Raw genomic sequence first — 72,089 nt, 5'->3', positions numbered from 1 at the left:
GGGTTAGGACTTGGACATATCTTTTGTGGGGGACACAATGCAACCCACTACTGAAGATATGGTGGTTTTAAAACATGGCCCCAGGGCTTCCCTGGTGGTGCAGTGGTTAAGAATCTGCCTGCCAATGCAGGAGACACAGCCAAGGAGGAAGACAACTCTATGAATTTGTCTGTTCTTGAGATTTCATATAAGTACAGTCATACAATACATTTTTGTGTGTGTCTGACTAATTTTATTTAGCATAATGTTTTCAAGGTTCATCCACATTTTAGCATGTATCAGAACTTCATTTTTCATGGCTGAACAATATTCTTTTGTATATATATCACATTTTGTTTATCCATTCATTTGTTGATGAACATGGGTTATTTCCACATTTTGGCTATTGTAAATAATGATGAACATTGGCGTACAAGTATCTGTTTGGGTCACTGTTTTCAATTATTTTAGGTATATACGTATGAGTGGAATTGTTAGATCAATATGGTAATTCTATGTTTAGTTTTTTGAGGAAGCACCAAGCTGTTTTACAGAGTGGCTGTACTATTTTACATTCCCACCAGCAATGTACAAGTGTTCCAGTTTCTCCACACCCTCACCAACATGTTTTTGTTTGTTTGGTTTTTTGTTTTAATTATAGCAATCCTAGTAGGTATGAGGTGGTGTCTCTTTGTGATTTTGATTTTCATTTCCTTAATGACTAGTGATGTTAAAGATCTTTTCATGTGCTCGTTGGCCATTCGTATATCTTCTTTGGAGAAATATCTAAGTCCTATGCCCATTTTAAATTGGGTTGTTTGTCTTTTTGTTATTGAGTTATAGGAGTTATTTACATATTCTGGATATTAAACCCTTATCAGATATATGATTTGCAAACATTTTCTCCCCTTCTGTGGGTTGCCTTTTCATTCTGTTGATTGTATCCTTTGATGCACAAAAGTTCTTAATTTTAATGAAGTTCAGTTTACTTTTTTTCTTTTGTTGCCTTTGTGAATGTTGGTTTTACAATGACTATTTGTTGACGTTAGGTAAGCAGAGTGGGTTTTGGTGAACACTTAGATCTTTGATCATGACTAGACTGGAGGAGAAAAACTCGTTTATGGAGCTATTTATGGACCCACAGCACATTCACTCTGGATGGCTGAGGAGTCTGGAACAGAGCAGATGTCACCTTTGTCTCATCAAGGAATGCTCTTTGGGACCAGCATTCTTTCAATGAGTCCCAACTGGCCTTCATTTATCTAATGCTGACCCGATTATGGGGGAAAATTATCTCCAGTCTGTTTTAAGTCCTCTTTGAGATTCCCTCTTATCCTGAACTTCTTACCTTCTCAGAGATACCTAAGCACATAGAGAATGAACAACGGCTAGTTTCTATTTTACTCTTCACCAGTTAAATAAATCTTCTAAGTACCTTATCAGTTTAAATTAAAACTACTGTTTTCTTGTATCATCAAGAGGACATCATCTGCATTGTATAACCAGTGAAGTCTTTTCTTTTTTTTTTTTGTTTTTCAGTGATGAATTGGCCTCATTATTCTAATGCCTATAAGATACATAATATCATTAGTTTTATGGTTGCTTTTTCTTCTCAAAGATAACCTTTGTGTTTCTTTTATTTTTCAATTTCTGAAGTGTACAAAAAGTATGGGCAATAACGGATGGCAGTTGTGTGCATCTGTGTGCATTCAGATAAAAGCATTTTGACTCTATGGATGCAGGTGGATTCTCCAAGTACACCAGAAATATAGAAAGTCATCTTTGCCCTTTCTGAACTTCAAATATAATTTCTTGCCACATCTAGGAAGCAAAAACACACTTGCAAAGTACATCCGAGAACCTATGGAAATATTTTGGGGGCCAATTCCAGATATGCTTTCTTTCAGAGTAGATTTAATTTGTGGAAACTGATGGTACAATGCAACTGGTATAAAAGTTTGAAGACAAATTTGACATGAGTCTCATGATTTCACTACACTCACATTCTCATACAAGTGATATCCACGTGGAAGAAGTGGTCTGAAAGAGCAGACTTGGAAAATATTTAAATAAGCCATGAGTCCTGCCAACTCAACACTAGGGCATCTTGACCGCACATTTGGAAGTACAAGAAACAAGTCATAAACCTCTGAACTCTGGGAATGATTACATCTGGCATGAGAAGATGCAAGGCGGGGCCCTTCAAGCCAGCCACAGCTGATCTTCAGGGTGTGTTTCCAGACTCTCTGGGAGGGTAAATGGAGCCAAGGAGTCTGCCCAGCCATTTATCAACAGGAAGGGAAGGTCAAGGTGACAAGAAAGGGTAACAGATAATGGGACAGAGTGGGCACAGGAGTAAAACACTGCCAAGGACGGCTTTGTGCAAGGTGGAGTGTGACGAAGCAGAAGGAAGGAGGAGTAATAGAGCTTTTCTTCCTAGAGCCACGCAGCTAAGAATGAATGCGGGTGTGAAAAACTGGAGCTGGGGTTCCAGAAATTCTCTTCTATAATTCTGTAATTCTCCATCTTTACTGTGTTTCAGAACAACCTGCAGATCTTGTTAAAATACAGATTCTGGTAAAGCTGGTCTGAGGTGGGACCGAGGTTCTCCATTTCTAACAAACTTCCGGGTGATGTGACCCTGCTGGATCCCCTTTGAGCAGCAAGGCTGTAAATTGAAGACAAGGTAGGAAAAGAATTAAGAAGGAAATGAGGGAGGGCTGGAGGGTCATAAACCCCCATACTTTCCGCAGGTCATGCCATGGGACCACTTCCAGAGGAGGTCCTTTGGATTCTTGGGCAACTGAATTTCCTCAATAGGGTCCATGACAGAGTTCCCTCTTGTAAGAATTGTAGCCTTTTATTGTTCTTTAATCTGTGTGACAAGGGTAACAGAATGTTGGAGTAGTGAAATCCTTGAAGCAGAGACATTGGCATTCCAAGGAAAGGCTGGAACAGAAGAAGCCACATGAAATCTAAGTGTATAAGTGAGCATACGTAAGACATCCCAGGGAATGCCTAGAAGCATATTTTTGGGGTGAACCTGATAAGAGAGAAATATGTGACCCTCTGAGGAACCGCGTGTTTGCGGCTCAGAAGAGTCAGCATTGGGTTGCCTGCCTCAACAACTCACAGAGAAGAGAGTGTAGCATCCATCTGCCTTTTTCCCCCTCTCCCTCCTCCCACTCTGATGCTGGAGGAACTAGAAGAAGGTGGCTGCAAGAGTATTTGAAAGCCAGACTTTCTATTTTTCCTTCTAAAACGTGTATATATATATATATATATATATTTTTTTTTTTTTACTGTGAATTTGTACATTTGTACCTTTTACCATTTTTTCAATTGTGTTTATTTTTTTTATTGATTTGTAAGAGGTCTTTATATATGTTAATACAATTACGCCTTTCTTGTACATATGTGTTTAAACTTTTAGAGACCTATGGCCTTCAAAGGTGCAGATACTCCTACTCTTTGGCTCTTTGGGCATCAGTTCTGTGGGGCATTAATGTCTTGTTTGGGGTCACCAGTGTCCCATGAATACTACTGCTGCATAATAAGCACCCCAGACTGAGTGGTGGTTGAGAACAAGTGGAGATTAAATGGGTACCACCAGCAAGTGGCGAATTAAAGATCTCATGAATATTTAGTGTCTCATGAAACTCTGATATATCATATGCCACATGAATATTTAGTGTCTACTTGGTCCTTCCATCCATTCCAGTCTATGTTTAGCACACGAATGCTTTACTTCTTTTTTGCCTAGTGCTTCTCACATGATACCTATTTCTATACCTAATGTCATCTATCTTCCTTATTTATTTGTTTCTCTAATTTTTTATTATAACATTGAATAGTCTTTTTAAAAAATAACAAACATTTATTACTTTCCCCAAGGCAGTTTGCAAAACATTTGGGAGTCAATGTAGGAGGCCCACTAGGTAGAATTAAAAGGCTTCTTTCTTTCCTTTTTTTTTTTTTTTTTGAAGTATAGTTGATTTACAATGTTGTGTTAGTTTCTGGTGTACAGCAAAGTGATTCAGATATATATATTCTTTTTCAGATTCTTTTCCATTATACATTATTACATGTATTGAATATAATTCCCTAATTCTCTGTGCTATACAGTAGGATCTTGGTGTTTATTTTATATACAGTAATGTGTATCTGTTAATCTCAAGCTCCTAATTTATCTCTTTTCCCCCCTTTCCCCTTTGGTAACCATAAGTTTGTTTTCTATGTCTGTGGGTCTATTTCTGTTTTGTAAATAAGTTCATTTGTATCATTTTTCTAGATTCCACATATAAGTGATATCATATGATATTTATCTTTCTCTGTCTGACTTGCGTCACTTAGTATGGTAATCTGTAGGTCCATCCATGTTGCTGCAAATGGCATTATTTCATTCTTTCTCATGGCTAATATTCCATTATATATATTATATTATATATGATATTATATATATTTTTTATATATAAAATTTTAGACATATATGTATACCACATATTCTTTGTCCATTCATCTGTTTTTGGACACTTAGGTTGCTTCCATGTCTTGGCTATTGTAAATAGTGCTGCTATGAACATTGGAGTTCATGTATCTTTTCAAATTAGAGTTTTAGTCTTTTCCAGATATATGCCCAGGAGTGGGATTGCTGGATCATACGGTAGCTCTATTTTTAGTTTTCTGAGGAACCTCCATACTGTTCTCCCTAGTGGCTATATCAATTTACATTCCCACCAACAGTGCAAGAGGGTTCCCTTTTCTCCACACCCTCTCCAGCATTCATTATTTGTAGACTTTTTGATGATGGTCATTCTGACTGGTGTGAGGTGGTACCTCATTGTAGTTTTCATTTGCATTTATCTAATAATTAGCGATGTTGTGCATCTGTTCATGTGCCTTTTGGACATTTGTATGTCTTCTTTGGAGAAGTATCTAGTTAGGTGTTCTGCCCATTTTTTGATTGGCTTTTTTTGTTTTTTTAATATTTAGCTGTATGAGCTGTTTGTATATTTTGGAAATTAAGCCCTTGTCTGTCGCATCATTTGCAAATATTTTCTCCCATTCCGTAGGTTGTCTTTTCGTTTTGTTTATGGTTTCCTTTGCTGTGCAAAGGCTTATATGTTTGATTAGGTCAAAAGTCTTCTTTCTTGAACTAAAGTTTCTCTCCTATTCTTGACCAGGTCTCTTGTTTTGAGCCCCAGAGAATATGGCAGGGGAAAACAGCAGCATTCTTTCCCAACAAGGCCCAGTAAAGCCCACATGTTGAGCTGCCTGGAGAGTTTGCATTTTCTGACGGCAAGATGGAAGCTCTTTGGAGTCCATTTTGAGGCCATTCTGGCCCAAACCTCACTGAAAAGCATGATTGTTCAGAAACTGCAGCACAGTTGTGAATGGCGCCAGATTCTTATTGTACACACCTGCACTCTTAAGGTGGTGGAGAGGTGGGTGGTGGTAGCCCTACTCAGTTATGTGTTAATTCTGTACAAAGCAAAAACTGTAATTGAGATAAAAATCAGAAACATAAATCCCATCTTACAACATTTGTGACATCCCATATAATTAATGGACAAAAGTGAAAACTTAAATTGCACTCGTAAAATGAAAATAGTTATTGAAATAAACTTTACTCCCCCCATTTAATAGGAATCATTAGGCTTTTATTTTACATGGAAAAGGGGGATCAAAGGCATTAAAGACCCATTATTTAAAGTCAAAACAATGTTTTATTGGGTTTTCATGAATTAAAATAGATCAAGGTCCTTTCAAAGTTCAGAAACAAAAGTGAATAAATTTAGGAAGAGGATGTAGCACAGAAGAGAAGAAAGTTAGTATCTTAGAAGTTCTATACTTAAAATAATAGTTCTTTGCCCCTCCTCCAACTCTTGTATTTGATAGAAAAACAGAGATGAATCGTTTTCATTAGCTAAGTATATTCTAATGTTCTATTAACTAAATGGAAATCTTATTTTAGTCCCTGGTGGAATAATTTAAGCTAGTATTCTTTATGTGGCTTTGCATATAAATATCTAACTTCAGAATTTTAACCAAGATCCAAATCAAACAAAATTAGTTAATTTCATCTTTCAGTAAGACATTGTTCAACTAACACACAGGTGTACTCTTTGGAAAGAAACCAGCTAGAAAATACTTGAAACTGACTGCAGAGAAATTCCCAGAATTTACTGAAGACCATAGGTCACAGTTTTAATTACTTAAAGAGCAATTTATTCAAATAGCCGGGAGGGGTTTAATCTCAGCTGAAAATATTTGGGTTGGTTCCATTTTAGTTTCACTTTATTCTAGAATCTAAATCTTGTGTTTTTTTTTCCTTCCCAAAGTACCATATTGCTTTTTGCGTCATGCCAATAAATACAAAGCTCTTATTAGTTGAAAGAGGGGCAAACAAGAAATACTCACTCACTGTCTAGATACTCTTGATCCACATGTCTAAAGTACTTAGGACGAATGATACCCATGCCTCTTTGTTCTGCAAATAGAGCTGAAAATCTCCAAAGATTAGATTTTCTTGCAGAGCTTCCAATAATAATACTTGATTACACAAGGAATTGATGTAATAATAGTTTCAGATAATAATAATGCTTAGCACTGAAGCATTTGTCATCTTCAAAGTGTTTTAACTGTTTAATCCTCATAAAACCCCTGTGAAGTGAAGTCAGCTAGCAGTATATTATTCTCACTTCATAGTCTTGAACTCAAACCACTGAAGCGTGTTTGCTTCCTCCTGTATCACTTGGCTCTAGCTGAGTTGGATGAACTGTGAAAAATGTTTCCTTCATCATTTCCTTTTGTCTCACATAAACTGTGAAGCTGGCAGAGAGCTGCTCTGTTTTTATTTCTATTTCTTTTTTCTTTTTAACATTATAAACATTAGCTCAGTTATCTTAATGTCACAAAAATATCTGGTGAGTACCTTCTATAATACAAGTGAAACAACTCCAGGACCTCTGCCTTCTAATTCAAGAACACTAGATTTGGGAATGTTCTTATAAGTTATTATGGAAAGTCCCTTTGCTTGGAAGTTAGTCTAGATAGAAGAGGAACCTTGAGGATTTAAATGCATTTAAACCTCATCCAGATTAAAATGTTTTGTATTTTAAACAAAATAGTCCAGATTTAAGAGGATAATATGTAAATACTTTTAATAAAACTGAGTTATAACCTGGTTTTTACCATCAATTTGGGAAAAGGATAATAGAATGCAATCATTGCATAAAGCCTGCTACTCTTGACTGTGAGTTTAAAGCTCTAGTTGAGGTTTGGTTTAGAGAATTCCGAGGAATAGTTCCTCTATCAGCCAGGATGCAATAGTTTTTAATGTGATAACAAATTAATTGCAGCATCCCAGTGGCTGAACATAGCAAATAGTTACCCCTCGTGTTACCTGTCCATTGTGAGTCAGCAAAAGGAAGGGTGCGAGAGGGGGCTCTGCTCCTGGGATCCAGCTGATGCTCCACCATCTTGTAGCTACATCGTTTGGAACATTCCTCATTCAGCAATGCAAAAGAAGAGAGAAGCACAGAGAAATCATATCTGCTCTTCTATGATTGGGTCTGAAGTGACAAGTATCATTTTTGACCAGAGTCCATTGGCCAGAAGTACTAGGCTAGAAGGAAAGAAAATGGACCACGTGGTGAGCATTATTGCCCCTGCCATAGTTACTACATGATTTTGTAATATTTTATACACACATGATATTTTATATAGAAATGTAATATATCATAATTTATATACATAAAGCATACTATGTATATAATATAGTATTTTATATATATGTAGTGCATGCACATTGCATGTATATTGACCCTATTTTACTTAGATTTGTTACGGAAAGTTGAAGTGCAAAGTAAATATGTGTCTTTCCCATCTAATTTCCGTGACCATTTCAGAGGGGTAATCCATTGGGAAAACCATTTGCCCCAGTAGAAAATACAAAGAATAGTAAAGAACTCATTCTAATGTCTGCATTGTGGAACGCTTTGCCTCCATCACTGTGAGCCTATTGAAGAGAGATGCTTACCTCATGTTGTTTCCATATTCAACCAAAACCCACATTGTAACACTATGCCACACAGCTAGTTCTGACTATGGAGTTTAAATGGAAGTGATGGTGGTGAAGAAGGGTAATATGCTGTGCCTCAATCATTCATCACGTTCAATTCAATTGAGAGACAACCCAGGATTCATTAATACTCCGATGAGGCATATCTTTCACAAGCTCTGAGTCCCACATCGAGGGATAGTGTGTTAAAATAATAACCTAAACATTATTTAAAGGTGGTGAGGAAAAGTGGGGCAGTGAGATCTATTTTCGAGTTATTTTAAGGTTGGTAAACCACTGTAAGGAAGCATGACTGAACACCTATAGATGTTAACTGGTCTTTGCCTGTTTTTTGAGTTCACTCTAATTTTTAAGGTGTGTCTGACATTTTGCTCCAGAAAAAATAATTAAATGCAAGAAATCCAGATGGGTAAGTAGAATGACCACATTATTAAGGGTTTACTATATGCCAGATATATTATTACATGTTTATAACATTATCTTATTTAATATAGATCCCACAATGATTATATGAAGTATTAGATCCATTTTATTGATGAAGAAATTAAGATCCAAACACTTTAAATTAAACTTGCCCAAAGTCCAAAGGCTGTAAAGTGCAGAAATATATGTATTTATTAACCAAATGGGTGAAAGGGTCTGGTCTGATATGATGGAGTCCAATTAGACTTGACCCCTTCCTTACCACTTCTCAGTGTCACGAGGCTCCTTCAAGTGCATATGCTTAAGGAGTCTGGATGACTCTCCTAAGTCAGCCTAACAGGCTCAGATCTCACAGAAGCTGGAGAAAATCCGAATTAGAGGCTAGATATTTTCCGAAGACGTAGCTCTTAGTCTTTTCTTCATTCTCAGCATCTTCATATAATTTCTCTTCATTTTTAATGTATAGCTTGTATTTTTTTCTGTTTGCCACTTCTTCCTTCTGATCTTACACTTCTACACCTTCCATATAAGAGCCCTCCGTCTCATTCCTGAATCTGTTTTTCTTGTAAGAGATCAATTTCTATTCCTTATTAAGATGTCACGACGACATCCAACTACTCCCAGATGGGGCTAGTCTTTTTTTCAGTCCCCCCAAAGCATGTCTCATTCCCACAGCAGCAGCAAGTGCACCCACGAGGCCAACAGCTTCTTTGAAAATAATGTTCTCTGGCCTCTGGGTTCTGCCTGGATCCTAACCTTAGGAAACTGAGCCTGGAGGGCAAGCCTCTATCTGTATACCAAAGGAGCTTGACTTCCACCCTGTTCATTTCTGCAGACTTCCTTATTCCAGCTCACCTCCTAAGCACATCCAGTAGGAACACACATCTCCTAAGATAACCAGGGAATGCTGACTATCCCAGGAGCCATCCTGTAGGAGCATGTAAGAGAGGACTGCAGAGTGAAATAAAGCTGGAAGAGCGTATGCTTTGGAACCAGGGCATCCTGGATTAGAAGCCCAGCTCCAGGGCCAATCATCATAGCTTCTGAAAAGCTGAAGTTGAAAGCAGTCTCAAACTGTCCTCTGAAGTCTGCTATAAGCTCAAAGGAATTTGCCCATGAGAAGTCTGGCACGTCTTTGAACTCTGTAGGCAAGGCTGTATCCTGTTCCGAGCTCCCAGCTCACTGCCCACCACCACACCCCTAGCTCTCGCTGTCAGAGACGATCTCATTCCCAGTGTGAAAACCATCTCTGAGGGGCACTCAAAGATAAATTCTTTCAGGGTCTTATGCTTTACGTCGGTGCGTGTGTGGATTCAATAAATATGTTTCACTGAATGAATGACTGTTTCTCACAGGGAATTGTTCCATGAAGAGGGACCTGCAGTGTAGGAGGCCTTGCGGGGCCTCTGAGAGCCAGGGGAGAATAGGGGATTGGGCAGGAGTGTCCAGACCGTTTACTCAACCCCAGGGCTCCAGCCACAAGGCACATTGGATCTACCAGGGAGCCCCAGAAATGCTGCCCTAATTCCCCAAGGAGAAACCCTGGAATGGGACATTTATGTTCCTTTTCCCAAGGGCTTATTCCTGCAGGTAAAACCCAGACCACGATGATGGCTCTTGCTCCCTTGGGTTTCCTCCCCCTTTGCTCCTATCTTGGGCTAGCACAGATGTCTGCAGGCTGAGGAACAGAGGCGACCTTGCGCCAGGCCGGCCTCCTCCCCAACGCTAGACCCTACGCCCTCCCTCACTGCAGCCCCTGAGCTTCTTGCTCTTTCTTCTTGGGTTTTCTGTCCCTCAGAGTCCTGCTGGGGGTCTGGGGTTTGAGCCACATTCACACGCTGGAAGCAGAGGTTAGGATCCCACGGTTGCAGGTCTGAAGAGCTTTAATTAGAGGCTCTTCCGGACCACCCCCCTGCCAGTCTCTCCAAGCCCCTGCCGTCTGTATCCCAGAAGAGTCCTCGTCGCTGTGGGTGGCAGACCACAGCAGGACGCCTGAAGGTAGTCAAGTGGGCCTGAGACGGCCCTCAGACCTCAGCTGGTTTTAATCCTATAAAACTGAAACTTAATACACGAGGCAGGCAAGATAAAAAATGCTTTTGTGCTGCATCAGTGTTCTATGTTGGACTCCAAATCCCATTGGGTTGAATTCAACTACAATAATGATAATTGTAACAGTAATAATAGGCATCACGACAACCACATGATGATAAAAGCAGGAACCAAAGGGAGAATCCTGACGCTTGTCTGACACCGCCTGCTGTGTGTTCATTGTCCTGGTTTGATTAAACATGTGGCCCAAGTAATGGGGCTCAGTGGCTATGGGTCCTCCTGGTCCCAGTGGCTCTGCTGGAGGCGTGGCCAACCTGGCATCGTCCTCAGGCCTGCGTCTGGTTGCCCAAAGCCTAGCCTGGGAGTCCAGTCGTAATTCTGTCACCTTCTCCCCTGCTAGGTTGGCCTGGAGGTTCTTGGAGGCCCCGGCCTAAAGGGCTGAGGGGCATTTGTTAACGTTTCTTCCTGAGGAGACCCTGGCAGTTGGGGTCAGGACAACCAATTCACAACCGAGAGCAAGCGACCAAGAGTGAACAGAAGACTCACCAGAAAGAACGCTTCCTTGTTACCTTTTGTTACGTGATAAACTCACGTATCTCTAGGGAGCACCTTCCCCAGCCCCACAGCGGCAGCCCTGAGCTCGTCCGCCTCACAGCGGCCTCCTCAGGAGCCCAGACGACCTCCCCTCCTCTCCTCAGAGCCGGCGTCTCCCCTCCACACCCTCCCCTCCTCCTCTCTGGTTTCACAGAACGAGGCGAGTCCTCTTCTTTCCAAGGCCAGTCACTCTAATTTGCCCTTGACTTTGTTTTCCCCACTTGTCCATCTTTTGGGCTGTCAAGTCTCCTGTCATGTATTTTTAGCAGCTCCTTTCACTTGGCCTATGAACATGCTTATCACTCCCGTGTTAAAACAAAACAGAAATTCAGGACCTCATATCTCTTCCATCTCCATCTTTTCTCCTTTCCTTATCGTCCATTTATACCCCCTCTTTTTTGCCGTTTTTTTTTTGAGGTAAAATATGCATAACATAAAATTTACCATTTTAAGCTTTTTGAATATATAAATCAGGAGCACTAAGTAAATTCCCATTGTTGTGCAACCATCACCACCATCATTCTCTCTCTGAGTCGCTGTAATCCGGCTGCCGCCTACACCACTGCGTGAAAACTGCACTTGCTGAGCTCATGAACAGCCTCCTAACTGCTGAATCCAGGGGATACACATGCAGGGTTGTCTAACTGACCTCTTGCAGGTGTGTGACGGTGGTACCATCGCTTCCTTTGGAACGGCTGCTGCCTTTCACGCCTCTCATTCCCTCCAGCTGTCTGGCCACACCCACTCTCCATCATGCCATCTTCTTCCTCTGCTTCAGATATTGGTTTCCTGGGAATCCATCTGCAGCCCTCTGTGCTTCACCCCACATGTCAGTTATCTTTCATGCTTTGGCCAGACACTGGACACTCCTGTATGGAGTGAAGGGCACAACTGGACACTCCTGTATGGAGGCGGAATGTCCTAAGCCCAAGGCCTATTGCAGCTGAGAGAGGACCCAGAGAATAGTATGCATCCAACACGCCCGATCTCCTAAAGAAGCTTCTCCAGTATCCATAACCTAAAAGCTGCAGGTAACTGAAGTGTGTCTGGTTGGTAGAGGAACGGGGCAAGTTGGGAGATTTGCTCACTGACAGCACAGACCAGAGATAAGTTGATTTTGAAGTTCTTATGAAGCCAAGAAGAAATTCCCCAACCAACTACAGGCAAAACAGATGGCCCACACATGTGGGAAAATATACTGTCCTCGCATCTTTGTACCGTCCTCAAAACTCTTCCTGATTCCTATAAGTAGAGCCTCGGTTCCCCAGCTGCCAGCCTTATAATCCACTGTTTAAGAAACAGCAGGTAGGAATCACTGTGTTCAGGGAAGCGCAGTGTGAAAGTGAGGGCTTTCAACACCCCAGAGGGAAGAGAAAAGAGGTCTAAGGACAGGCATGGGCAGGAGGGGGTGGTGGAAGGTCCATAGGGACCCATATCCTTCTTTTCTAAATTGAACATTGACATTAACACAGCCATACAATGACCAGAAATACACGGGCCCAGTCACACAATGGGTGCTTGGAGCTCTTTATAGAATACGATGGGCCCGGAAGAGCCCGTCTCTGAGACTAGCTGACTCAGGGCTTGGTGATTGCAGACCAGCAAAACCCACCCACCCAATGCCAGAACACCGTGGCTACAATCAGCCCTAGCAGTAACTGTTGGCATCTTAGGAAAGGATTTTTGAAAGTTTAGTATGGGTATAATTATAAACTGTTGTATGACCTGGTCCTTTGGGGAATAGGAAAATCAAAACCCCCGGAAATGATTGATGATTCTCTGGACAATTTCTGCTCATCTTTCAAGACTCAACTTATGTGTACCCCTCTTTATGAGGTCTTCCAATCCCACGCAGAATGAATTTTACAGTCCTTCCTCCGTGCTCCTTTTGTATGCCTTTCTGCCATATAATTTCTTTCCATGTGTCATAATCACCTATTAACCTCTGCCTCATCCATTGGACTACATGGTCCCTGAGGGCAGTCCATCTATTTCTGATGCCTACCATTGTTCCTGGCATATAGAAAGTCCTCAGGAAAATTTGGAGAAATGAATGAATAAAGATTTGAAGTGACTGGTTCTCAGGGCCAGATGGGAAATCATTCCTTAATGATGGACACACATCGCTGGGTGTGTGTGAAGCCTAAGATGGTTAGGGAACATCAGGATCATGCCAACCAAGAGGACATGGGGATGTGTAACCAGGAACTCAGAGAAGGAGCACACATTATCAGGATGACATGAAATACTGGGTACTCCCTGGATGACAACCTCTTTCCAGTGTACGGCCCCCATACACTGGAGCATTGAGCTGGTCAGGCCAACTTGTGCTTGTTTTGTTCTGTGGAGTTCTGAATAATTTTACTACTTCCCCCCTACCCCAAAAGACTGATTGACTTAAGGAGAGTGTCTCTGATAAAAGCATCCTTATAACCTAACAAATTCAATACAAAACATTTAGAAAATGATTGCAGATCTTGTCAATGACTATGGCAGGTGTTGTTTCACTTATCCTGGGTCAGCTCCTTACCTGGTCTGAGCTAGAGCCCAGGATTGCCAATGTAACATCCTCTTCACCGTACCAAAGGGTCAGAGTGTTGGCCCATGGATGGAACAAACATTAGTCCTTTCAATTTTTATCAAGCTGTTTTTTTGTTTTTGTTTTTGTTTTTTTTTAAAGAAGGCTCCAGCAAAAGGGAGAAGGCATTCAAGTTGTGTGAGTGTTGGGGCAGAATGAGAAAAATGCAGTCTCTACTGAAGTGAAACCCTATCATCCTGGCTCTGAGAATTGAAGGTTTGTCCTGGAGCAGGGGAGGAAATAGAGCCCAGCTCCCTCAAGCCTGGTGGGCTGCTTAGCACCCCAGGTTGGAAGATCTAGGGCTGGGATATCCTCCCTCTTTTGCATTATTTCATTAGGCTGTTGACAAATAAACACATGGAAACAATCCATAGCCGGGAACTGATTACATTTTCTTTCAAAGGCATGGCAGGCCCTGTGTCTTCTGTGAAAAATTATCTTAATCACTGATCGACATCTAACCCACCTTCACATTTTCCGAAATGTCTTAGTCATGCTTTTCAGAGGGCTTGATTGTTGTTCCGTTCCTTCTACAGGACTTTGCACAGTGTTCACCTTGCTCTTCTCTCCATCCTGGAGTCACTCAAGGCAGGGTAACAGCAGAGCTGACCTCCAGAATCATCATCCTTACGATGGAAGCTGCCCGCCCCACTGCGGTGGCCCATTGAGTAACGCCACAAGCCAGGCGCCATTTCTGCGGAGGCAGAGTTGGTTCTCTTTGCTCAGTTATGTGTGCAAAACCAGAACCTTCTCAATCAGACTTTAAACACTTAGGGTATCAGTACTTCTGTATCATCCATCCTCCCTAACACTCTGCAGGCTATACAATGGGTCCCAGTCTATGCCTTTTCATTCATTGATTGTGGGTCTAGCAGCCTCAGTGGGGTATAATGAACTAATTTCTCTCGTGTGCATCTAGAATGGTACTGGTTATGTACCATCCTTGGAAGAAAGGCAGAATGGTCACTATGATGATATTTTGTGTTCTCTGGTTCAGGTGATTTCAGAACACTTCTGAGGTTGAACAGTTCGTTCTCATAGTGCCAACAGCAACCTAGAATCAGGTTAACTTGGCAGTTTGCACAGCAATTTTCAGGTGGGTCATCGTGAGCGGGGGCAGGAGGTGTTTCTTGGAGGTGTGTCATTCCATGTGTGTTTATGCAGGCTTTTCTTCGAGAGAGCATACCGCCTCAGCCTGACAGTCTGTTTATGCACAGGCCTCCTGATGCACTGTGCACAAGTTAAAATGTCCAATGTGGAAAGTATTATAACAGCTATGCAACCACCTTTGATTAGAAGCAGCTTTTGCTTCAGATATGATCGGGGTTACCAGAAAATTGGGCATGTGCAGGGGCTGGCTTAACAACTTTATTTTTTCTCTGCTCTTGTTTATCATTTTTTTAACCTTGGGAGGTGAATTCTAAGGTTCTGTGTTCCCTATAGAGTGTCCCATGGCATTTACATGGAGGAGCACAGATATACAGACACATGAAAACCATTTAGAGTAGCAAGTAAGCTTTGGAGCATGGAACTGTTTGAATGTTTCATTCTCAAGCTTTGGCTCATTACCTGAGAGGTGGGGATCTCTTCAACAAAAACAACAAACCAAAGCTAACCAAGTACTCAGGTAGCCAGTGTCTGATGGCCTTGGCATTCTGTGTTTGCAGTTCCTTAACTACCCAGGATCGCTGAGTGTGGAGCCATGCCTTCCTGCAGGTTCCCTTGTAGTCTTATCTGAAGTACGACGTGGTTTTGCAATGAAAAGTAGCCAGGATACCACTCCCTGTCATGCAGTTTGTGTGAGGCGTAACACCGCTTGGCCCAGGGGCTTGTTGGGCTGCAGTGCAGCCCTCCTTCTGTTTGCCAAGGCCCTGCTCTCTGTGTCAGCCCAGAGGACAGGACATCTTTTTTGGAATTTGTTACCTCTGGGCTTCTTTTGCCCAGAAGCACTGCACAGTGTGTCTGCCATGCCCCTCGCTGTACCTGGTGTTCCCAGCGCCCTCGGCCTCCTGAAGTCTCTCAAGTTCTCTACTCCCACCCAAGTAGAGAAGACCAGGGTGGAGGAATTTCTCCCCTAATGCCATTCTCCACAAGCCCCTCATCTCCCTTAGTCATTTTCAGCTTCTTGAGTGATATTCCCGCCCACAGATATGCACACAGCCAGGATTGTCTTGCACATCCACACCCTATAGGAATGTGATATATAGTATGACAACATTGTGCGACATTCACTTATGTGGGTTTTTTTCTCCCCATAGTTACATATTTTGGCCTTCCCTCTCCACTCAGCCAATTTAAACATCAGGCTGTTCTATGCTCAGTCCCTCAGGAGAGGGATGGGAAAAGTAGGAAGCAGAGAAAATGAAGAGTTATCTTGACATATGTTTCTAGAAGCTGATACTCTTAGGGGAGTAGTGAGGATTCTGTGTGCAGACAAGTTGGGACAGACATCCCAAATGAGTGCTGAGATCCCCACTCCTGCTTTCTTTAGAAAGGGTTCCCCGGGGTGAAGGGTAGATACTCTGTGGCCTAAGATTCTCCTGCCCCAACATGGCATAAAATGAGTCCTGTGCCCTCAAAGGTGGCACAGGAAAGCTAAGGGAATAGTCAGATCTAAAGCACCTTATGCCTGGAATGAGGGATGTTCTGCTGGAGATTCGTGTGGGCTGGAAACTGACAACCAGATGGGTGATGGGCACCTCAGCAATGCCTGCATGGCATGTGACCTCCCACCCGGCCCCTTAGCACTGTGGAAGCTTCCCAGGATATACACACAGTCCTGAGAAAACAGAGGTATTTGAGTTTACACTTCTGCCACCCCAGCGCAGTGGGACTCAAACATGAAGTTATAGAAAAGCAGGTGAATTGCACACCTCAACAGTGAGCAGGGATCCAAACCTGCTGTAGCATCTGTATAAATAAGGTCCTCTCCCCACCCTTTCTTCCTGCCTCACAGTACCCCATCTCTCTGTCCTCCTTACAGTGGTTCTGTCCTGTACCCACATTCTGTCAAGGAAACCAATGAATGCCATGGGGCTGCTGCAGTGGGGTGTCGGTTGAGGGGCTGCAAGGCTGAGCCCAGATGTTACTGGATGGAAAATGAGCTTGAGGAAACATCTGTGTGTGTCAGCTGAGCTTAGGTCTTCTCCCACACCCTCACCATGTGGCCAGAGTGAGATGCGGGCTCGTGTTTGAACGTTGAGAGGGAGTTCTGGGCCCCTGCTATCTCAGGCAGCTCTCCATGGAGATTCCAGCCCTGTCTCTGCAGTCTGGACAAGAAGGCTTCTTTGCTGCCTGGAATGCAGGTCCGGCTCCCCGACTTCTGAGTGAGGTCCTCGCAGCACAGCAGGCTTCTTGGCCAGCAGGGCTGGTACATCCAAGGTGTGACAGGATGTGCAGGAGTGAGCTCTGGGCTGGAGGCAGGCCACCATCAGCGACATCCGGGTCCTGCTCTGGCAGTGGCTTGAAGAGTGACCAGAGCACTTTCCCAGACTTCTCTGAGTCCCTGCTTCCTCCTTGGGAAATGAGGAGATTGGTCTAAAATAATCTGTAAGGTGCTTCCAGCTCTTCAATGTCTGTAGCTGACAATCCGATATTCCCCCTTTCCCTGATTTGGGGCAGCAGTTTAGCTCTTTTAAAAACCTAGTGGAGATCCTGTCCCTTTGTATGCCTGGCCTTTTAGGGTTCCCTTGTGGGAACCCTATTTTAGATATTTCATATAAGTGGAATCATATACTATTTGTCCTTTAGTGTCTGGCTAGTTTAACTTAGTGTAATGTTTGCAGGGTCCACCCACATCGTAGCATGTATCAGGACCTCTTTCCTTTGTATGGCTGAATAATATTTCAATGTACCACATTTTGTTTATCTATTCGTCTGTTTATGGATAATTGAGTTGTTTCCACCTTTTTGGCTATTGTGAAAATGCTGCAATGAACACTAGTGTACAAGTATCTTTGGTCAAGTTCCTTAAACTCTCTGTCTCTGTTTCATCATCTATAAAATGGGCATCAGGGGGTAGCTTCCTGATAGGCTTATGATGAGGATTAAAGGAGGTGACGCATGTTTGGCATTGAGTATGGTGACTAGCACAGGCTGGGCTCAACAAATGGACATGTAAGTCTGTGAGGAAATTGGATTTGTTTTGCAATAATTCTAGTTTTTCAGGAGCTTACCTGCTATGTAAGTGAGAAAAAAACTCTATTTCTGCCTTCCCATCTAATTATTATTATTGATAATACAAATTAATATTCACAATTTTCCCTCCTTTACTTCTTTCTTTCTTCACTTCTCTCTTTCCCTGCTTCTTCTGTGAAATGAAGCAGTGCATCTAATTATTGGATTCCCTTCTCATATGATTAGCCTTCTAGGGAAGCATAGGAGGGAGGAACATCAGGAGGAAGGGAGCAGCCCAATGTACATGGGATTGTGAGATGCAGTTCGTTGTGGGCACGTTCTATGAATGGGTCTGTGCCTGGGCGTGGAACCCAGTTGGCCATAGTTACTTGCTGTGATGATCATCATCATATACCTGCCATTTATCTAATACTTATTAGCTGCCAGATGCCTTAGAAATATTTTCTCACTCACACAGCAAACAAATGAGATAGGATTTATTATCAACATTTATCAGATAAGGGAAGTGAGACTCAGCAAGGCTAAGTTAATCAACTCTGCATTGACTTAATAGTAAAGACAACTAGCAAGATGTGCCAACGCTTCTACAATCAGTACTGCCGTCTGCCCGCACCCCTCCCTGCCTGCGGGCCTGTGTTGATGATAGGTGAGCATTTCAGCAGATGCACTAGCACTGGCTGTGCTGTCCTAGTGACACCTGGCTTGCCAAAGCAAGAGCATTTTCCTGTCCCTTCAGATGCAGACAGGTGTGCTTTCTATGGTTGTAGTGAAAGGATTCCATGTTTTCCTCTCGGATTTACCTCAGAGCCTCTGATTCTAATGGGGCTTTGACACTTTGGTGCTGATTCTTATTACCCAAGGTAACTATTCCAAACACTTATTGTTTTCATGACACCCTTAACAACTCCTTCCTTTGTTACTTTAGGTATATGACCTCCTTTTTTTAGGGAAATGAGGCTGTGAGTCATGATCTGTTCCATCTCCCTGCGCTTGACTCTTACAAAACCTCTGTGCCCACCCCCACTGGCTGCACGGGTTGAAGCCATCACCTCTACCTGCCTTCTGTATCGCATCCTTTCCCTGAGCACAATTGTGATTCTTCTTTCTTTCCCTCTCTGTTGGTTCTTTTTTCTCAGTCTATACACATGCCCATTTCTCCTATTTTAAACAAACAAAACTCCACAAAAATAAACAACAACCTTAAAGCCCTCTTTTTACCTTCTGACTGCTTTAATTAGCATCTCCTTTCTGGCTTCTCATTCGAATGTTTCCAAGGATTACTAATTCCCTCCATTTCTTCACTTCACTAAAGAATTTCTTCGCTAAAGAATTTCTTTATCTACAGCAGTCTGACTTCTACCCATAAGGTCACAATTAACATTCTAATTTCCAAAACCAACCAACAACCTTTAGTCCTTATCTTACTGGACTTTTTTGCTGCATTTGACACCGTTCCTCACGCCTTCATTCTTTTTTTTTTTTTTTTTGCATGATAAAGTTATATTTTTATTGTTCCTAAGAAGCAATGATGCAAGGAAATCCTTTTCCTAATATAATATACTTCATTCTTGAGGCTCTGTTTCATTCATGACACCTCATTCCCTTGGTTGTCCTGGGACCTCTTTGCTTTTCCCTTCTTAAATCTCCCTCATGAGCCCAGCTTCCTCAGTTCTTTTGTTTCCTAGAGTTTTGTCTCAGGCTGCCTTCTCTTCTGACAATAAATACACATTCTGGACAACCTCATCCACTCCCATAGTTTTGGCTACCACCTACACTGATGGGTTTTTGGTCTCCTGTCCATACTTCTCTGAGCTTTAGACTTCAATTGCCTACTGGACATATCTACTTAGATGGGCATCTTGGTATCAACATAAGTAAACCTTCATTATCTTACCCCCGAAATCACTTTCTTTTATCAGTTGATGGAGATCCTACTCCTTTCTCGCTGGAAATAGTAACCAGCAAGTCATCTTCAATTCCTCCTAAAATGGTTCTGAGGCTCAGTTTCTCTGTGCATGTGCGTGTGTGAGGGAGTTTCCCACAGAGCATCAAGTCATTCTCCAGACACCAGCTGGGTGTCCTATAATTCAACTCTGTTCTGACTCTATCTACCCAGAGATAGCATCAGATTCCACAGGTTGATGGCTCAGTCCTACAAGACTGCTTCCCGACCCCTTCCCCCTCTCATTTCAGATGCCAGTGGCAAACCCAGTTTATCACCTGTGCTTCTGACCTACTGGCTATAAATCAGAGGTTCCCATGACCCCCTCCCCCAGTTCGATTAATTTGCTAGAGTGGCTCATGGAATGCAGAGCAACATTTTCCTTACTAGATTACTGATTTATTATAAAAGGATATAATTCAGGAACAACCAGATGGTGTACAGTTCAGGGGAATTAATTACATTTGCACTGTTGTGCAACTATCACAACTGTCCATCTCCAGAAATCTTTACATATTGCAAAACTAGAGCTTTGTACCCATTGATAAATCAATTAAATAAGGAGGTCATTAGCCTGAGGCGGCTTTAATGCCTTAAGTAGCCTATGTCTGCAAATCCAAACCTAAGCCTATATTGCCTCAAGGTTAGGAAATCAAAACCTAAGGACAACCAATCCAAACAGCCAACTAGACTTTCTCAAATAAAGCAGCCGCTTCAGCTATAGCCAATCAAATAATTTCCTTGCCTTCCATCTCTTCTCCTTACACATCTTTCCCTTAGCTCTTAACCAGTGTTTTGGTACTGCCTAATTTGTATTGTTTTTTGCTCAAATAAACTCTTAAACTTTTTAATATGCCTCAGTTTATCTTTTAACACTATTAAGCAGTAATGCCCCACTCCTCCCTCCTCCCAGCCCTGGCAACCACCAATTCTACTTTCTGTCTCTGTGCATTTATCTACTGTAGGTATGTCACATAAATGAAATCATACAGCAGTTGACCTTGGGTTCCAATATCTCCACGTCCTCACCAGCACTTGTTATTTTGTTTTTATTTTGTTTTGGGTTTTTAAAATATAGTAATGGGTGTGAGGTGGTATCTCATTGTGGTTTTTGATCAGCATATCCCTAATGATTAGTGAGCATTTTTCCATGTATTTATTGGCCACTTATATGTCTTCTTTGGAGAAATGTCTACTCAAGTCCTTTGCCCTTTTAAAAATTGGGTTGTTTGAAAACAATTTATTTTTAAAAATGCAAATCTGACCATATCTTTTCTGCTTGAACTTTTCTTTGTTTCCCACTGTCTAACAGAAACCTAGCTGAAATCACCTCTTTCCTTGCCCTCCGTTGGCTCGTTGGAGCCTGTATTTTCTGTCTGCATAATCTCATCCTTTATGACCCAGGCCCACCTCACTCATCACTTCCACTGGGAACTCATTTTCATATATCCAAATTGGGTTACAGAATTTTCCCAGAGCTTGCTTTGATTGTTAGATTTATTCTTTTGTATCATAGGTAGCTATTTTCTTTATCACACTGTGAGCTTCCTGGCGGGAGGTCTGTATCTTATCCGTTTTCCCAACATTCAGCTGAGAATCTGCTATGTAATAGAGCCTCAGTAGGTTTGAAGAATAAGTAAATGACCTGACAAAATTCCTTTAGGGTAGCCCTTCACAAACATTTTCGTCTCAGGAGCCCTTTACACATTTCAAAATTATTGTGGCCCCCAAAGACTTTTACTTATGTGGGTTTTAGCTATCAATATTCACCATATTAGAAATTAAAACTGAGAAACTAAAAATGATTAATTCACTAAAAATACTAATCATAAACAAATTACATGTTAAAAAATAGCATATTTTAATGAAAAATAACTCTATTTTCCAAAACAATAAATGAGAAGTGGGGCATTGTTTTACGTTTTTGCAAATGCTTTTAAAATATGGCTGTACAGGGCTTCCCTGGCAGTGCAGTGGTTAAGACACCGCGCTTCCATTGCAGGGGGAGCGGGTTCGATCCCCAGTCGGGGAAGTTCTTCATGCCGCGAGGTGCGGCCAAAAAAAAAGAAAAGTTCACCCCCCTCCTGGGACTTCCCTGGCGGTCCAGTGGTTAAGACTTCGCCTTCCAATGCAGAGGGTGCGGGTTCGATCTTTGGTCAGGGAGCTAAGATCCCACATGCCTCAGGGCGGAAAAACCAAAACATAAAACAGAAGCAATATTGTAACAAATTCAATAAAGACTTTAAAAATGGTCCACGTCCAAAAAATCTTTAAGAAAAATATGGTTTTATAGAAGACTGTTCATCTCTCATATCTGTTTCTGCATTCAGACCGTTGAGATATATTGTTCTGGTTGAATTAATGAAGAAAATTCAACTTTGCATGACATATAGCTGGAAAAGGGAGGAGTATTAGCTTTTTCAGATAATTGTGGATATTCTTCAGTGATTCTACACCAAAACTCAGCCAGTGGTGGTTTTTTAAGTGCTAGTTACCACATGGAATCTGAAATCACATTAACGAATTTTTGTACTCGGTTACACTATATCCTTGGTCTATCTTGCCCTTTAAATAGAAACTTTACACGTGCACAATTTTGTAACACACTATATTGGTCATTTTGAAAACATTGGTTTGCTGCATTATACCAATCTTCCAAATGTTTGACTGTGGCATATCATTACACAATATCAAAAATCACATTCATTAATATCACCACTCATCTCCCTAGAAAGGTGTTTAAGTATTGGAAAGCCGTCAAGTTCCTAATGGCAGACACCAGTTTTCCAAATGTCTCATTTTCATTTAAAAGCTTGCATCTTATCATTGGCAACAAAAACTGTGAGTTCTCCTTGAAATGACAGGCTTATTTTATTCATTTTCAAAAAAAATATCTTGCCAAGTACCCAAGTCTGAGTAACCAGAGTCAGTTTTTCTGTCAAGTAAAATCGATGCTCTATGAAAAAAACCAAAAAACAAAAAACGACTTATTCAGCTTGCAATTCAAACAACAGTACAAGTGTTTTTTCTTGAGCCAACCGCGGTACTTTAGGACACGGCAGATGTGCTAGATGACTACTTCCCATTTCATCACATGGAAGATTGAAAAGATCAGCTTTAATAAAATTAATAATTTTTACTGCTTATTCAAGAATATTCTTTTTAATATCTTTTATTTAATCCAGTATACCCACAATATTATTTCAACATTTAATCAATGTGAAATAATTACTGAGAAATTTTACATTCTTTTCTTGTGCCAAGTCTTTGACATCTGGTGTGTATTTTATACTCACAGCTCTTCTCAATTCAGACTAGACACAAACGTGCAAAAAGCCCCTAAGTCTACTGGATTAGACAACACAGAAGTAGATCTTTCATGAACATTCTTAATCAAAGCTGTTGTTTTTTTCCTGTGAGTGTAGGTGAAGAATACAATGACCGCTAGCACATTTCAGTACCACTGCCTGCATTCATGCTAAGGTACCAGCGGTTTTACACACCATTGCTATTGCCCTGTCAAGACAAATGTCAACACAGAAGAAGGCAAAGATTATCTTGGCATCATTATGAAGATTGTCTTGAAAGCCCCTGGGGACTCCAGGGCTCCATGGACCACACTTTGGGAATTGTTGGGCTAGAATTAAGTAGGCTCAGACTCTGATGCCTTGGTTTTGGCATTTTGCTGCCTATGTGGGAAAAACTATCCGGAGCTGTATATTCCAAGAATAATGTACACATCGCTTCGTTTTGGACACATCTGAGTCTGAGTTATGTCCATGACCTTGCAGGAAAAAAATTAATGAAGTCACTTCCAGGGAGCAACCTTGAGAGTTGATTTCAAAGCCGGTTTTGTTTTATGGAGTAAAACACGTCCATTGAGGGGAAACACCACAGAGCTGGTCGGTGGCTCAGGAAGCAGTTATTAGCGTTGCGGAGCTTCCACATCAAAGCTGAGAGCAGGGCAAGTGTTTGTCAGCCCCAGTGCCGGTGAGATCAGCGTATAACAAGTGGGTCAGTGGAAGATGCCCTCTGAGGGAAATGTGGATGGGGCAGGGTGGCGGCAGCCTGCTAAGAGCTGGAGGGGGGACCTCTGGCTCCCGTCTGAATCAACAGCAGGCCCGTCCTTGCCTCAGTCTCCACGAGGAGTCAACACAGGGGAGGTTGTGGTTACGACCTCTGCGGCGCTTGTCCAGGGCTTCAGGCTTCCAGGTTCTTTTTTTTCATCCGTTATCTCATCTGATTTTTCACTCAGTTGGGAGAGATAAGCAAGACAAACCTTATTCTCATTTGTCACCAGATAGAGGCCCAGAAGAGGTGTGCCTTGTCCAAGGCCACGTAGGGAGTCTCCTAGTGACTTTCCCAAGGCCACCGCTGTGTGTGGGGGACTGGAATTTAGACTTATTCCAGATTTCAGGTCTCTGAAGGCTCTCTCCACTCTCCCCACTATGGCAGGTGTGGATGCTCTGAGGGATCCTTAGGCCACTATAGTGCGTGTGTGCGTGTGTGCATGTGTGCGTGTGTGTGTGTGTGTGAGAGAGAGAGAGAGAGATTGAGAGAGAAGACTGTTACTCTTCATGTCTGCACAGAAGACTTCCTCTGGGGCCTTGGAGGGCTTTCCAGCCCAGGCTACTCCTTGGCTACTCCTTGGGTGGAAACAGGGGCTCTTTATCTCTGGCTGGGGGGTTCCCTTGATAGAAAAGCAGGCTTTGATGGGGAGACCTTTGATCTGTGGGTGCAGCTGGCTTGAACTTGGTTTCCTGCTGGATTTCAGACACGAGGTGTGACGGCTCAGAGCATGCAGGGGCTTCCCGGCAGATTCCAGCTCCTTTGGTTCTCACCCTCCACACACCAGTGATACGGGTCCGGGAAGCATCTGCAAGTGGCCGATCTCATCCTGTCCCTATAGAGGTTTCTCAACGGTCCTGACATCTAGACGCTTCATGATTACAACCTGCCTCATTATATTTTATTAGGTGTCCAGGTCTTCACATTGCCCCCTGTAGACTCCAGGAGGTAACTTTAAAATTTTTCCTGGGGAAAGTGTCTGAGTGACAGAGAGACAAGTTTTTGACATGCTGTGGCCCTCAGCCGCCCGCCTGCGTGCCCCGCTCCGCTCACACACAGAGCAGCCGGCCTCGCCGCCCGATCGCCTTAGCTCAGCCATCAAACCCTGTTTGAAGTTTTATTTCCCTCTATTCCTGCTATCTCAATGGGCAATCGCTCCCAGGACATTTTGTAACAAATAGCATTTTCTGTTCTGCTGAGAACACAGACCCCTGGCCTGCAGCCTGGTTATATTTGAGAGCCTAGCCCATCCCTTCCCCCCAATCTGAACCTCATTCTTTCTTGTTCCTTGTTGTTTTTTTAAAAAATATTATTTTTTCCCCCTGAGGGCCTCAAGTGTACAGAATTGAGGTATACGTATGCCCCAGTTCATGTCACACTAACGTCAAGGCCTGTCTTTTGTTTTGTTTTACTTTCCCCCCCCCCCCCCATCTCTATCCCAACCTCTCTCTCCACTGGAACCCACTTGTATTGTAAGGCCTGAAATGCCATTTGCTTCCTGGACACCTCTGAGCCTCACAGGGCCCCAGAGGCCTCGCTCTGAGTTCCCAGCTCTCAGCAGATATGCCCCTACCCAAAGGGAAACGCTCCCCTCTGCTAGCTCTCCTATCAGCTGGATCAGCCGCCTCCCCCCCCGGTCCTCAACCTAACGGGTTTCACCTCCCTGCCAGGCTGTGGAATTATGCAAGCAAGCCAATCACACCTTCCTGTGGGCACAGGGAGCGCCCACCTTCCTGTTCCCAGAAAGCCTGTCTTGCACAGCCCTTTCTGGTTCTCTCTGCTCCCAGGTACAGCCTCATGGGACCCCGTGTGGTGTGTGGTGTGTGGTGACTGTGAGTGTATGTGACTGATAAACTGCTGTCAGTCTCACCTGTTCAGTGTCGGGGGAGTCCCTTTCTCACCAACAAACTGAATAGTACTTGGTGAGGATGGTACTCCAGTGCTGAAGAGATTAGAGGTTCCTTGGACACAGAAGAGCAGGGGCCTGGACCTCTGCTTACTGGGAGCCTGGGTCATCAGTGACATTCTCAGGAAGTCCTCCTGTATACCTACTGTGTGCTTTCCGGCTGCGTGGGGAGGAGGCTCCCTGCCACCGCCTTCACTCCAGCCCAACACCCCTCCCTCAGTTAACTACTCTAGCCCCTGCCTGCTCTGGGTTCTCCCGTACACCTGTTCTTTACACTGAATCCCGAGTAGTCTTTATTTCTTAAACGCAAATCCAGACATATCCCTTGAATTTTCAAAACCCTTCAAAAGCCCCTCACTTTTACTGGTATTTTGGTCATCCAGGGAGGATAATTGGCTGGGGGTCCTTTTAGTTTTATATGATGGATAAAAATATAAATGTTCCTCACCAAAAAAAAGGAAGTTTGTATATAGTTTAATTGTTTGGAATGGTGAGCTTTTAGGTGTAAACATTCGAAAAACTTGAAAAGGAATTCTTTTCATATTAATAAGACTGTTTTTGGATTATACTAGTCTGAAATGGTAACATTCATTGTTTTACATGGTTTTTTTTTTGAATTTTATTTTATTTTATTTTTTTATTCAGCAGGTTCTTATTAGTTACCTATTTTATACATATCAGTGTATACATGTCAATCCCAATCTCCCAATTCATCCCACCACCACCACCCCCCCCACCCCACCTTCCCCCCTTCATTGTTTTACATGTTTAATGTCCACCAAGCTGAACCTGAATATTTTTTTCTTAAATCTGCCAAGAATAAAAGTGAGAGGTTAAAAAAAAAAAAAAGCAGCTCCTTATTCCCTTTTAGCATAAAGTCCCTTTATTGATCAGCACAAGACCCTCCCTGAACTGGCCCCAAACTCTCATCCCAGGTCCGGCAACCCTCGCATCTGCATCTACCCTTTGTCTCTCCTCTATCCCCAGAATAACCTAGGGCGTCCACGCCCCAATGCATTTGCTCCAGGGGATTCCTTTGCCTTGAATCCCTTCCCATTCTTTCCTTAGGGGTCAGTCCCTCTTGTCAGGTTTCCCTGATTCCTAGTGGCTCCGCCCACTGGGCTTTCCAAACAGGTGTGGCTTGAAATCAGAATTAAGTAATTAACCAGGCGAAGTAAAGGGAAAGCAGAGAGGGGTAGCCCAGGTGGAGGCAATTGCCTGGGCAAAAGCCTGGGGTGGGAGGGAGCGTGAAGGGTTTGTTCACTAGCAGGAGGTAGTTCAGGAGGGCCGGAGAGAAGAGTGGGTGCGGTGGATGTGTTGGGGGACCAGGGTGGCCAGGAAAGAGATCAAAGAGATAGGCGTGGACTTGGTCGAAGTGGGACTCTGGCAACAATGGGGGAGCCTCCTGAGGGGGTAAGCAGGCAGAAGCCCGCCAGCTCGTGATTGGGTTTCATCAGCCCATCCCGTGGTTCTGCTCAGCCGCTTGCCCAGCTGGGGCCTCTCTCCTGCGTCCTGCACCCCAGTGAGCTCCCACTCGGCACTGGCTAGGGGAACCAGCCCTCCTCAGCTCCTGGGAGCTGAAGGCATTGCTCCAAGGACCCTGGGACTTCTGGCTCAAGGATGGCTGAACACAGGTAAAGGCTGGACTCACTCCTGAGGCTTCAGACTGTGTTAAAGTTGCGCCTCATCTGAGTGGAGTGGTTTCTGGGGGGTTGAGCGGGGGGGATTGGGCATGGAAACCCCACGGCCAGGGGAAGTTCAACAGTGAAGCTGAGGCCCAACTGCCTTTTGTGTTTCTCCAAAGGCACTGTTTGCCTCAAATGGCTTTGGAACCTCAGGCCCTAACCTGGAGGATATAGGTGCCACCAGGAAGGAGAACAAGGGGACAGGGCCCAGTCTGAGCCAGAAGAGCCCTGTGAGGGCAGAGCTTGTGCTGCAGGGGCCTCACAGAAGCCTGTGTTTTCATTACTAAGCAACTTAGGAGGAGTGAGTTTGGGGAAAGAAAGACGGTGGGTAATAAGTCCGTAATAATGGCTGCCATGTGGAGGGAAGGCAATGTTACCCAGCTAAGAACTAGAAAACATGGTTTATATTTTCAACAGTTGGAGAAAGAAATGAAAACTGAATATTTGCTGCACCTGTGAAAACATATTTGATCATGATGGCAAGTCCAGCATTCTTAGTGCAGGATTCATATTTCATAACTCATGTTCAAACAAGAAAAATGATTATAATGTTAAGTATTTCCTGAGTTTATTTTGATGGATGACAGAATAAGTACTGTATCTTTCACTCATTAAAATACAGATTGGTGTAATTTAATAAATGAACTTAATACACAGATGTTCCAGGCTGTTTTAGCAGGGTGTATATTAATCAACTTCTTTCTATATGATCCTCTTTTATATTTTTTAAAGAAACTTGCAGGAGCCAAGAATTTATTAGATTTGCATGCTCTAGGACGAGTATCCGATGTCAGGTACATGCGGGAGTGGATTAAGATGAAACGGAGCCAGAGTCTGCAGACTGGCCAGACCCCCACAGGGGTCGTCCCCGGCTAGCTCCCAGGGTCGCCTCAGAGCCCCAGGCCTGTGCCAGGTCCTAGGTGTTTGCTGAGTTTGCTGGCTGCTGCCACGGCCTCAGGGCCACTCAGAGGTGCCTCCGGAGACCCAGGTGGAAGGTGGTGGCCTTGGAAAGATTGGTGGCCCAGGCTGGACAGTGGCCCTGCCCGGGGCAGAGGCTTCAGCTCAGGGGAGACTTGAGGGCCCTTCGCAGCTTCCCTGGCCTCCCCCAGCATTGTCACTCTCCCTTTCCTCACTCTCTCTTGGCAGCACGTTGGGGGCTGTGCTTTCTTCTGCCTGTGCTTGTTTCTCATGAGGGAAGCTTGTCTGGCTGACGCTAAACTCCTGAAGATAGGGGCTGTGCCTTCTCCAGCCCGCACAATCTGTGCTCAGTGAATCTGGTAGGTTTGTACCGAATCCATGTGTCGGAGAGTCAGAAACCCTGGTTCAGCCATCCTAGAGGGCGCTCAGCATCCTAGAGGGCGCGCGGCGTCCTAGAGGGCGCAGGTTGGGAGGAGGGAGGCACCGTGAGGACACAGTACTAATTGACCTTTCTGGGAAGGGACAGAGAAAGCATGAGAGCAGAGACTTCACGTCAGCCGCCCTCTCCTCGCCCGTTGCAAATCCTGGTGATACAAGGATGGCGGGAGTTGTGTCTGGCTGGCAGCGGTGGTGGGTGGTGGAGAAGGCGGAGGGGAGGCGTCTGAGGCCAGGCACCTCATTTTTGCAGCCTGTTCTGTCCACACAGAGCACTTAGCTGTCTCTCAAAACATCCTGCACACTCCTATTCGTTCTGGAACTATAGTGATACTGCTTGATGCGCCGCACTGGATAGGAACCCCTGCAGGGCCAGGGGCCACACCTCATCCATTTCAGCACCTCTCTCCTCATTAGAGTTTAGTCCAGGCCTCCCAGCCCTCCCCACATCGCCCAGGTAGCTACTCACTGCTGGCTGGCTTGTAGGCGATACGTGAGACAAGCCAGCCACCCAGAGCACAGGCACTGGCATCCCTCCAGCTCCCCCCAAGGTTGGGTGCTGCCTGGTGGCTGCAGCCTGAGCTGGCTCATCCTCCTGCAGCCCCTCTGCCCCCCTCGGTGGCTCATCAATCACACGGGCAGGTCCTGCGGGAGGGTAGTGGCTCTGCTGTCACATGCCTGTTTGCAATAAGCTCTGGCCATAATCATTAATCATTCATGGAAGCTGTGGTTAGCGGCCCTCAGTCAAGGGGATGGTTTCAGGTTTTTCAGGCTAAGTGCCTCTCCAGCAAGCATCCTCCTCAGCCCTTTCATGTCCGGCCATTTGATGTTCTGTGCATGCTGAGCTGGCCACCAGGGCCAGGCTTTGTTTTGGAGGGTTGCTCTGAATGCTTCCCTCAGGGCCAGTGGAAGAGAGTTCTGGGTCCCAGCTCCACGTCTGCACAGGAAATAGAGCTTGGAGGCTGAATCTCTCTTGAGCACTTCCTGAGCGCCCACTTCTCTGCCAGACCATGGCGATCTGAGAGAAGTTACTCACTCTGCCTCAGTCCCCCATTTAGGGGCAGAGCTCATGCAAGACAGTTGGCCAGCACGACTGAATTTATTTGGGCTAAGAGGTCTGGAACAGCCCTTCAGTCTGTGGGTTTCTCACGAGGGTAGATGCTCAGAGGCTGGGCAGTATGGGGGAGGGAATGGAGGGAATCACAGGCGCAGAGGCCACAGATAGGGGTAGCTCTGTGTGTGCAGGGCTGCTGGGTGGCCCTGCTGTGTGGCCTGAGCTGGTCCTTGAAGGCAGACTGAAGCTTATGGATAATGGTCTGGAAACAGTGGCAACAATAAAAATCTTTTTTTTTTTTTTTTTGTTTTGCTGGGAGAAATGTGAGAAAGATGAACTTTACGTTTAATCTGAAGGTGACAGTGTTTTCTGCAAGCTACTAATATGGTCGTCGTCAGAGTACCTGAGTTACTTGAAAAGATACATAATACATTGGCATGGGTTAGAACTGGGAGAATCTGGGACTAGAGTTCAGCTGGGTTCAACAAATACTTCTCAGCACCTCCTAGGTGCTAGGACCTCGGCCACAGGGAGAAGAAATGTCCTAAAGATGCACGCTCTACCCAGAGCCATGCCTAGCATCACAGCTCCGAGGGGAGGAATTCCAGTGTCTGGAGCCACAAGGGCAGGGGCCGGGGGCAGGGGGTTGAGGATGGCCCTGCTGAAGTGTGAAGTGGACATAGAGATACTGCTGAGGCTGAGACCCCAGCCTCCATTTCAGTATCTTTCCCAGAAAACATTTCTCGCGTGTTCAGCCATTGAGACCTTACGGTGAATAAATAAAAGAACTCTGGGTGTTCAGAGTCAAGAGAGATTGCCTCTGGTCGAGGGGATCAGGAGTGGCTGCATATAGCGGGTGGGGTTTGGCAGAATTCTGGAAGGCCAGGAAAGACTTCCCCAGGTAGAAGTGGGCTAGGAAGAGCTTGCCAGGTAAATGGAGGAGGGGACATGAAGGCACAGAGGGTAGTCTGAGTTGCTGGCAGCCAGGGTCCTGTGCCAGGGTGCTGGCAGATTCAGCTGGGAGAGCAGGGTGCTGTCACACAAGATGTTGTCCGCCACCGGAACAGTCATTCTCCTGAAACATTTTTTCTCTGTGCTTTTCTCATGCTGTCTCTGCTTGGGAAACTTTTCCTCTCTTTGATTCCTGGAGCGTTTCTCCTCATCTTTCAAGATCCAGCTCCAAGGCCAGCTCCTCCTTGCAGCACTCCCTGACTGCTGTGGTCTGCACGGATGATCCCTGCCTCTGGAACCCCACACTGGAGAGCAGGCTGTGCTGTTCGCCACCCACTGGGAGCTTGTTTTGTGTGTGTGTGTGGGGGGTGACGCAGATCTGAGACCTGCTTCTGCCACTCACTGCCTGGGTGTCCACCTCGATTTTCTCATCTGTACGAGGGAAAAAATATTGCAAAGAGTTTTGAGTAGCAATAAATAGAATAAATCAAATGACGTGTGTAATGCCAGTTACAGAGCCTGGCACAGAGTAGATGCTCAGACAGGGTGCGGCTCCTTCCCGCTCCCTGACTTCATTCTATCTCACTGTCAGCCATCTACGCACAAGTCTCTGCAACTAGGACATGAGATCCATGGGGTAGAATCCGAATCTTGCACAGTAACAGGCAATCTCTTTCTGCAGAACTCCTTCCCTGTGGAGAAGGAGCCGAGCTCTTCAGGGCGATTTGTAGATGTGGGAATCAAGTTTGTTTGTTTGTTTTTCTTATGAAGGTTCTGATTAAGCCAGAAACTTCCTGAAGTCATACAATTCCCCTATCCCCAGAGAAGGATTTGAATAAAGTATCCTCTTGCTGGAAGGAAAATTAGAGATAATTAGTCCAGTGGTTTTCAAAATTTGTAAAGGACTGGAACCATTTTTTCAAATGAAATTTTATATGGAACTTGAAGCAGGCAAAGCATTATTTATGAATATATTAATTTTTGTTATTAATTAATGATTAATTAAATCACAATAAATAAATCAACAAATGTATTTATTGTATAATATCAAGCTTATAACAAATAAGAAAGCACAATGAGATTGTTTTGATCCGTGCAAAAAATTAGAAATTAACAGTTATGATGATCCTTGCTGTGTTTTAGTTTCAGAATGCAATTCATGTATGTATTTTGTTTTCACCGTCTGGAGAGAATCCTAATTCGCGGTGATGGGTAGATCCAAATGATTGCTGTTTTGCAGCAGTTTGTCTTGCAGTCTCCATGTCCTTCAATTAATGGGGCAGGTGGTGGAAGGGGAGCTCTGTTTTGAGTCTGCCACAAAACTGAGTTAAACTGGTCACATAAGTTATTGTCTGTCTGCACAGTGTTAAAAATGGCTATCCTTCTTGTTTTAAAGTCACACTTTCATCAATGCCTAAAAATATTTTTAAATATACAATTTTGAAATAAAACATAAAGTAACTTCTGGGGTCTTTAGGGCCCAGAGCGTGTGATGGGAAATTGCTGATTGAATCCACCCCTTTGTATCACAGATGAGTAAACTGAGGCCTGGAATGTGACAAGGTCATGTCAAGGCCACATGGAGAATAGGTGCCGGGCTGCGGTGAGAACTTAGGTCTCTTGCGTCTCACCTCTGGGCCTTTTCAACTATATTCTCTATCTTTTTTTCCCAATTTGTATTAGTAAAAAAGTGTTTTGTTGTTATTTGTTTTTAAATAAGTTAGATACCCCAACTCTATAGTTTGGTTTATATTCAAGGCCTTCTTATATTCCGGGGATGAGCATGAAACTGCTTACTGGAATTAATAGTACAACCCAGAACTCTCCCTCCATGTCTTCCTGTCTCACCAGGAGAATTCTACCCCGGTGATAGATAATTGAAATGGATTTGGCTAGCCGGCCTATATAGAAATGATGATCCTATGTTTGTTCATCTGTCAGAAAAGTAAAGAGCAAAGCTGGTAATTTGTGTTAACTAAGAACTTTCATTACAAGAACTCAAGGGAAAGGGTGGGGAACAAAACATTTTGTCCTACAGCTGTCCCGGATCCTGAGGATGATTTGTCTAGTTAAGGAGAAATTCTAATAATGTTGAGCGTATGGAAAAGTTTAAGGCAAAGATGATGGGTCATTTTCCAAGTGTTCGGGTTGAGTATCAAGAGTGTGTAGCTTCCTTTCCCAACTCCTGCTCTTCCTGGTGGAGCGGATCTCACATCGTGCCTCCCACATGGTGCACGGGTGACTGCCATGAATTCCCAGCTCACAGATGGCACCACCCCAGTGGGTCACAACAAGGGTGTGAGTGTCCCAGAGGGAACCCAGATTTCCCACTCTTCGCCCAAGAGGTAAGAAAAAGACTTGCTCTAGAGTGCATTGGATGCTTACAGCTGCTACAGTCTCTTCTTCAACCTCTCACTCCTGACCTCAGGTTCTGTCTAGCAGGTGCTCACACCCAATTCCAGGGAGCATTTTAAGGGTGAGCCCTCTTTATCTTAAAGCAGCCCTTTGTGGGGTTGTTCTTACCTGTAGGGAGACCAGGCTAACGGTCCCCATCAGATGCCTCTGTCCCCGACATTCTTCCTCCGCCTGCCCATCCAAGAAGGCTTGAAACCCTTTCCCAGGAGACAGAGCCTCTTCTGCCCTGGAATTGAGGTTAGGGATGCTAATACTGCAGAAGAGGGAGATAAGGGTCTAATCGTCATGTTGGGGTGAGTGGCCTGCGTTGCCTCTTCCTCAAGAGCAGACATTTCTACAGGGATAGAAAGCATGAGGGCCCCAAGAGGCTGGAATCCTAGGACAGGATCGCGGAGGAGAGAGGAGAGGAAGTAACAGAGGGGAGTGTTTGAGATCCTCAGATGGTCTAGGCCGCCTGACCGGTTTTGCCCCAGGAGAAAGCAGGTAGAGAAAGAGCCCAATCTTGTGGGGCATCTTGAGGTGAGGCTGTTTTCCGCCCCTTGGGACAAGGATAGCCCTAGGTCTGACCATCCTTAACTAATAAAGGTGATGGTTAATTCTTCAACTTGCCGCAGTGATCCTCTCTTCATAAAAAGGCTCAGAGCTGAGCTTCCTTAAAGAGCAAATTTCAAATAGGATTTGAGTCACATACAGAGCAAGTGATTTACCTTCACACCTCCAAGAGCACATCTATTATGCAAAGCAGAATTCTAATTGGACCTCGAAAGTAATCAAACAAAACCAAAGATTTTTTTTCCCCTTGTTAGAGAGTAAGGCATGACTGCATATAAACCATCTGTGCTAATTCTGAATGGTGTTACATTTGACTCAGATACAGGGACCCAGGGAGGAAGAGGGTGAGAGAAATGTGAACTTATTGGTCTTCAGCATGGGGTGCCCATGTGGCCTTTAGTTTTAGCTGGTCCAGTATGGCTAAAGATACAACACAGAGTGAGGTACCGCAACCAGACTTAAAAGAAAACGGCATCCTTTGAGACCAGCACGTGCATCATCACAGCTGCTGCTTGATCACAGCTGTGGATGAGCGAACCCCTCCCCGCCTCACACAACTTCCTTGGCTAATTAGGTACGTCTTCCCTTTATGGCCACATCTCTCAGGCATTTGGAGATGAAGGCAAAGCTAAAAGTCTCTCTCTTTATTGGATTCAAATCTTCTTTGTAAAGACATTGTATATGAAGAGTTAAAGCAAGCTTGACAAAATAAACAGGGATCAAAATGTTTGCCAGTGAGTCTTTGTTAAAAAGGACTGCTTTTTCTCTTGGAGCCTTGGTTGACCTTCATGGGTGAGGAGGTGGAAATGTCCCCAGGAAATCTCAAGAACCTCAGAGGAAGCTGTTGACAAGCTTCCAGTGAACTGCTTTTTGCTTGTGCTCCGGAGGCAGAGAGTAACAGATGGACTTGGGCAAACCTCAGGCAGATGAGTATAATCTTCAAAAGGTAGTTTCCTTTCTTTTTGCTTTTTCACTGGCGGCATTACAAGCCCATGCTGCTGTGTTTCTGGGCACCATGGTGGAGTCCTGGTCTGATGGCAGTTTTTAAGAAATTATAAAGAGCAGCTAACTGGAGTCAGGAGCTCTGTGTGTCTAGACAGGTCACCTAAGCTCTCAGTGGTTTCCTCGTTTGTAAGGAGGGATGACCAAAAACCCTACCTGTATCTCTGAGCCGTTGTGAAAACTGGATGGGACACTGGAGAATGGGAAACACTTTGAAAGCAACTCAGAGGCTGTGACGACTCAGCGGCAGGAGCTCAGGAGGGCTGTCACACAGAGAGGCAGGTTGAGGAGCCCTGTGGCAGAGCAGGGCTAGATCCAAGGGAGCAAAAGTGAGTGGAGAAGCAGTTGAGTTAACTTCGGAGGGCAGCGGTGCTTTCTGTGACTGCCCAGACATAGCTGTCTTCACATGGAGCTCTACTCCTCCATCTAGTCCAGCCTTAGAAGCCTCTGGTCAAATGGGAGCAAAGCGCAGCTCTGGAGACAGACTCAGTGAATTACTCTCAGAGTTTCCTGAGCGTGTGACCAGAGGCAACGTCTCCTCCCTCAAATGTGTAAGGCCCTGCCGCATAGAGCAAGAGGTAAGTTGAAGCCTCCATTTCCCTGAAGTCCTTTCCACCCAGTTCTTCTTACGGTGCTGGGGCAGAGGTTGCTGGAAAGTCCACAGTGAGAACGGCAGGGGTGGACTCCAGTAAACAAAGCACAAATGGCAGTAGTTCAGAAAGATGGGTAACTTCTAAAGGTGGCTTGTCTTTTCATTGGCAATTAACCTGAAGTGAAATTGTGAAAACTGCTGAATCCTGCGCAGTCTGAGCACAGAACCTTGGGGAGCACTAGTCTTCAGTGTCAGACTGGCTTGGCCAGGACTCAGGTTCATAACCACCAACCTCTCATGGACCATCTGAGCAGAGGTAGAGGCCCTGAAACCCAAGTCTGGGCTGACTTCAGGGCCATTCATATTTTTCAGATCCCTGAAATTGCTGGGCCGGGTATCTAGTTAATGAGGTGGACAGCATCAACCCTTTCCTTCCCTGCCACCACTCCCAGAAGAATCCAGGACTCTGGTCCAGTTAACTCCCCAACAGAGGTCAGAGCTCTCCAAGGTGCTGATGGTCCAGGCCAACTTCCCCAGAGGGCATATTACACTGCAAATGTGCTTTGAAGCCCACCCAGGTCACCTGGGGGACCTTTCTCTGCCTCCATTCTTGTGACCAGGAGGACCCTCTGATAGAGTTGAGTGGAAGAAGTTGCTGGTTAGGCTGTCTAGATTGGTGTGGGAAGACTGACCAAAGGCTCCAAGCAGACTTGAGCATGTAAATAAGAATGATGCCTCTCCAAGTTGCCTGGAGGAGCCTGGCTCAAAATGCCTTGGAAGCAGCCACCCTTGAGTCAGATATGTCCACACCAGTATATTATCATCACCTCTAAGAAATAGAAAAATGCTGCTTTTTAGAGTCTAAACATGAAGGGGGCAACTTGGGGCATCCTCCTGGTAGACTGTGGATGTGACCAGTGAAACCAACAGAGGGCTGTTCGAGTAGTTAGGCCAGAGATGAGTGTTGAATTAGGACAGTAACTTTATCACCGGGAAAATCCTAATGGCAACACCAGCAGGCCTTAGTGATTATTGGACAGGGGCCGGCACAGAGAGGAGTTATCCTTGACTCTCAAGTTAATTGCTTGGGAAGGTGGGTAGATGATAATGCCATTCACCAGGAGGAGCAGCAGGGTTTCTCTGGAGGTGGGGAATGATAAATTCAGATTATATATGTTGAGTGTGAGGTACTAATGGAACTCTTAGAAGGATTGTCCAGCAGGAGTTGGGAACACGGTTTTGGAGCTCAGCAGAGAGGTCAGGGCCAGTGATTGAGATCTGGGAGTCATTGAAGAAGAGGACATTGTTGAACAGATGGGAGATGGCAGATGAGATCAACCAGGGAAACTGTGTGTAGAGTGAGAGGAGAGGAAGGCAGAGAATAGATCTTGGTGGAATTTCTGCATTTTCTGGGTGTGCTGAGGCCGAGGTGCTGATCAACGAATCTGCCACAGGGCTCTCATCAACCGCTCCCAGACCACTTCACCACTGGTCTGACATCATCCCAATCACCTCTCTTCCACTCTCCTCTGAAATATAGATAGATATAAATGTAGATTTAGATTTAGGTGTAGATACATAAAGTCCGATTTGTTTTTTTATTTTTTTTTTAAGTTTTTTTTTTAAATTAATTTATTTATTTTTGGCTGTGTTGGGTCTTCGTTTCTGCACGAGGGCTTTCTCCAGTTGCGGCGAGCGGGGGCCACTCTTCATCGCGGTGCGTGGGCCTCTCACTATTGCGGCCTCTCTTGTTGCGGAGCACAGCCTCCAGACGCGCAGGCTCAGTAGTTGTGGCTTACGGGCCCAGTCACTCCGTGGCATGTGGGATCTTCCCAGACCAGGGCTCGAACCCATGTCCCCTGCATTGGCAGGCAGACTCTCAATCACTTGCGCCACCAGGGAAGACCCAAGACCGATTTATTTTAAGGAATTAGCTCCTGTGATTATGGAGGTTGGCAAGTCCAAAAGCTGCAGGCTTGGCCAACAGGCTCGAGACCCAGGGAAGAGTGGTTCCAGTGGTTGCAGTTTTGACCCTGTAGCCAGTCTGGAAGCAGAATTCCTTTCTTGGGGGACGTCAATCTTTTTTTCTCTTAAGACCTTCCACTGATGGAACGAGGCCCACCCACATTATGGAGAGAGCGATCCGCTTTACTCAAGGTCTACTGATTTATTTATTTATTTTTTAAACATCTTTATTGAAGTATAATTGCTTTACAATGGTGTGTTACTTTCTGCTTTATAACAAAGTGAATGAGCTATACATATACATATATCCCCATATCTCCTCCCTCTTGCATCTCTCTCCCACCCTCCCTATCCCACCCCTCTAGGGGGTCACAAAGCACTGAGCTGATCAGGTCTACTGATTTAACTGTTCATGCCATCTAAAAGAAATACCTTCACAGCAATATCTGGACTAGTGTCTGACTAAACACCTGGGTGCTGTGGTCAAGTTGATACATAAAATTAATCATCTCAAGGTGGGGCACCCCCTGGCAGCCTTGCATCCAGGTTCAGATGAGAGTAAATAAATAATAAAGCATAACCTGTGTCTTCCTCATTGCTTTAGTGGCCAACGCCCCCTCCTTCTCTCCACACACACACACACACACACACACACACACACATGCAGGGTATGGAGGAGCAGGGGGTGTTGGTGCCCTTCTCAGGAATTTGTCCACATTTCTATCCAGTCACATTTGCTCCTTCCAACCTGATCTTTCCAGATTCTGCACCCTAATTCTCACTTCAGTCCCACTTTGGACTCTCTTCTTTGTTCTCTACTTGGAGAGTCTCCCTCAGATTTGATTCTGGTATTTGATCTATTGCACCTTCTAGCAGGTAATGGAAGCTTCAGCTCCCACTCTGTCCCATCCAGCCTCACAGGTATAAGAAGGTTTTAAGACAAAGAAATTTCTCATTTCCATTTCAAAGTTGGAAAATGTGAGATAGAAAGGAGTTAAATTACTTGCCCCAAAAATCTTTCAGAGAAATTCTAGTGCTGCCAACAACGGGGTTTTCTGCATAGCCACACCATTCCCCATCTGTGCCAGAATCCTCGGTGCATTTTTCAAGCTTAGTGTCCAAGACATCTCCAGCCTAATAAGAATAAGGTGCCCTGGGCTGGTTCCCAGCCAGGGCGGGAGTGAGCAGATACGCATTCCTTTGAAGCCGGTTTCAGATTCTGGAATGCTTTCCTGGAAACCACACAATCTCAGGAGAGATCCATCACCTCCTGAGGCTGCCTTAGGTCTAGGTCAAGACGGGCCCTGGACCTCTGAATGAGACAGTGTCTGCCCTGATTAGCAGCTTCCTGTGTGGTGGCTGCAGGATTTACTCAGAGCTAGCCTAGGCAGATCTGGCTGAAATTCAGTGCGAACTGCCCTACCTCATGCCTCTCCCCATCCTTGTCTCCCCTCACGCCCATATTTCCTCCAAAGATTTAGTCCTTGGATATCAGAATAGAAGGCCCAGGTCCCGAGGCACAAGCAGAGAAACTCTTCTTTGGGTATAGACCAAGAAACATTCTCCTGTCCAGGCCCGGGGATCGAGGTGGGCTGCCCATTGTATAATGACACCAAGATGTCTTAGGAAGGCAGCTGTGGAGGCAGTCGTGTGAGCACTGGACAAGGAGTCATGGCCCTTGAGACCATGTCCTGAGTCTGCTGTTCCCTTCCTGGTGACCTCAGGCAAGTCACAAAATCAGAAAATGGTAATACCACGTGCACCCTCGGAAATCATCTTCCCATTTGTTCACTTTAGAGATGAGGAGCCTCTAAGAGGTCACAGCAATGGCTTAAGGTCCCAGACCGAGGCGGTGTCAGAACCAGAAATAAAATGTCCCGACCAATATACTTCCTGTGAGTGTCTCTGTCCCTCCTCAATTTCTCTGGACCACAGATTTTTCTCACATGTCAAACGGGGGCCAGTAACATCTGCCTCTCAGTACAATTTTAAAGATCAAATGCAATCATGGATAGAAAACAGTTCGAAAAAAGTGGAAGTGTTGGGTTTTCAGGAGACTCTTGAATCCCAGGAGTGGCACAGTTTACCTTCCCATATCTGATACAGCCCAGCAAAGATGTAGGTATGAATTCCAGGATGAGGGATGCCAGGGATGATGCCAGCTGATGCTTGTGAATATGTCTGTTAAGATACTGAAATGCTTGTGGTCCCAGTCTCCCTGGGTGCCCTTCTGCCACCTTAGCCCCTCCCCCCGTCGTTACTGGACCTCCTCACATTCCGGGGATTAGAGGGTGAACATCTGGCACAGCAGGAGTTCTCTAAGGACCTTGCTCCAGCCCTACTGCCAGTCAGCATCCATTCTGATTGGTCAGGGTTCCTGCCATACCTATATTTTAGTTAACTATTGATATGCAACAAACCACTCTGAGACTTGGTGGCTTAAAAGGACAGTTTATTATTATCTCTCAGAGTTCTGTGGGCTAACCAGGCTCAGCTGCGTGGTTTCCCGCTTGGAGTCTCTCATGTGATTGCGGTCAGATGGTGTTGGGGTTGATGTTATCCGAAGGCTCATCTGGGCTGCACGTCTAGCTTGTTTCAGTGGCTGGCAGCTGGTGGCCGGCCATCAGCTGGGAGCTCAGTGGGGCTGTCCACCCTACTGGGGCACCTACATTTGGCCTCTCCAAATGGCTTGAGCTTCTCACAGCAGGGAAGCTGATTTCCCAGAGGGAGCATCCCGAGAGCCTGCTTGCCAAAGGCAGGAAGCCAAACTGGCCTGGTGCCATCTCCACCACATTCAACTTGTCAAAGCCGTCAAGAGCCCTCCTAGATTCAAGGAGGTGGGAGAGTGCCAAGATCAACTTGCAGAAAAGCATGTGGGTGGCAAAAATTGTTGCATTCATCTTTGGAAAATAGAGTCCGTCCCAGTCACCATGGGAAAAGCTCACCTGGCCAGCACTTGGTCTGTCTGACGTCCCCCTGCCCTTCCTGTAACAGCCTTTTCCCCTTCCCAGGAATGCCTCCATCAGCTCCAGTGGGAGAATACCCTCCCCTCTCTGGAGCTTGCTCTCCTCTGTTCTCACGTCTCCATCTGAGAAAAGAGCCGCCAGTCCCTCTACGCTCTCACACCAAAGAACTCCGCAGGTACTTTGACCAGATTCGCGTCAACTACAACATGGTGCCCTGTTTGCTGGCCAAACCAGAAGATGATATTAACCTCAGGAGCCAGTGTGGAATCTCATCCCCTGGGTGTGTGTTGGCGAGGAGGGGGTGTGGCAGGAAGCATTGCTGTCAATAGTCTTTGGGCAAAGATTGATTCCTGCCAGAGACACGAGTTCTGAGATGATGACTGAATACAGTGGTGTGTCAGGAATAGGCAATCTGAAACGGCTTTGCCTTCCCCAACCAGGTCAAGGCCCCATATGCTTGTCATCCATCCTTACCCCTGCGTGCAGGCTCGTCTATCTGGGCTGAATTCTGGGTGGTGTCTGGACAGTTCCTCTTGCTGCTCAGAAAGGCTATGTCCTCATTTTCTGCACGCCAGGGCAGGGCTTGGCATCACCGTCAGCCACCATTGCTATCTAGAGCATTCCATGTGCCTCACTTCCCTCCCCAGCGTGAAGTGTGGCTGCATCTGCAATCGGGTCCCTGCCGTGGACTTCCTAGCAATTCCCCCTGTCGAAACTTTGCCAAGCTCTCATAGGGAGAAGAATTTGCATGACCTTCCATTCCACTGAAGAAAAAGCAAGTGGCTCTTGGTCTCTCTCCCATCCACCCAACCTCCGATGTGCTTTTTAGCTGAGGGAAAATCTGTTATTCATAAAGAAAAACAAAGGATGATAAATTATAGGACCTTGTAAACTATATTAACATGAATCCGCACTTTCTTCTGGATAGTTGAATTTAGAGTGACATCGGCCAGACTCTGCAGCTTACGCAGGAATGCCAGCCTTCCTCGGTTGTTTTTCATTCTTTCGGTGTGATTTCACAAAGGCCTGGCTAAGTCCGAGGCCTCCATTGTCTCCCGGCCAGTACGTGTTGTAATCTTGTCCACAGTTTCATTACTCTCTGAATTAGGAGCTTCATTAAAATGATAAGTCTCTCTCAGCGTTGTAAATGACAAGTGACCTTCTAGCCAAATGTGGCCTCATTAGATGACAGGAAAGGATTAAATGTCAGGATGCAGGGTGGTAGGTTTTGATATTTATGAAGGTCAGATGAAGGGTGAGTATTATAATGGAGTATTCCACTTAAAGTCAGACCAGTGTTCCTGGGAACCACTGTCACGGCTGCTCTTTGGCGCTGTAAGAAGTGGATTTTCTGTAGACTTCGCTTGTATTGCAAGGTTGTGGACTGTCCAGTGTTTACATGAAGCCACAGCTATATTCTAATTATAATTGGAAGAGTGGTTGGAAAAATAACTGGAAAATGTCCAGAAATAACTTGTTTCTGCCAACTGTCTTAATCTTCCACTCCAACCAATTATTCGTTGGTTAATTGGTATTTTGCCAAAGCAGAGGTCTCAGGAGAGAGAAAGCTTTGCTCATGTGAGAATCCTTGAGATTTGGCTCTGCTGGATTTCCTGTCTTCATAGACCTTGTCTTTATCTCTTCAAGTAAATAGAAGTGTGGTTTTAAAATCCAGGCCCAGTGCAGTTCACTGGCTTGGGACTACTCAGTGGAATGAGGAAGAGGCTTTGGGTCTGCAGGGAATTGGCATTCTGATTGGCAAGAAGATCTGGAGGCAGTAAGAGCAGGAGAGAGTTGGGGATTAAGGATGCTAAGATTCACTGGGGCGGTCCATTCCAGGTCTAAGAAGTGTGTCACCTTAGGTTCCCAGCACCTTGGGGATTCAGAGAAGAGCCACCAGGTAGGATTGCATAGTATTTGCACAAGAGTACCTAATCAAAGGGATGAGCAGTGGACGAGTTTTAGCCTGTGTCCCATTTACCAAGCCCTGGTGCTTGGCTGCATCCACCTGGAGCAGGGGCTGGGAAACAATAGCCCGTGGGTCAAATCAGGTCCACTGCCTGTTTTTAAAAATAAAAACATTTTGGAACACAGCTACACTCATTTGTCAATGTGCTGTCTATGGCTGCTTTTGTGTGACAATGGAGACCTTCTAGCCCACAAAGCCTAAAATATTTACTATCTGGCCCTTGATAGAAAAAGTTTGCAGACCACTGATCTGGAGGTAGGGGCACCTTTTTCTAATTTGCAAAGGCTCTGTCTGTCTGCCAAGCCAGAACTGCATCTGAAAGATGGGGGCCGGCTTTTTCTAATTTGCACAAAGGTGCCTTGTGAACAAGCAGGCACCTTAGGATCTCTCTCCTAAGGAGGAGATCCCAGTCCTGCCCCTGAGGGTGGGGGCCTTGGGGAGCAGTGCTCACAAGGCCTCACCGCAACCCATGGCAGGCTGCTGGTGACCACACAGTAGAAAAGCCACAGGCTTGATGCGCAGAAAGGCTGTCCGGGGAGCGAAGGACTGGTTGTAGCAGCTCCCAGAGGTAAAACCAATGCTTCCCTTGCTCCTTTTCCAAATAACCGTAAAAGAGAAGGTTTGTTTGGGGGTCTTTGTCGCCGGCCACTCCATAAAGAAATGCAAACTGTCTCATGAGTTATCATCAATCACTTGTTTACACAGCGGGGCTGATTGACGCGGTTTATTTTTCTGTGGTTTTTCTTCTAATCTAAAGTGAAACATGAACTAGAGAATTCATGAGTTCCCTTCACCTTTTGCAGTCCAGAACCTGCAAGGAAGGTGACTGCTTTCACTTGTGTGAATATTATACGCCCCATCTGCATCTGGTCGCACGCATGTGAAAGATCTGATCAGCTAGGCCTGAGAACCTGCAGGAGCCCTTGTCCTCCCCAGGGCATTGATGCGCAAATCTGGACCAGTGATCTGTAGGACATCAGGCTGGATAGGAACTCAGAGTTGTTGTCTTTTGACAACTCTGGAGTCCCTCCATTGATCAGCCCCAGTGAGGTGCAGTGACTCTCCCAAGGCTTCGAAGGACCCGAGGGTACCTTCTCTCGTCAACCTCCAGTAGGCAGGATTTGAAGTCCGGGCAGGAGACCCTCGTGGTAGGAAAGAGTGCCCATGGTGGTCCAGATGGCAGGGACCTGGTGGGAATAATCATGTTCATTTCAGCATGCCCTGCACCAGGTCATTTACAAAGCTCTTCTCATTCATGATCTCATTTACTTCTCCCCACTGTTTTATGAGACTAACGCTTTCTCCCATATTCCATTAGTTGTTATATATAGTTTAGAGATAATCTCAAAAAAACCTAGCCAGATGGGATGGAATGATAAATATAATGGTCTACACAAGTTGAAGGGATGATACTATGGGTGCTTTTTACTTTTTTTGATAAAAACAAGGAAAGAAAACACCTCTGGCTTTGGGAACTGTGAAACAACGTATTTTTAAAAAGCTGACTACACAAAATCAGAACAGGAATGGCCTGGCTACAGAGAGGTCATGAGGACAGACCTGGGGGCCCATGGTGGGGGGAACTTGAATCAGGGATGAGGAGGCTGTCTTGCATGGGACACAAGAGTCCAGAGCTGCTAGTTGCCCCTCCCTGGAGGAGAGAGATAACAAGATGGGCAGGATCCTGAACCCCCAAAGCATTAGCGGGGGCCACTTCCAGGGGCTGCAGCCACTCTTGCCAGACCCCAGGGAGATACTTTCCTCTCTCCCCTGCTTCCTGGCCTTGTGCCACCAGCCTGTTGCCCACACCCTCTTGGAGGTTGTGGGAGCCCTAGAATTTGGCGTGGGTGTGTCATGCAGGATGTACACAATCCCAAGATTTGTTTGGAGCCAAGTTGCCCGGTGCCCCCCATACCCACGCTCACACATGCCTACACATATGCTCATGGTATTACTCACGCTGTATTGGCTACAGAGTCTTTTGTGGGAGGGCGGCTGGCTCTATTTCAATTAACAGTTTCTTCATAAATAGGATGCGTCAAGTAGCCGTACTTGGCAAGTGAATGAAATCCTGCAAAGTAAGTTGGGGAGTAGCAATACTCTTAAGACACACTGGGCTGGATATGCTTTCCTATGTGCGTGTGTGTGTGTGTGTGTGTGTGTGTGTGTGTGTGTGTGTATGAGACATTTTGACTGAATGAGGCAGGCTTTGAGGCCTGGGAGAGGATGGGAACGCTGGGACATTTTGTGGAAGCCACCTCTTGTTCTATGAGTCCCAGCTTTGGGGCTTTGGGAAAGGCTCTTATTTATTTGGGAGGTTTGACTGGGCTTCTGCCCTGTTCAGTGGCAGCAGAAGAATCTGATGGTCTGTAAAGGTCTGTCCTGCTCGGCAGTAGAGAACAACCAAAGTCCCTTACATTCAAGTTGTCTATGAAATGCACACTCAGCTCCAGTTGGAAGCAATTCTGGAAGGAAGCTTTGTCTTTGCAAGGCCAGTGGTTGATGAGTCCTCTGAGCGTCCTTCCCTGCGTTCCTCTCCCTCTCCCTGGGAGTTGGCTGAATCATTTGACTTTGGTGGAGGCCACCTAGGGCTCCAGAGCACCAGAGCTGCAATTTCCGGAGTCCAAGAGCCAGGATTATAGTTCTGTTGCTGCTGCTTTTTCCCCTTCTTCTTCTTCTTCTTTGGCCGCGCTGTACGGTTTGTGGGATCTTAGTTCCCTGACCAGGGATTGAACCCAGGCCCTCGGGAAAGTGCAAGGTGTCCTAACCACTGGACTGCCAGGGAATTCCCTCCGTTGCTTCTTATAAGGAAAGAACCCAGTCCTTGGGTTGTCTCAGCTGGAAGAAGGCGCCTCCTAGGATTCACTTCCCCTGAAGTCAAAGCCCAGCATTCTAAGGGTCCTGGGCAGTGCTGGGGGGCAGGGGTGAGCCCTGGTGTATGGCGGGAGAGATCAAGACAGACTCCAGCCCTTCCGAGGGGCCAGAAGTGTTTCTTAAGCACTGGAGTTCTGCGCTGTGATTAGCCTAGCCGTGGAAAGCACAGATGCTCACATGTACCAAGTCTTTTTCTGAGTCAGTTTTATACAGTGAATGTGTCCATTTATCCCTGCGCAAGTACACTGCTGACTGACAAGTAGGGTCCCCCCGCCCCGTTCCCATTCCTCAAGCGATGCCTCTTCCACCTCCCTCCCTCCCCAGGCCTCTTCTTTAGGGAGTCTTCCCTGGTCATCCCAAGTCAGAGCCCTCACCCTCCGGTAGTCCAGAGTATCCTTGGTCTTTGCCAGGAGCGCCTGACAGGGTGAAGGCCAGCACGGGAAATAGCCCAGCTTTGCTTCCAGACTTTTCCTATAGAAGGTCTTCTCTCTCCTAAGGAACTGTAAACTGTAAGCTTGACCAGTTTTGGGGAAAAAAGGACTTAGACCCAGGAGCTTAACCAGGTAGATGGGGTTGATGGAAGTGAGGTCATGTGTGATCGGGACACCTTATTAGGAGGGTCACACTGACTTTGCCCAGCAAGTGCCCAAAGTATGGTGTGATCCAGGCCCCAGATGCTTGGTGGATGGGTCTCTGCTCTTCCCAATGTCCCAGGGCCTTCTGTCTTGCCATGGGTGTAATGGAAAGTTTTAGGTCCCAAGGCTACATCTTTGTTAAAATCATTAGTATTTCAAAGAGATTATTTATGCCAACAACTGTTCATCTTTTCCCTTAAATGACCTGAGGCCTTGACCACAGTCACTTTTACCCCGGCTTCCTTTGGCCTCTGAGATGTGGAGGGTGGGCAAGGGTTTCCTGACACTCAGAGGGCCTTTGAGAACCAATTACACAGCAAGGAGGTGAGGGGTTCATAGGGAGTTTGGCAGGGGATGGGGCATTTGTCTCTCCAAAGACCACATGAATGACTTTTATTATCTGATACTTGGACTGCATTTTCTTGCGCTATTGGACATCACCAAACATTTCTGGGAGCAAGGGCAAGACAAATATCAGTCTCTAGCCATTTGGTATAAAGTTTTTTCCTTCTTTCTTTGGTTTCAGTGTCTGCTGCCTCTTATAATTCCTGGGTAATCAAAAGGCATCTGACTGATAAAAAATATTTCTCTCTGTAGCCCAGAAGCAGGAGTTCAGAGACAGTCTTTGCCAAGAGTACATAACTGCATAATGGCTGGCATGTGTGGCAAGGGCTTAGTGGTCTTGCTGGCAGAAGAACCCATTAGTCGAAGGAAGATGGAAAAGACTTAACTTGGCCAACAGTCGTTTGGATTCTCACTCAGAGCATGGGAGAGCACAGGACATATTGCGTGGGAAAAATATGATTTGGAGGGACTAAGCATGGTCCTTAAATCTCTCAAAGGGAAGAAGGAGAGGAAATAGGCTGTGTGGCCCAGAGGACAGGGGTAGGACTTGCAAGACGGCAGTTGTGTGGAGAGGCAGATCTGACACCAACAGAAGGCAGAACTTTCTAATGGTTGCCTCCAGTTCTGGGGAAAGACAGCAGAAGCTGGGGGAATACTCATCCCTGATGTTGCTAAGAGTGTTCCTATGATGCGTAAGACCTAAGAAGCCAAATGTGCAAAAGACCATACAATCTGGTGGTCCTTAATAAAATTACACACACACCAAAAAAAACCTGATTAAAGACCTGACCTTTTAAAAAATAACGATCTTGCTCACGTTTAGTGCAAAAATAATGAAGCAGGAGGAAGGAGGAAAGAATGGTACAAGTTTAGAAATTTACGAGACATTTGATTATCATGTATCTTGTAAAAGAAGTGATGATTGTTCATCCAAGATTAGAGTAATACTGGCAATCTTGGTCAGTACTTGATCTTCTTCTTCAGCTCAAGGGTGAATAGCTCCTACTTGAACAAAGTCAAGCCAGTCCTGATGTCTTGAAGGGAAGGGTCCACAGGATAGGTCCCTCTGGGAGATGAGGATGGCTGTCTCAGTTTCCATCTGTACCTCCATCCACACATAGCCTGTTCCCAATGCATATAATGGCAGCCAGGCCAAAGAAGGCTCCCAAGTGCCTCGCTGCATGGCAGACCTCAAAGGCCCGCCTGGTGTCCTCCATCACCCCCGACCCCAGCCCCGCCACGTGTCTCCTCATCTCTGCGATAATGCTAGTTGCTGGGATGCAGTCCCACCCTTCTGCTGCTACACAAAGGGCACACTCAGGCACCTCGACAATAAAAGCAACTTGAAGGGAGACCAGCTGTACTTATAAATAAACATCCCAAGCACATTAATCTGCTGAAGGTTTTTATGAGGGGAAGCATAAAATTTCAAATAAAGGGCTAATGGGAAATATGTCCAAAATGTTGGAACTGGTGATGCTCTACAGTAGGGAACTGCCCAGATAGAGCCATAAAACAAAATGTAACTAACAGCTGATTCAGTTTTAAAGCCTCAGCCCTCTCACTCCCACACCTGAGTTGTATATTTTATCTGAAGGGCTGTTTCATGTTCCAGAATCAGCTCTGTTTGCAAGCGAGCTGTCACAGTTTTATGGCCTCGACTTTAAAGAGTAGGACATTTCTTTCCTGGAGAAGAAGGCTAATAGGAGGTAAAATGCAGGGATTATGGGCTCTCCCACAAATCCAGGCTAGCAGATGCGCCTCTTTTCTGTAATCAAAATGAATGTTTTCTTTGGACCCAGCTAGGAAGGCCCCTTAAAACATCCCAGGAACAGGAGACATGCACCAGGCCAGATAACAGATTGGAAGCAGACGGTGAGGAAAGCAGGTGCCTAGCCCTTTGGAGTACCTGCTCCTTTCCCCCTTCAGGACAGGTAATTTAAAAAAATGACAAGGTGATTTTCTTTTTTTCAGTGAAAAATGGGAGATGGCATATGGTTAGCATTGCTCCCTGCCCTGCCCTTCACCTCCGTTAACGATCTGCTTTCTTCCCCCGGCTGGGGCTATGAGGAGCTCTGTTTTGCATTCTTTTCCTCCTTAACTTTGTACCAGGCCATTCGAGTCTGCAGGGGAGGACACCCCACAAATAAGAGCCTTTGGAGTAGTGGAGAGAGCTTGGATTGGGGAATTAGAATGGGCTCAGGTCCCTATTCTGCCACTTACCTGCTTTGTTGGACCTCAGGCAAGTCTCTTATTTTCCATTTTTCTCATTGGGAATAAAAGGAAAAAACCCACCACCATCACAGGTGCATTGTGCGCATTGCGTGGTGGCCCCAGTGAAAGCTCCTTTTGGGGCAGAGTCTGACTGCCAAGGGTCAGAGTTAACAGTTGATCATGAACAAATACTTTCCCTTCTCTGAGCCTCAGTTTTCTCATCTGTAAAACAGGGATAATAACCCCTCACAGGGTTGTTAAGAGGATTAAAGGAGATTTGCACAGGAAGTGCTTAGCAGAGTGCCTGCCACGTGGTAGGCACTCAGTCTTGACCATCATTGCTATTATTTAAGCAGAGATTAGGTTGTTTGGCATACAGTCTGACTCACCCAAACACCACATGGCTTAAGTTCAGTAAAGGCAAAACCAGGCACTCCATACCCTGCTCCCCTTGCTCGTGATGGAGCCCTTGTTTGATTACAGTTTCAACCATCTCTGGCCTTTGGCTGCTTCTCACTCTCGGGCCAGCCCGTACACTTTGGGCTCATCACACGAGCTTTGTTTACCAAGATGGGTGACACTGCATACTGTCCTAGGATTTGACTTGGACACCCCTTGGGCTGTTTCAGCCCCCAGATGCCTCAGACAGGGCCTCCTATGTTAGCTCTAATCCCTGCATCCCACATACCAGCTCTGCACTGCTCTGCTTCTCTCAGGTGGGTGACCTCAACCCTCCATGAGAAGAATAAATGCTTAAAGTTGGGCAGGAGTTAGTGCATCCTAGATCTTTCCCCTCCATTCCTACATGGTGGGCCAAACACTACTTTCATCACCTGCTCTACTCACTCCAGTTTGACAGCAACACAGAGCAAAAGAAACACAGGCAAAATAAACAGACTTGCTAACAGCAATGGGAAGAATGGCAGCTCCGAAGATAGTGCCGACGGTGTAAGTTTATGACCCACTCCCAGCATATTCCCTCGACGGGTCACTCCTCCTCTAGGCTGAAATCAACTCATCTCACCCTCCTTGCCCACACTGCCTGCTTCATTGCTACCTCCTGTGGCTCTTTAGTTTTCTTGATTTTTTTTTTTTTTTGGTGCCATCTCCCAAGTGAGACTGAATTTATGGAGGGGGGATACCATGGTCTAAACCTCCTTGTTCCCTGTATCTCCCATCGCAGAGCAGAAGCTTAATGAAGACTAAAGTAAGGGAGCCCAGGCCACGTGGAAAGGCTGCGCTGGGGGTGTTCAGCTGAGGTCCCAGTTTCCTCCCTTAAGGGAGGAAGCCTCAGAGACTTCTCCTGCCCCAGCCACTGCCTGCCCACAACGGCGTGAGGGACCTGGATGAGAACCGTCTAGCAGAGCCCATTCAACTCCTCGACCCATGAGAAATAATAATAATAAGGGATCGTTGTTTAATGCCATTGGGTTGGGGTGGCTTGTTGAGCATTAATAGATACTTAGATCACTGATCACTTAAACAGCTCTTTTGGCTATTTGTATGGTCATGAGAGCCACAAGCCGTGCCCTTTGGAGAGGCCTGAAGTGCCGCCACCAGCTGGTGGTGGGCAGTGGCTCCAGGCTGTAGCAGCAGCATCCTGCCCGACCTGCATGCCGGACCTCAGGATTGCCAGAGACCTTGGACTATGGGATTCTTCTGGCTGGCCACCTTGCCTGGGGAGGCGTTGGCTGCCTGGCCCTTGGGGAGCGACCTACCCTTCCTTCTCCAGCAGAGCTGGGAAGATATCCAGGGCCAGCTGTGTGCTTTGGAAAGCTACTTCTCTAGTTCCTCGGCTCTCTCCCCTGTGCAGGAGTATACGATTAACCTCTAGTTTTACATCCTGGAACTCCAAGTACCATATAAGGTTCAATGTTTTTCAGGTGCAAGTTCTTTATTTGGCTTTTTGCAACTGAATACAACAACAAAATTTGAACATGCAGGTCCTCATGGGGTGAATCTGGGAACCACAAGAGTAAAGGGGTTTCTAGTTACCCTCTGGCTTGTGCTCAAAGCCCTCACTGGGTGAGGGCTGAAGAACAGGTGTGAAGTCCCAGATTATGCAGTGGTCTGGGAATGGAGACTTGGAAGATAGGACTGAGGTTCCCCAGAATTACAGTACATGCTGTTAGCTAGCAAGCAGCTGGTCAGACAGAAAGGAAGGCCAGGGAAGGCTGCCATGAAGTTGTGTGATAAGCATGGTACAGTCTTTCAAGGTGTGTTTTCAGCAACTATACTCAGCTGTCAGCCCTGCTATGGACTGAATGTGTGTGTCCCCACCCCTCCAAATTCATGAAGTGAAGCCCTAATCACCAATGTGATAGTATTTGTAGTTGGGGGATAGTTAGGTTTAGATGAGGTCATGTGGGTGGAGCCCCCATGATGGATTAGTGCCCTTACAAGAAGAAGAAGAGACCAGAGCCCTCTCTGCCATGGGAGGACTCAGCAAGAATGTGGCTGTCTGCAAATCAGAAAGAGGGCCCTCCCCAGACACTGAATCTGTTGGCACTTTGATCTTGAACTTCCCAGCCTCCAGAACTGTGAGAAATGTTTGTTGTTTAAGCCACCCAGTTTATAGTATTTTGTTATAACAGCCTGAGCTGACTAAGCGAAGCCCTAAAACCCTACTTTTAACTTTGTCTCATGGGCCCAGGTGAACCTAAGAGAACATCTCCTCCAGCCTGATCGGCTCACAGGTGAAAGCCCTCGTGACTTGGGGACTTGCTCAAGGTCACAAAGCTGTGTGGAGAATGCCCTCCACAACGTGAGCATCCTACCACAGCAAAGCCTTGGCTTTTAAGTCAGAAAGACATTGGCTTTTACTGGTCACTGTGTCCATCTACACTGAAGAAAGTAGAGAACAGAGTCCATTATCCAGCTAATCCACCAAGCAAACCCCATTGATAAAAGAGGGAATTTCTTGACAGGGATTGGTTCTCTATAGGGATTGGAAATCCCTGGATGTATGCTCAGGATTCCAGGGCACTTTGTAGGAATACAGCCAGACACATCAATAATCATGCCCCTGTGTAACAGAGTCCAGTTCTCTTGTAGCTTTTGAATTCACAACAAGCCCAATTTCAATGGCTTTGCAGACAGAATACTTAAGTTCAAGTTCTGACTCTAATACTACTAACTGTGTGATTTTAGATAAGCTACTTAACCTCTCTGTGCCTCAGTTTTCTCACCTGTAAAATAAATAATAGTAGCGCCTCCCCCATGGGATTGTTGTAAGGATTTTTATTTCACACTCTATCTTAGAGAAGTTCCTGGTTGTTAATTGCAATGCTATTGTTTGTCATTATTTTTATCTGAAACTTTAGTTTTCATTGTAACTAGCCATGGGGAGCTTGTAGCCCACAAAGGTTACACAGTGGTGTGTTTTGTGTTGACAGCATGTTGTTTAATAAAAATTAGAATTTGCATGTGCTTGATGTGCTTGATGGGGTACCCGCTCTCCACCTTGTCACAGTCTCCACCACTCACATTTCAGACATTTTTGTTACCGGCCAGGTCCCTGTAGACCCTAGGGTTTATAACTTATGGTCTATTAGGAAGATTAATTGGACAGATTAGGACAGAGCATTCATGGGTGTAAGGGTCTCCGGTAAGGGAGATGAGGTTTGAAGTCAGTGAAGGCATTCTTGGAGTGCACCATGGTAGCGGTCAACCACATTCCCTCTTCTCCTGCTGCTGCACCCATGCGTGTGGTGGAAATGACAGAAGCCAGAAGAGTTTGAAGCAGTGACTGCCCAGAACAGACACTTGCGGGCGCCAATATTTCAGTCCTAGTCTGAAGACTGGAAAAGACCAATGTCCCAGTTCAAACAGAGGGGCAGGAGGAGTGCCCTCTTCCCTAAGAAAAGGTCAGCCTTCCTGTTCTATTCAGGCCTTCAACTGATTGGATGAGGCCCACCTACGTTAGGGAGGGCAGTCTGCTTTACTCAGTTTACTGATTCAAATGTTAATCTCATCCAGAGACACCCTCACAGACACACCCAGAATGACGTCTGGCCAAATATCAGGTACACTGTGGCCCAGTCAAGTTGACATGTAAAGTCAACAGTCACACATAGCCTCATGGATGCACCCCTGGTTCGCAGCTGTACAGTCTGGCCTTGTGGGCAGTGCATGCTGTGTGGCTTCTTCAGCAGCAGCACTGATCCCTTGGCAGTGTTGGATATTCCTGCTCCTGACGGGGGCCGTGCATTGTGATGCCTGCCCTTTGGGGGCAGTCTTTAGCTCCAGGAGTGGAGTTCTGTGACAGAGGCTTCCCACTGATGAATGGCCCACAGTGAACAATTTCTCTTTGCTGTGGTTTCCTCACAGGATGTTTATCTCCAGATTCTAGTGGGATGGAAGGGCTATTTCAACAGCTGCCACAGTGGCTGGGGAGCAAACAGTCAGGAGGCTGTGGCTTAAAGGTCCTTTGTCTTCATTCGCAGCTCTGAAGCAGGTGCTCTGAACACCAGGGCATGCATTTTCCTGTCCTCAGACATGTCTGCCTCTACCGTAAGAATTTAGCAGACCCAGCCTTTTAGTTCATGAGGTTTGTCCTCATCTCCGATCCCTCTTTTACACTTAGCTCTTCTGTGTGTGTTTGTTTTGGCCTCTGGCTATTCGAAACCCACTATCTTGAGGGCCCACAAGGCCCGTCACCTCCCATCAAGAGCCTCAGCTCCAAAAGCAGCCTCTTTCCAAACCTACCACATCATGACAGCAGCTCCCCACTAGGTGAAAGTCATCCATTAAAGAAAATTCACATTAAGTAGGAAAAGATAGATAGTCTACCTTACTCATCCTATGGGCCCTTATCATCATACAATGATGCAGTGAAAAGTGGGTCTCCTACTCACCTTATCCCCCATCTCCCAGTTTGTCTAAAGGAACCAGTTTCTTATGTGAACTTCTAGAAGGAGTCTGTGCATATCTAAGCACATATATTATTTTCTTTAAGGACATGGTAGCATTCTGTACAAAAAATTTTGTATCTTTATTTCATATTACTTTCCTTGGAGGTCATTTCATATTAGGACATACAGAACTACCTAAATATATTTATAGCTCTATATTATTATATTGCATTGATGTACTTTGATTTATTTTATTAGTCCTCTATCGATGTACATTTCGGTTGGTTTCAATCTTTTGCATTTACAAAAACAATACTGCCATGAATATCACGTATCTCAAATCTGTAGGATAAATACCTAGAAGTGCATTTGCTGGGTCAAAGGTAATTGCCTTTCGAATTTTGATTCCTATTGCCTAACTGTCCTCCATAAAAGCTATGCCATCGCCCCAGCAATGTCTGAGGATGTTGATTCCCCACATTTGTACCAATACAACGTGGTGACAAATTTTTTGACTTTTGCCAGTTTGATAAGTACAGAGTGATATTTCATGGTAGTTGTAATTTGGATTTTTATATTGTGAGTGAGGTTTTGCATCTTTCACATATGTTTGTACGTGTATCTGAATTTCCTTTTCCATGCATGGTCTGTTCATATCTCCTCTCATTTTTCTTTTGTACTATTGCTCTTCTTCTACTGACTTATTTGAATTTATTGGAAGCGGGGGAGGATTTCCCTTCTCCATGCTTTATATTTCCAAGTGAAAGGACATCAGTAAATGTAAATCTTGTCCTCTTTCTGACCCCCCACCCCCTCACTCACTCAGCTGTGGGGGAGAGAAGTAAATTATCTGATTGGTAAGTTTGGGAGGAGGAAGTGAACAGGCCTTGCCTCTCTCTCCCTGCCCTTTGGAATCTGCCTGCCTGCAGAACACAGGTGCTCCTGGTGGCCCTTGGCTCTGCAGTCAACTTAGCAACAGAGGCCCTGCCCTTGCCAGGTGAGGCCTGCAAGTTTCCACAGTTGCCTGTGATCTGGGGGCAGATCTGCTTCATCCCAGGGTCTGGTATTAGGAAGCCCATTGTTTGCATACCTAAATTATGTTCTTCAAAACTCTGTGAGTAATAAAGCTGGTTTGGGGTCCTCATTTACCTATTCCTGTGTCTATTACAAGTTGGTTTGGAATTTTGGTGGGAAAAGGGATACTAGTTATTAGATCTCTCAAACTCTAAAGGAGCTTTTTAAGTCTCAAGGAAATTAATCTTTTACCTGTGATATAAGTTCCAATATTTCTTCTAGGTTTCATTTATCTTTGCTTTTGCTGTTTGGTGTTCGTCTTCTTAATATGGAAATCTAGTCAAAATTGTCGACCTCATATTTTATGGATATTGAGGTTTTGTGACATGCCTAAAAAGGCATTTCCCCCTGATGGATTATAAAATATATTTCCCTGAGTTTCCTTCATCTGCTTTTGTTTTTCACGTTTAATCCTTGTGAGGTCCTTCCTGGGGTGGCAGGCTACCGGGAGCCTGGACTGACTCTGAGAGAATGGGTCTTTTGGAGGTGGCAAAAGGAGGAGGCCCAAGGGGACACCTAGCTCCATGTATGTGCTTGAGGTCGGCACTGTGTGGTGTGCGCAGTTATGGATCAGACAGAGGTCTCCAGAGCAGCCTGAGCACTTCAGCAGCCACGGCGGGAACGAGGAAGAGCCCCAGTAGCCTCCATCCGGGGCCCAGGAAGGGAAGGGGCTTTCTTAGCCCACCCCGCGAGTTAGGTGGCAGCAGGATTAGCGCCCAGGCCTCCTAACCACAAGCTAAGGCCTTGTTTTCTGGACTTGGCGGCCCAAGTCCAGCTTGATTTCAGTTGAACCAGAGAGCTCAGGGGACAGCGTGCCCAGGTCCGAGGTTGATGGGCCCACTTTTCTCCCGAGGTCTGCTGTACAGTCTGGACCTGGCCGAGCTCTGACTCCTGCTCCGGACGCCAGGTCTGCTGGGATGACTAGAAAACCAAGGCAGGGCTGCAACCATGGCCTCCAAGAGAAAAGTGGTGATTTGTTTCCTTTCCTTTGGGTAAAATCAACAACAGCCTGCAAACATGGGATCACTTAGAGACCAAAGTCTTCCTGCATCGGGTACTTGTTACTCTGTAAGTTCCTTTCACATGTGATAAAGGAACATGCCTTCGGGGGAGCAGGGCGGGCTGTGTGCTTCTCTCCTCTCAGCCCCTCGTCACTCAACAACCTGAGGACCAGGTTTCTGAGCAGCTCAGTGTCGTCCCACCTGTCTACCAGCAGCCCCTCCCTCCTCCCACCAGCACATCCTTGAATGATGAAAAGATCTCTAATGTTTTGGTTTTCATAAGCATAGTTAAACACTGAGAAGTCCTTTGGTCCTTCTCGGATTCTTTTTAGATGAATTAGGGTGGGTCTGGATGAGTGTGAAGATGCTTTATTATAAGTGTTCATGTGCTGTGCGTATGTTTACATTTTATGTATTAAATCTTGTAATATATCTTCTCCCAGTGATAAGATCAATTCTATGTGTTCTTTGGTGTTGTTTCTTCTTAGCTTTCTTCCCTTCCTGCTCAGAGAGCCCTGAACAGCCTCCACTAGGGCTACCATATACAGTTGTGTAGGTTGTGCACTGCACAACTCTGAGCGGTGCCATTGATTTTACAGTCTGTAAGCTGAAAGACACCCCTGGACTTATGGACTATGGCAGCCCTTTCTCCATCCATTGTGCTCATAATTTACACAGGCAATTCTAATGCCTTTATATAATGAATGACTCATATGCTATATCCCAGAGCCACATGGAAATATTTCTTGGATTACCTGTTCTGGATTATCCATGCTTAATTCTTCCACTAATGTATGTGATCGAGAATTACTCCCACTCTTTTAGTTGAGCTGAATGAAGAGGATAAGGGGAAAATGTCAGATTAAACTGATCCACACTAAGGTGTGAGTGACTAATATGCCACCCAGGCCCTGGATGTATCTGGGAAGGCTATTTCATTTCAGAAAGGGATCTTATTCAGTAAAAGCAAGATTTTGTTTGTAAAAATCACAACTAGGTGGGCAGAGGAGGGAGGAACTTATGTCAGGGTGGGAGCAGATTTGAGGGTAGGACCCTTTAAGGCTCTCACTCTCTTCTGTTGCTCTAGGACCAATCAGCTCAGCAGCCTACAGGCTCGGGAGAGCCTTTCTGCAGAGGGCATTCTCAGTATTTCTTCTCTTTGGCAAATCCGCTAGTGTTGTCAGCTTCCTACCTCCTGCTACGGCAGCAGAATAGGCCTGAGAATTGTTCTTCATGACCTTGACTGCTGGGAGTTGCAGATACGACTTAAAGTCAGCCAATCAAATGCACCCATTCAGAGCCAGAGCAAGGGATGTCAAGGAGCAGGTGCATTTAGAATTCTCTCTGGCCGAGGGGGAAGTGCTTGGGGTTGAGGTTCAGTGCCCTGTGGCAGCAGAACTGAGACGCGAGCATCCAGCCGCATGGTGGCCTGGTCTGGCAGACCCTGACTGGCCATGCTCAGTTCCAGCCTGTTTCCTGATTCTGATTCTCCAGATTTCCTGTGGATTCTGTAGGCTATCTGACATCCATCCCCAAAATCCCAGATCTGCTTACCAGAGTCAGGTTCTGTCGTATGCACCATGAATCCTGAGAGAAATCCCCTCTGCTCACAAAGTCCTGAGGTCTTTTTTTTTTTTAAATAAATCTATTTATTTATTTATTATTTTTGGCTGCGTTGGGTCTTCGTTGCTGCGTGCGGGCTTTCTCTAGTTACGGCGAGCGGGCTCTGCTCTTCGTTGCAGTGCACGGGCTTATTGCGGTGGCTTCTCTTGTTGTGGAGCATGGGCTCTAGGTGCGTGGCCTTCAGTAGTTGCAGCACGCGGGCTCAGTAGTTGTGGCTCGTGGGTTCTAGAGCGCAGGCTCAGTAGTTGTGGCACACAGGCTTAGTTGCTTCGCGGCATGTGGGATCTTCCCAGACCAGGGCTCGAACCCATATCCCCTGAACTGGCAGGCGGATTCTTAACCACTGTGCCACCAGGGAAGTCCCAGTCCTGAGGTCTTATTGAAGTCAGAGTGATTCTCTCTGGCGAGCAGTGATGTGCTGATGAACTATCTTTCTAGGAAAAAAAAAGTCCCCGATGTGTGGCATTTGGCATTTGCTGATTTCCATGGTATAAATATTCCCACCACAGTCAGTTTCATAATACCAACCTTTAAACACCTGACTAGCAAGGTTCCTGAATATTTAACAACAGGCTGTCAGGGGGCAGGACGAGCCAGCTTCAGCATAGCACGGCCATCAGAATGTGGTCTTTATCGCCAAAGTTTAGGGTTTGCCAGACTCTGAGTAGGTGGTATGTAAGAAGGGCAGTGGTGAGCAGTGGCCAGTCCCCAAACTGGGACAGAGAGCAGAGGCAAGGCCTGGGCTGCTGGCACTCCCTCAGGCCAGGAAGAGCCCCTTTCCTCTACGGGTAGGGGAAGAAACCTTTCTTTGCTTTTAACCTAAACCTTGACTGACTGCTAAACTGATTACTAGGGTGCCAACGGCTGGACAGTCGGCGGGGTGGCCGCCCAGCTCCACCAGCCCGGAATGTGCGAGGCGGCGGGTTTCAGGATGACTTCGTGCAGGTCTCCAGTTTGAAGGACCAGATGCTCCCTTCTATGAGGTCACCCTGACAGCTTCTCTGGGGACACTGGACACCCTTGCTGACATCCCAGACAGAGTGGTGCAGGGCGGAGGCCAGAAGCAGCTGACCACTTCGACCAGTAACTGGAAGCTTTTGAATTTCATACTCCAGCATGTGACATACACAAGCACAGAGTACCAGCGCTGCAGGGTGGATGTGATGAGTCTGGAGTCCAAGTCCGCAGTGGCCAAGTTTCCAGTGACCATCCGCCTTCCTGTTATGCCCAAGTTATATGACCCTGGACCAGAGAGGAAGCTCAGAGACCTGGTGAGCATTGCCACCAAAACTCTCCTCCGTCCCCACAAGCTCATGACCATGCTCCAGAGCATTCGTGAGCATTACCCAGACTTGGCCGTGATCGTGGCTGATGACAGCAAGGAGCCCCTGAAAATTAATAACAACCACGTGGAATATTACACCATGCCTTATGGGAAGGGTTGGTTTGCTGGTAGGAACCTGGCCATATCTTAGGTCACCACCAAATACGTTCTCTGGGTGGACGATGACTTTCTCTTCAACGACAAGACCAAGATTGAGGTGCTGGTGGATGTCCTAGAGAAGACGGAACTGGACGTGGTAGGCGTTCAGTGTGCTTGGAAATGTGTTCCAGTTTAAGCTGTTCCTGGAGCACAGTGAGAATGGGGGCTGTCTCCACTGGCGGTCAGGGTCTTTCCGGCCCCTGGATGGCTTCCCCAGCTGCGTGGTGACCAGTGGTGCTGTCAGCTTCTTCCTGGCCCACACAGAACGGCTCCAAAGAGTTGGCTTTGACCCCCGCCTACAGCAAGTGGCTCACTCAGAGTTCTTTATTGATGGGCTCGGGAGCCTGCTTGTGGGGTCCCGCTCAAATGTGACTGTAGGTCGCCAGCCCCATTCTCCAGTGGCGGACCCAGAGCTGACAGCCCTGGAGAAGAGCTACAACGCATACTGGACCAACACCAAAGCTCAGGTCTAGTTCAAGCTGGCTCTCCACTACTTCAAGAACCATCTCCAATGTGCCACATAAAGGTTGTCTGGGCATCGGAAAAGCGCTAGGCTGACTGGTTGCAGGTATCTAAAACAGAGGAACTGGTGGATGGCCTATCAAAATTTGAACTCCTGGGTTTCCCTGGTGGCGCAGTGGTTGAGAATCTGCCTGCAAATGCAGGGGACACGGGTTCTAGCCCTGGTCTGGGAAGATCCCACATGCCGCGGAGCAACTGGGCCCATGAGCCACAATTACTGAGCCTGCGCATCTGGAACCTGTGCTCCGCAACAAGAGAGGCCGTGATAGTGAGAGGCCTGCGCACCGCGATGAAGAGTGACCCCCACTTGCCGCAACTAGAGAGAGCCCTAGCACAGAAACGAAGACCCAACACAGCCATAAATAAATAAATAAAATAAAATAAAATAAAATAAATAAAAACCCAAAGTTAAAAAAAAAAAAGTTTGAACTCCTGATAAGATGGACAGGGCAGATGGGTCTGGCTCAGGTATTGGAAATATCAATCAAAAGCTAAGGGTCATTAGAAATGGACCAATCACTGATCAGGGCAAGGGAGACTGTATTCATTATTGTTTGTATGATGTCTTACCATTTATGAAGCATTTGTACATATAGTATCTCACATTATCTCATTTCATCTCACATGAAAGTATATGATGGGTTGGTATCCTCAGTCACAAAGATGGCCTCTGGGTTCTTGAGGGTTATTTGCTGGAAATTATATCACAGATCATCTTCAGCATCACTGTCATCCACAAATTTTTTTGGTCCTACCTTGTGGACTCAAATAACGTGAATAACCCAGGGTCCTTGCCTGGAGGAGGTGGCAGCCTGTTTCAGTTCGGTCCACTAGTGGAATCGGATCAGAGGATGAGAGGCGGACCAGGCAGGCGAGGAGGGCTCTGGGGAGTCAGCTCACCTGGAGCCCAGCACATGGATGGGACGCAGGCGGCTGGAGGGATGAGATCACTGGGGGAGTCCATTCACTGCCGGAATACAGGTTTCCCTGGCATCAGACTCCCTATCATAAAGACAGATTCCAGAATGCCTGGGATTGAACTTGGACCCTGTGCTGAGGTACCATGATAAACAGCGTAAGTGCAGTGGCCAAGCCACTAAATTCCAGGGCCTTGAGATCAGTTACTGACCACTCAAGACCCATGTCATCTACAGAGCGGAGCCATCATGATGAGGCAGGCTCTCTCGGTTATCTTGGGAGTCAGCAGATTCTCCCAGTGCTGCACTGGCTCCGCCTTTTTGTTTCTACTCTTTCCTCCTGAAGACGGCCTAGGGTAGTTCAGGATCTCTGAAAATGTGTCTGTGAGATATTAATAAAACTTCATGAAAAATGAAAAAAAAACCTGACTACTAAACTACTTCTGTGACTGGGTCAGCTGGGCCTCAGTTTCTCCATACAAAATATGGGGTGGCACTTGCCATGTTAACATCAGGAAGCTCTTGTGAGAACCAGGTGTTTTGTGTTGTGGGCCAGGATAGTTCAGCTCTGCAAGGACAGCTTAAAACTTCCGGGGTTTTGGCTAAGGGACTGGGTCTCACGGGAGGTTTCTGGCTTTGCATGCTTTGTAGCATCTGCGTGATACATGCCTGGTGTGTGCATCTGTGTCTGTTGTGTATGATGTGGTGAAACTGGGCCCTGGGGACCTCCAGCCCAGTGTGGCTCCAGGCATGTGTCTTGGATTACTGGTGCTCAGCGGGTGAGCAGACGACAGCATCTAGTTTTAGAGAACATGAAGAGGATTTGAATGTTTAATAAGGAAAGGATGGACAAAACATGCTACAAGAAATCCACAAAATGTCACTGGCATCGACAGGCCTGCTCCCTCCAGCTTGTGTTGACAGCATTTGGTAAATATTCTGATTAATCTGTGTCCTCGTGTGACCTAGAAATTCACAATTTGAGTTTAAGTTTGTTCCTGGGACTTCATGTGTTGGCCAGTTGCAGAGAGAAACAAAGAGGACCCTACATGATTTCCTGGCCTCATATCAGAAAATGTGGCCTCATTGGCCTCTAAGAGTCACGGGGCTCTGCATACCAGCCAACGTTGCACTCCTTGGATGTTCCGAAACACCTGTGCTTTCTGCCCTGCCTCGTCCCAGCCAACCTGACCGTACAGCCTGGAATTAGGGTTCGGTGCGAAACTCCAAATGTCTTGGGCAATGTCACAGCCCTACCCAAGGGCCTGAAGTCCACTCCAGTGCCTGGGCCCTTCTCTCAGAGCCTTCTCTCAACATTGAACTCTGACACATCTGGGGAGATTGGAGGTCCTCAGTAGCAACTTTTTACATTTACAAACCACATTAATCCAAGACTCTATTTCATATCAACTGTTTTCCTGAAAAAGGACTGAAGGTTAGCTCACATTTGCTGGTACCACCAGATGTTTCTGGCACCCATGGCTCAGGCCACCCCCTGGCATCCAGCAGGTCTTAAAGCTGAATGGGAGTGTGGTGATGCCCAAAGGGTTACTCGACCAGCTGTCACCATTTGGCCCCAAGCAGCTGTGTGTAGCTTGCAGGTCAGGAGTCGTCAGGGCCTGACGCTCCCCCGGCCCCAGGGTGAGGTTGCCCTAGACAGAAGCATAGCGTCAGGCAAAGCACCAGGTGCTGGTATGAAGTCAGGTCTCTTTGTCAGCAGAGCCACTCACTTCCTGTTCCACCATCTGCTTGCTTCCACCCTCTTGCTGAGAACTGCAGGCATCTGCATTCTGAAGGGAGCTAGGAGTGGGGGCCCCCTGACCTGTCCCCCTAGTGTGGAAGAAACGGGCAAAATCCCATTGTACGTGCAAAGCAGAGAAAGAAAGACTGTGCTCAAAACACGTGTTTTTGGGGACAGGAAATTTCCCCAGTCACTCTCTTTTCCCCATAAAAAACAGGCTACATTTAAAAATCACTAAATATTAAGTATTTTAAAAGCATATTAATAACCAAGTTGTAAAAATATAGCTAATAATAAAACAAACTTTTCTATTTATAACCCCAGTTTAATAAACAAACAAACAAAAAAAAAACAGGCTACAGCAATAGTCTAGCTATTCACTTAGCCTTGAATTAATGTGACATCATCCAAAATGACTATCAGTCTAAAGTTAAAACTTTCAAGTCCTAAAATAAAAAATCCCCTTTCCCTAAAAATAAACATTACAGGTACTCAACTGTAGGCGTATGGGATTATAGACTTGGGGAATTGGAAGGAATCTTAGAGTTTATTTTACAGAAGAAGAGACTATGGTCCAGAGAGGGAGACTCTTTGTCTGGAGCCAGGATGAAAGGTCAGGACTGGGAGCCCCCAGGACTCTTGCTGCATCTCAGGAGGGTGGGGACATTGAAATTACCTGGGGCCATATCTGGGCTCAATCATGTCACCTTCCATTTGTATGCTGCAGGCGTTTGGTCACAGACTGTGATGAGGTGACGTGAGCCCGAGGGATTGCAGTCTTTTTAGATTTCTGTGCCACTTGGGACATCCAAAGACGTTGGTTCCATCGTGGCAGGAAAAGCTCATGGTAGTAAGCTGGGTACTTAACTATTTTCCTCCAAAGAACCAGAGAGAAAATGGGAAGGAAAGTCTCCATAAATTTATGCCATCTGAGCCCTTGGGGATGAACACCAGCAAATGCCAATGACAGGCTGGCCAGGCCAGGAAAGCATACTGAGTGGGGGCAGGCTATTCCTCGGATCCATGATGCTTGGGAATGACCGAGAAAGTCCCGTGAGCAAAGTGGGAAGGGGTTCTCTTCTGCCTCAAGGCCAGACTCACCCCGAGAGCATCAGAGCACACGGGTGTTGGGAGGGTGAAGGGAGTGCAGGGCAAGAGGACTTCCCTTGGCCCTGGAGGGCACCTGACATTTTGATGGATCATTTGGCACAGGGACATGTTGTAGTGGCAGAAAAAAATACCGTGTGAAATGCTCTGTTTTTTCTGTTCATTTTTCTTTTTTATTGTAGTTACTAAGTAATGTGGGTAAAAGTGTTCCTCTGCATCCAGGCTCAGGGATAATGAAACTTGTGGCTGAGAAATAGACAGGGGTTTTAGTCACGTGTATTACTGGCAAAAACACAAGTAAAAAAAATCAGTATTTTTCTATATGGAGGAGACTGCATCCCCAAACCCCCAATCACAAATTGTTGCATCTAAATTCCCAGCAGCCTTGGAGGTGTCTGGCTGAGAGGCTGTGGCCTGACAGCCTGACTTGGCTTTTTACCACCAGTCTGGGTGCCCAGCACCCCAGAGCTCTCAGTCCCCCTCCTACGGCCCTTCCCTGCAACCCTGTGCACTCCGCTCCCCCAGAGCTCCCATCAGGTCCTTGCTCTTCTCCTGCAGGGCTCCATCCTACCACTGGCTTCTTAGTGAGGATGCAGGCAAAGCCCTGACTTAGGCCAGGCAGAGAGGAGGAAGCCTTTGAACAGGCAGGCCCACTTGTGTCCCTGAGGCCACTGGGTGTGGGCAGTCCCGTTTCTGCTGCTGTCGGGCCCATGGCTCCTCTGCCCGTGTCTGAGACTTGGGTCCCATTTCCCCCAGTTTAGCACTTTTAACTGAACCTTGTGAATTCTTGAGAATGACTGTCTCCAAGGATGTGTCTACACCTCCTGGGCCTCCTGTGAGCTGGAAAATGAAGACCTTTGTTCCAGAAGGATTGCACTTGCATTCCTGTGACTGCTTTGTTGCCTAGAGCAGCAGGGCCTCAGCTCAGCCTTGAGGTACCAGGAGTGTCCTAGTCATCCTAATATGTGTCCTAGGTCTTTGCATCGGGTGTGGCATATACTTGAAGAGGAGAGAGTGGACCAGGGCAGCAGGCCCCAGATGGCTGGTGCTTTCAAACTCCTTGGAGTTCCCTTATCCACATGGAACAGAAAACCTGCCCAGAGACACAATGAGCAGGGCTCTCCAGGTTGAGGGACAAGCAGACTGGCAGACCAGAGTGCCTGTACACAGTAGGGGCCTAATTCATACTTGTTGAACGGAAGAAGGGATGGTGAGGCAGCAGAGGGGCACCCCTGGATTCCAGAGAGCTCTGCCCAGACACAGGCTATGCTACCCATGGAGGCCAGGCCTTCTGGTACATACCCTCACTCAGAAGCTGGTGTTTAACCATCTCTGATGGCCCATCAACCTCAAGATTTTTCAGCTCCTGTGCATGAAAAGCTTAAGATTTGGTCATGTTGCTTCTCTGTTCAAAAATCTTTGCTGGCTCCCTGGTATTTTCAGTGGTGTTTCCTAGTTATTAAAAATTGGTTTCAGTGATCATGCTTCCCTCTTGAGAATTCACAACACACATTAGCATACTTAAGGGCCCTGAGAAGACCTGCGGGGAAGAAATTGGTTTCCCAAGCTCAACCATGGAGCACCAAGGTCTGTCTTTTGTTTGCTTAACATCTATTAGCACACAGCAGAGTACAGGGCATGTTTTGATAACATTAACCAATAACATAAAAGCCAAATGAATTAGTTTTACACTCAGGAGATTATGGAATCTGGCCTTGACCTGAGGTTCTCTCCATCTCACCACCATGTTGCTCCTTTTTCCTCACCCCATGCATCCCCTTCAGACAGGCGTGCTGTCTGTCATGGGCTGAATTATGTCTCCCTAAAATTCATGAGTTGAAGTCCTAACCCTCAGGACCTCAGAATCTGACTGTATTTGGAGTATTTAAATTACCTTTAAAGAGGTAATTAAATTAAAATGAGGCTGCTTGGGTGGGCTCTAAATCCAGTCTGACTGGTGTCCTTATAAGAAGAGGCGATTAGGACATTCAGAGAGACAGCACACACAGTGAGGTGAATCACGGGAGGACACAGCAAGAAGGCAGCCATCTACAAGCCAAGGAGAGAGGCCTCAGAAGAGACCAACCCTGCCAACACCTTGATCCCAGACCTCCAGCCTCTAGAGCCGTGAGAGAGAAATTTCTGTCATGGAAGCCCCCAGTCTGGGGTTTGTGTGATGGCTGCCCAAGGAGACTAATTCACGGTGCTCCCCACTGCTTCCCAAATGTACCACAATAGGTCAGTGTTCCCAGCCACCATTTGGCTTCTCCACTCTTCCTCCTGGATGCCATTCCCCCATCTCTTTCAGGGCTCTGCCACTGCATTTCTTTTAGCTACAAACAAACAAACAAAACCAAAATAAAATAAAATTCTGCTCGTCTTTAAGGACCTCACCCAAATGCCTCCTTGCCCAATAAGCTCACCCTGGCCCATTCACGGCAATGAGTCCCTCTCTTCTGTGCTCCCAGAGCTGGTGGAAACTTCCGTTCAGCCTTTCTCTCACTCCGCTTTCTGCTGAGGTGAGTTGAGCATGTCTATTCCTCCCCCCATATTGCTGGATCTCTGGGAGTAGAAACTTGTCCCGTGTCCCCATACCCAACACTTAACAGGTGTTCCAAGGTTATTTTCTGGATGGAACTGAAACCATGTCTCCGCATCCGCCAGGTCAAGAGGAAAGAGAGCACCTGCTGTCTGCCCGGCATATTCCTGCTCTTGGATGCTGGGACCACAGCCACAGTCTCTGCTCCATCCCAGGAGGGAGGGGAGGCTGCAGCGTCGGAGGTAGTCCTTGAAGGACATGCAGGAGCTGACGTCATGCCTCTGTGGAGCCAAGGAGCGGATGCTACTTTATCTGAGTTTCCAAATAATTTCATGCCTTTTGACTCAGACGCACAGGACCCCTGCGCCTGGCACACAGAGGGGACTCTGCAACCATGATGAAGGTGAAGGCGGGCCATATGCCGGCACATCAGGCTCTCGGGCTCTGCTGCCTGGGGAGGTTCCTTCCAGTGACCCCACTGGACCTGGAAGGCCCAGGAGATGGTGCAGCAGCCAAAGCCAGGACCTTCCTCAGGAAGCCTGGTTGGGGCAGCACGTGTGCCGGACCACCATGCCAAGTCACCGGGCCTCACGTGGCGGTTGCCAAGCCTGGCAGCAGGGCTCACATCTCCAGGCCCCGCGGTCTTGGGGAGGAAGGCCCTGTGGAAGGAGAGCTTTGACACCCTCCACTCTGATCTGAACACAGGTTTTTAATTTCCCTGTAATTTGCCCTTTCTCCCTCTCCCCGGCTGGCTTCCCTGTCATTTCATTTCCTGCACTATTCTCATCTTACAGCAGAGGTGAAGAGAGTTGACCTCTCTTTGCCCCAAAGCTGAATAAAATACAGAACAGATTTTTGTGAATAAAAATAGGCTCGAATACCACCAGCCAGTCACTCCGGGCTCCGCTCGGCCCATCTGGCCTTGCTCTCTCTCCCACCCACTGGCCCACAGGGCAAGGCCGCACAGAGAGTGGGTGCTGGATCTCTGGACCAGGGCCCGAGGGGACCACTGGCAGGAAGGAGGGCAGGACAGCACCAGAGCGAGGTCAGGAATGTGGAGGGGGTGGGAGCGGTTGACCACCTTCATCCTCTCCCGTGAGGGACGGCTGGGAGGGTGGAAACCTCCTCGTGCGTTGCCCTTGCCAGGGGACCAAGGAGGAAAGATCAAAATGTCAACACCTAGCGGGAAAGAAATTTCTGTCTGGTACATTTGGGACAATTCCAAGAAGGATGCAACTGGAGCCCCTACGAGCAGAATAGAAAAGATTGTGGCTTCAGAGCCAGACAACAGACCGCATGTCTGCCTGGTCCTCGTTCTTTTGTGGTTGGCTGTGTTATCTTAGACAAGGAACTTAATCTTGGTGAACCTCAGTTTCCTCATCTGTAAAACGGGGAGAAGACAATAATGTAGATTCTGTAGGTCGGCTGGGAGAATTAAATAAAACAGCACATGGAAAGTGCTTGGCATATCAAAGGTGAACCCTGATCTACTTGTATCCTTCTTGCCATTCAGGTCTCAGGTCAAAGGTCAGAGGGTCAGAGGGGCCGTCTCTGATACCCCATCCCCGAGTCTAATGCAGTCACCCAGCTCTGGTCCACTGAGTGCCCTGTTAGAGAACAGGTGTTAGGGTTAGGGTTAGGGTTAGTGCCCTGTTAGAGAGCACGTCCACAAAGCATGGGCGTGTCTTTGTTTCTTTGTTTATAAGTCTGCTGTCTGGCCCCTCCTAGAAGGAAAACCCGTGAGAGTGGGGATCCAGCACCCAGCCTGTCCAGGGCCAGGCGGTTCGTTCGAAGGTGGCCTCTGTTGGCTGTGCACCTGCTCTGCTGTGCGAACTTAAGGGTTGGCTCAGGCCCTGGTGCTCCTTGTCCACATCTCTGTGGGTGCCCCTCAGCAGGTCCGACTGCTCCTGGGCTCTGCATACAGTGAGGCAGGATCCCTTCCATCCTCCGGCCTCAGAATTTAATTCCCTAGAGGTGGCCACTTCCCTCTTCCCAGCTTCCAATCCCTTTCCCACTGAGACACAACTACATAAACCCCCTTGTGGACGTGGCTTTCAAGAGGTGAGCTTATCTCACCTGACCATGTCTCCTCTTGCTCTGAAACACAGAGAGATGTCCACAGGGTATTGGCTCCAAATGAAATGACCAAAATCTGTATTAGCTTCCTTTTGCTGCTGTAACAAATCACCACAATGTGGTGACTTAAAACAGCCCGTGTTGGTTATCTTACGGGGTCTGTAGAAGGACACTGGGCTAGAATTAAGGTGTTGGAGGGCTGTGCTCCATTCCTGAGGCTCTAGAGGTGAATGAATTCCCCTGTGTTTTCCACCTTCTAGAGGCAGTCCTCCTTATCCTCATGGCCCCAGCATTGCCTCTCTCTGACCTGCTCACAAGGAAGCGACATCCTATTGGAAGCAGACAGGTAAGTCAAGAAATGCAGTCCTATATGGTAAGTGAGGAGTGGGTTGGGCAGGGAGCAGGGTGGGAGCATGCAAGGTGGGGAGGCTCCCCAGGGGATGGTACCCAAGTCAGCGCTTGGCTTCACTCCTCTACTAAGCTGTGGAAAAACTCGAAGGCAGGACTGAACCTAACTCATCCTCTTCCTTCTTTCGAAGCTGAGTTCACTGCTTTGTGCCTGGTAGACACCCAATACATACCATCTGCAGTGAACTGGTTCAACTCTTTCAGAGTCATTTTTCTCTTTGGGGCCACAGTTTCAGAACTGTGATGTGATGGGAAATCAGGGACTGAGGCAGCATCCTGGGGCAGAGCCCTGGCTGAGGGTTTGAAGGATTTTCTTCATTACTATACATTTTCCTCCCATCAGAGGTGAGTATCAGGATTGAAGCTGGAAGCTCCATGTCCAGTTGTGGGGCCTCACCAGGCATCTCCCCAGACATCAGGGAACTGGATTTGAGACCCTGCCCTTGGTTTCAGGCAGGACTTTAGGATCACTGGGGGGGTTGATCAGGGAGGGATGGCTCGTCCTTTGAATTTCTTCATAAAGTCACATGCTAGGAGCGAGGGGGATGAAACTGAGCAAGTGAAATACTTGGCAGAGTGTCAGGAAGGACTTTCTGGGCAGATCTATTGGCTGTGCCCCAGAGGGAGGGCTGCTGCCAGAGTCGGGGGGTGCCTGGGAGATTCTGGTCTCCACTCAGAAAGTTCCCCTTGCAGTGCCTGCCCGGTAAGGCCCCTTGGCTGTGAGCATCTTCTGCCCTCTGGCCTCAGATTGTTCTCCTTCATTCTTACCTTCTTCTTCTTCACTCAGAGCTTCAGAATGGGGACCCCACACAGTTCTAGGACCCATAGGCTGCAGGGGAAGGCTGATCACAGGGATGTCTGAAGCCAGAAATCCTGGCAGAGCAGGCTAAGGACAGGGCTGAACTCTCAGGGGGACTCACACAGACCAAGTGAGGCTGAATGGAGAATCAAGGTTGCCTTGGTACTTCCCCTGGGCCATCATCTCCCTCCTAGACTGGAGAAGCTCAGCATCCTTAGCCCCTCCTAAGCTCTTGCCAGGACCTGGAATGTACAGGAGTGGCAATGCATTAGACTTTATCCTGCATTCTTTCAAGGGCCATTCTCCAGGCCACGCTTCAAACCAGGCCTGGCAACCAATTAGTGGGTGGTGAAATCAACATAGTGGATGGAGAGCCACCTAGCATTAAGAAAAAAAGAACACATAGAATCAAGCACAGTTGAAAATATCCTAGTGTATCTCAGGAATAAACGTATTACTCTGTGAAAATGTGTTTCAGTTTTGTGTATGGCATATAGTATACTAAATGTGGGTTGCAAAGTGCAATGTATTTCTTAATGCGGGTCAAGTAAAAATAGAGCATCTCAGGAATCGCTGGGGGATCCAGTGACCCCTGGTGGGAGAAGCTGCAGGTCTGACCAGGCAACTTCATGAACTGTAAATAAAGATTCATAAACCATCCAAAATGTTCCTTCCCGGAGACCTTGGGTGGGGTGGGGGTGGGGTCAGTGGAGGAGCATTGGCTGGGAGTAGGGAGGCTGGGGTTCTGAACCTGGATCTGTCGAGTACTCCCTGTGAGCCATGGGTGCGTTGCTAACCCCTCTTCCAACCTCAGTTTTCTCCTCTCTCAAATGGGGAGGTTCCATTGTGTCTGTGTGAACTGCTGCCCTCTGGTGGTGAACTCTAAGATTGCTGATTGGCGTGGAGCTGTCCATATTCTAGGCGAGCCTCACTCCCAGGTGGAGTGTATAGAACCCCACACATGTGCTGAGTTCTCTGCAAAGGCCCCAGCTGCTCAAATACCCTGCCTGTTGAAATACTCCCATGCGATAGTGTACAGTACAGATCTTTCACTCAAAGATCCATTTGTCCATGAATATTGAATGACCTTCCAAAGTGTGTGAAGTTCAGCTATGGGAGACCTCAGGTCATGAGATTAAGATAGCAGCCTTCACCAGCCTGGTCAGCTGCTGGCTTTTCACAGTGTGGGAATTCATTGTGGGGCACTGCCTGGCATAACCAGGTTGAAGGTTAGCATTTCTGGGGTGGCAGCCGTGAGGACCCTGAGTCCTAAGATGGTGATGTATCTTCTTGACCTTTGCCCACAGCTGGCCTCCTTCCCTGCAGGCATCTTTAGCAAACATCAGCTGCCAGGGCCAAGGGCCGAGGCTTCCCCCCAGGGGAAATACCAGGTAGCCAGAGGTGTGAAGGGATCCACCTGCTCTGGATCTCTTCGCATCTCTGCTTAGCTGTATGCCAGGCATCCAGATGCGCCTACTAGGCCTGAATGTAGTTTTTTGAAGCTGCTGAGAGTGGGATCAAACATTTAGAACATGGAGTTTATTTGTCTTGCCACTTTCTTCAACCTCTTCTTTTTTGATGGTATCAGCACCTATTTGCATCTCCAGTTAAGGCTCTAATTAAATTCCCTTTAGTCTTTGACCCAACCTCTTGCAAGAGAAGTGATTTTCCAAAAAATTTCTTACTTAAACAGCATGCTGCATTGTTCTGAGATTTATGTCTAGTGAACTAAAAGAGGACTGAATGTTCCTGGCATTGTCTCTGGATTTAAAAAGGTCAATTGCTGGCATGAGTAAGGCATCTTCAAATCCCCCAAAGCAAATATCTTGGATCATTGCATTCAACAGGTGCTTAATACGTGTTTGTGAAAAGGTTGGAGGAATGAATGGGTGGAATCGCAGCAATGACACTTCAGATGAAGCTTCTGAGCTCTGAAGCCACAGTGCAAACCCCACTGTTACACAACAGGCCAGCGACCTGGAGCCAAGTCAGGGTGCTTTATCCACGAGGTTGAAAGACCCAAGCAAACATTTGACAAAATGGAGTTAAAACACTTTTTAAAACAATCGTTTAGAGTATTAGACCACTGTCTTATGGGGGGTCTGAAGGGCCTGAAGTAGGAGTGTTTTATTTTTAAACAATTCACTTCCCTTCTGACTTCAGGAATCCCCAGGATGGCTTGGTTTTGAGGACATTGCCGGTCAACCGCAGCCAAGAAGTGATTAGCAAGTGCCTGCTCCACAGACACGGTCTGACTTCTGGGCTGAGTTCAAAGCAGAGTTCTTAGTTTAATAATAATACAGGATTAGCTTTCCTTTACAACTTCCCATGCTGGATCTATTTTGAAAAAAACACTGCAATGTCCATGGAACTTTGGGGGCACAGTGAAGACTTGGAGAAAACATTTAGTGCATATTTGCGTTCTTGTTCACATCCTCTCATAATGAATCATGGAGAAAATAACCCTCCCTTAATTCTCTTGGTGGGAAATGGTGGTTATTTCTAATGGGATGAACAAAGCAGGTCTTGAACTCCTCTCATCACCAATGGGCTGAAAGGTGGTTCCAGAGCTCACGAGTGATACAGGCTTGCGTTCACTTAATGTCATGTCATTTAAAGGAATCTGATTAAAAGTTCAGAAGAAATGCTAGAATTCTACAGAATAATTGTCCAAAGCTGTGGACAAGTACTGATGGTAGCATGTGAGAAGATTTTAGCCCAGATATGGGTGAATATTTTCATTTCAATGGCATATATTTATTTTAACACATATTTAAAAGATATATAACTAACACATCTGTGAGTTCTTGACTATTTTAGGAAAAGACTAAAGAAGCTATTTAAGTGAAAACCAAAAAAGAAAGGAAAGCGTGTTAATTTAAAGAAAACTAATAATAGTGAAAATTGTGAAGCTGGTACCTAAACAATGAAGTTTGCTGAACAGATTCAAAGCAAGAATTACCTTTTTGTCGTGTTACTAGAAGCAGTACGCAGATGCTGGAGTCTTGTTTGGAACAAATATTCAGGACTTGGGGGAAGGCTCAGGTACTGTGGATGTGCTTGGAAGGAAGCCTTAAGGGCACAGCCAGTCTTTTCGGTTGTGGGGAACACTTGGCTCCAGGATTTCTAGAACGAATCTCTATGAGTCCATCAGTGAAGACCCCCAGCAGGCAGTGACGTCTGCTCAGGAGAGCAGACCTTCTCTCAGACTGAGCCTGGATCTCAGAGGGAAGCTGATAGCTCCAAAAGCCTTCCCCTCTGCCCACCTGCCGGGGATGTCATTGCCTGGCCCTTGGAGAACCTTCCACCAGGGCTATCGCACCTCACAGTGCATCAGAGTGGAGCCCAAACTAACAGGTGTACCTTCTACTCACCACCTGGTCATGCAGGCTGGCATGAGTCCACTGCATCTCCTTCAGGATAAAGACAACGAGGGGAATGGGCTCTTGCCTTTAATCACTTTTCTGAGTCTTTGCTGATAGGGGGGTGTCCTGGGCAGGGTGCCTAAGAGGACAACTTAACTGTCCAGGCGTCTTTTCTGTGGAACCTCAGTCTCGACTGGAGAATCCACTCCTGATCCTGGCCTTGCTCGGGACCCACGTTTTCTCAGAGAAG

The 72,089-nt window shown here is 46.3% G+C and overlaps 1 pseudogene; it reads left to right on the top strand.

The window, feature by feature from the left end:
* The first annotated feature begins 27,151 nt into the window (after positions 1-27,151).
* Positions 27,152-58,889, top strand: LOC118905794 (annotated as a pseudogene).
* The last annotated feature ends 13,200 nt before the right edge of the window (positions 58,890-72,089 follow it).

This window comes from Balaenoptera musculus, chromosome 13, assembly GCF_009873245.2.
Source record: "Balaenoptera musculus isolate JJ_BM4_2016_0621 chromosome 13, mBalMus1.pri.v3, whole genome shotgun sequence".
Classification (NCBI taxonomy): Eukaryota; Metazoa; Chordata; class Mammalia; order Artiodactyla; family Balaenopteridae; genus Balaenoptera; species Balaenoptera musculus.
This window is presented reverse-complemented; position numbering and strand designations above follow the sequence as displayed.